Genomic DNA, 72,089 nt, shown 5'->3' with positions numbered 1-72,089 from the left:
TTTACTAGGTGAATCCATTTATTATTTAATTTCTTATTCATTTTCATTTTGGAGAATTTTTTTGTATTTAACAATAGGCAATTTTCAGCATGTCTATTTGTGTTCAATTTGAATTACATTAAAAGATTCATCTAGACAATAGGATTTCTTAGTATATACATGTATATACAGGGGACATCCGAATCACTAAATTTACAGTGGGATACAAAAATCACAAAGTTGAGAACCACTATTACAGTATATACTTTCCTTTTTATATACAGTTAGTGTTGCCGAAGACCATCAAACTGTCCGAGTGATGCCGCGTACACACGAGTGGACTTTACGGCAGACTCGGTTCGGCAGACCGGAGTCCGTCGGACAATTCGATCGTGTGTGGGCTCCAGTGGACTTTTCCCCCCAAAAGTCCGATGGACCTAGAAATGTTTCAAATATTTTAGACGGACACGAGTCCGGTCGAAAAGTCCGCTCATCTGTATGCTAGTCCGACGGACAAAAAACTACGCTAGGGCAGCTATTGGCTACTGGCTATGAACTTCCTTGTTTTAGTCCGGTCGTACGTCACAAGTCGTACGTACAAGTCAGCAGCTGCAGTATTTGTAGCTGCCAACTTTTAAATTTTTTTTTTTTTTGGACCAAAGATACTCTTTATTCTTGATTGTCAAGAAATAGCTTACATTTGCCTGTAGTCATACTTAACCACTTGCCTACAGGGCACTTTCACCCCCTTCCTGCCCAGGCCACTTTTCAGCTTTCAGCGCTCTCACACTTTGAATGACAATTGTGCGGTCATGCAATGCTGTGCACATGTGAAATTTTTTCATTTTGTAACAGAAATAGAGCTTTCTTTTGGTGGCATTTAATCACCACTGGGTTATTTATTTTTTGTTAAACAAACAAAAAAATACTGAAAGTTTTGAAAAAAAAAAAAAAAAATATATATATATATATATATATTGTGGCAGAGCAAGGCTCTGTCACTATGAAAATGGGGTTAAAGTGGACACAGAGTCTGCATATTGTCTGAGTGCAGAGCTACAGAGTGTAGGTTTGAGGTGGAGAGAACTGCTCTGGCAGTTTTCTCCAGGTTTTGCTAGTTCCTTATGGGGCTCTGTAGTTTGGAGATCCTTCAGAGTCTTGGGTGGGACGGGATCTCCAACCCTGTGTCCGGGTCTTGTGGACAGCCAGCAGGGTGTGTGCCCAGGTGCACACAGCCCATATAACGAGGGACTGGTGAGAGCAGAAAGGGTGGAGGAAGGTGAAGTTGGAGCAGTGGCTGCTAGTAACTGTCTCTGTGTGAGAACAGATGCTGTGTGCGTTGAAGGGCTTCAAAGCTATGTGCGTCCAAGGAGCCAGATGCTGTGTGCGTTGAAGGGCTTCAAAGCTGTGTGCGTCCAGGGAGCCAGAAGCTGTGTGCATTGAAGGGCTGTAAAGCTGTGTGCGTCAAAGGAGCCAGAAGCTGTGTGCATTGAAGCTCTTGAAACTGTGTGTGACCAAGGAGCCTAAGACTGTGTGCATCCAAGCAGCTTGTTTGAGGGGCCTGTTCCCTATAGCAGCAATACTGCTGAAGAGTAGCCAGGTGGGCTAGCATTTTCATTTGGATTTTCTATTGTATTTACTTGCTGAAGCTTGGACCCCTGCGTGGGATTCCTGGATGGACTTTTGTTGTTTTTTCCTTTAATAAACGTGGGCTACCAGGCCCTTAACTATAAATGCCTCTCTGATGTGGACTCACTGCACTAAAACGCATCTATCCACTTGAGCTGAACAATCCCCAATGTCACAAGTGGTGCTCGAATGCGGGCATGTAGACGGTTGAATCTAGGTCCTTGCTCCATGGTGAGTCGCATCAGGAACTACTGCTAGCTGTGTGTGGCAGCCAGGCGAACAGCATTGCACAGAAGTTTGATGGACTGTGTTGCATGCAGGTTGTGTACCTGTGAAAGGAGAATCGCATATTTTTTCTCTCCGTGTTGCATGCAGGTTGTGTACCTGTGAAAGGAGAATCACATATTTTTTTTCTCTCTGCTGTGAAGTGTGTTGCAAGTTGCTGTGTGTAAGACAGCAAGCATGGGGCGTTCAAAACAGAAAAAGGAAGCAATCCTTGCTGAAGCAAGGGAAAGGGTTCTATGGCTAGAGGGTATTTCACCACATGCCCCAGCCACGCCAGAGAATTTTTCCAAGTGTGAAATTTCTGTGACCTGGGGTAAATTAATCATGTCATCCCCAGTTAAAAAGGAAGTGAAAGAAGTTTCCCCTGGCAACAGGAAGCCAGGTGGACAACAGCGTGTGAAAAAGAGGAATATGGTCATCTGTGGAAGCAATGTCCAGGCCAACAGGGATGTCAGGGATCCAAGGAGTCTGTCTGCTGATGGTCATGACCAGTGGTATCCTGTGGCAACAGAGAGCCAGTCATTAAGGAGATTCCAAGAAAGTAAAGTTCAGCTACCAGTACCGTGCTTGGAATGTGGTCAAGTGGGGCATGGAATTTTTACTTGCCCAAGGTTCTGGAACAACGCTGAAGAGTCTGGAAAGGCTGCAGTGTCGTCCTGTGGCCACACAGAGGAAGTAGCTGGTATGGATGCAGCTGAGAGACAGCGCACTCAAGTGAAGGGTATGATGTCAGCCTACCTTGTCAGATGATGTGTCAACCCAAGGGGATATGTATAGAAATGACACAGGTGATGTTTTGGCTAGTGAATCCCAGGTTCCTGTGGGGCCTTCTAGAGTAAGTGATGGAACCACAATAGACTGGGATAATTGGTATGAGAATGCAATCGCAATATTAAATAATGTGGTGGACATAACACCTGCTATGCCCAATGGAGGGATTGCAGATCGGCTGGTGCTCAAGGACCCGTTTGTCCCTGTGAAGGTTATTGCCCTCCAGTCTGAAGGAACTGTTCAGGGTGCTGGCATAGCAGATGTGTTGTCCACAGCCCAACAGCTCGGATGTCAAGGTGACAATGTGACTTGTAATGACCTGCAGTGGCTCACTGACACTGGTGCAGAAGGGTTAAGTGTGAGACATGTGTCTGACAGCGCTCCAGGGGAGCAACAGGCTGTGATGAGGGGTACCTCCAAGGAGGTGGAGGTCTCTTCAAATGTCTCAAACTCAAAAGCTGCAGTGGATGAGCCCCTCCATGTCTTGGACAGGGAAAAAGACCTTAGAAAGGTCTGGTATTTAGACATGGGATGTTTAGAGATGACAGAGACCTTATTTGAAATGCTGGAGTTGGTAAAAACGCACTCATTGTACACTTGGGTGTCTCCACCGCAGTCGGACCAGGTGGTGCTGCGTAGTACCAATGGGTGGAGCCAGGTGGTACAGACTGTGCTGGGAAGTCTTGATCTACAATGGTATTGGTGGGGCCAATGCTTATTAACAGTGTGGCAAATAGTCTTAAGGTTCTCTGAGAGGGTGCTCCCAGTTACTGAGTGGTATGGAAGGCGCCCAGGAGAACTGTTGGAGACATCAAAGGTCTCTCCGGCTGGTGTAGTGACTATAAACATCTCTGCTGGTGTGGTCCGAGGTGCGGCTGAGCAGTGGTCAATAGAGGGCGTGGATACTGTTTCACCCGCTAAACCTCATGAGAAGGTAGGGCCCAAAATAGACGCAGCACTAGCAGAGATGCTTTCTATCACTCAGAAAGTGGTACAACTTAAAGTACCCGGAGACACTGTAAAGGAAAGTGCTAATGTTGGTTGCTGCAAAAATGTAATGTGTACATCAGAAAGAAGTAGTTTGTGCTTGGATCAGTGTCATTTGTTAGATCAGTTACCCATGGAGTGTTGGACAACAGGTGAGGTGAAGCTGTGCTATGGACCCGTGGGGTGTAATCACTTGCCTGTGTTTTGTCCCTCCTCAGGTCTGGTCCTAACAACAAGTACTGAGATAGATGGCACTGATTGTGTTCGACAGGATGTCATTGAAATGTATGATCTGCTAATGTTTGGTGCTGTTAAAATTGATGTGGTTGCCGTGGGTAACCAGAGAGAGTTTTTTGAACCTGAAAGACCTGTGGTGAAAGATAAAACTGACGTCTGTAAGCTGAAAGGTAGGATCAGGGAAGGCAGAGTTCTCCCAAGAGAGGAGAGTATGCTCAGGAACCCCAAGAGAAGAAAGGGAAGGCAGAGTATAAGGAATTATAGGACCCTGTCAAGATCCAAGGTGAGACGTACCTGGAAGCACACCCGAAAAAAGGGTTGGGCCTACGTGGCTAATGGCCAGCACAGAGGTGTCCCAACTGCTATGGTGGGTGCAGGTGTTTCTCCCTCCGGATCGAAACAAGAGGGGGGGGTATGTGGCAGAGCAAGGCTCTGTCACTATGAAAATGGGGTTAAAGTGGACACAGAGTCTGCATATTGTCTGAGTGCAGAGCTACAGAGTGTAGGTTTGAGGTGGAGAGAACTGCTCTGGCAGTTTTCTCCAGGTTTTGCTAGTTCCTTATGGGGCTCTGTAGTTTGGAGATCCTTCAGAGTCTTGGGTGGGACGGGATCTCCAACCCTGTGTCCGGGTCTTGTGGACAGCCAGCAGGGTGTGTGCCCAGGTGCACACAGCCCATATAACGAGGGACTGGTGAGAGCAGAAAGGGTGGAGGAAGGTGAAGTTGGAGCAGTGGCTGCTAGTAACTGTCTCTGTGTGAGAACAGATGCTGTGTGCGTTGAAGGGCTTCAAAGCTATGTGCGTCCAAGGAGCCAGATGCTGTGTGCGTTGAAGGGCTTCAAAGCTGTGTGCGTCCAGGGAGCCAGAAGCTGTGTGCATTGAAGGGCTGTAAAGCTGTGTGCGTCAAAGGAGCCAGAAGCTGTGTGCATTGAAGCTCTTGAAACTGTGTGTGACCAAGGAGCCTAAGACTGTGTGCATCCAAGCAGCTTGTTTGAGGGGCCTGTTCCCTATAGCAGCAATACTGCTGAAGAGTAGCCAGGTGGGCTAGCATTTTCATTTGGATTTTCTATTGTATTTACTTGCTGAAGCTTGGACCCCTGCGTGGGATTCCTGGATGGACTTTTGTTGTTTTTTCCTTTAATAAACGTGGGCTACCAGGCCCTTAACTATAAATGCCTCTCTGATGTGGACTCACTGCACTAAAACGCATCTATCCACTTGAGCTGAACAATCCCCAATGTCACAATATATATATATATATATATATATATATATATATATATATATATATATATATATATATATATATATATATATATATATATATATATATATATATATATATATATATATATATATATATATATATATACATTTTTTTATAGTTTGTTATAAAATATTGCAAACAGGTCATTTTTCTCCTTCACAGATCTGCCTGATAGGCTGCACTGATGAGGCAGCACAGATGGGCACTGATGAGTTGGCACTGGTGGGCACTGAGCAGGAGGCACTGATGAGGCTGAACTGATGGGTGGCACTGATGGGCATTGATAGGCAGCACTGAAGGGCACTGGGGGGTGGCACTGATAGTCAAAATGCCTAATAGTCAAAATCACCTCATCATCAGTGACACTGATGATGAGGTGCTGATGGGCACTGATAGGTGACACTTGTGGGCACTAATTAGCAGTACTGATGGGCACTGATTAGCAGTACTGATGGGCACTGATTATCAGCACTGGTGGACACTGATTATCAGCAATGGTGGACACTGATTAGCAGCACTGGTGGGCACTGAGGGGATCGATGTCCCTGTAGCAGAAGCCAGTTAATGGCTTTTTTCTTTTTTCCCTCAGGCTGCCAGCGTGAGGAAAAAAAGCCGATAACCGGCCTCTGTTTACTTCTGTGATCTGTTGTCATTGGCTGACAGCTGATCACGTGGTAAAGGGCCATTGTGATTGGCCCTTTACCCTGATCTGTGATCAGCCGAGTCCTAAAGGGGCGCGTAGGGGGTGCGGGGGTAGCGCGAGCGCGGGAGGACGTCCATGGACACTCTCCCGGCATTATAAGCCTGTGCTATAGCCGTCTTTCGGCTATAGAGTGGGTGGGAAGGTTTGTAAACAGGAACTGAACATTAGAAGTTTCTGCCCAAATAAAAGGCAGGCAGATGGCAAAGGATTAGTGACCAGCATTGTCTGTGGTTCCAGTGCAATTGATCCTTTCCCATTACCGACTTACCATTCCTTGTTCTGCCCTGTGTCTCTGCAGTCATTATGGTAGAGGCAGGGTTTTGCTTTATCATGTCTGAGCCTCCATCAAGAAGAACAGTGCGCAGTAAAGTAATGACATCATAAAAACTCAATACAAATCTACTGAGACCAACAGCGAGAGGCAGCAGTGCCTTAGATCTCACCCTGCAGATATACAGCTATGGTGGCTGTAGGCACAGGAATTCCTAGGAATGCTCACATACTAGAAAGTGCACCATAACTCATTGCTCATGTTGTTAGCTAAATTCACATTCTCTACTTGACTCAACGGCCACTTTATTAGGTAGACCTTGCTAGTACCATGTTGGACCCCTTTTACCTTCAGAACTGCCTTCATGGCATAGATTCAACAACGTGTTGGAAACATTCCTTAGAGATTATGGTCCATATTGACATGATAGCATCACACAGCTGCTGCAGATTTGTCAGCTGCACATCCAGGATGTGAATCTCCCATTCCACCACATCCCAGAAGTGCTCTACTGTAATGAGATCTGGTGACTGTGGAGGCCATTGGAGTACAGTGAACTCATTGCCATGTTCAAGAAACCATTTTGAGATGATTTGAGTTTTGTGACATGGTGCATTATCCTGCTGGAAGGAGCCATGAGAAGTTGTGTACAATGCAGTCATAAAGGGATGGACATGGTCAGCAACAATACTCAGGTAGGCTGTGGCATTCAACCACTTAAGGACCGGGTCTATTTTTCAAACTTGTTGTTTACAAGTTCAAATCTGTTTTTTCTTGCTAGAAAATTACTTAGAACCCCCAAACATTATATATATTTTTTTTTCTAACACCCTAGAGAATAAAATGGCGGTCATTACAATACTTTTTGTCACGCCATATTTGCGCAGCAATCTTACAAGCACACCTTTTTTGGAAAAAAAATCACTTTTTTGAGTTAAAAAATAAGACAACAGTAAGTGATGGACAATTTTTTTTTGTGAAAGATGATGTTATGCCGAGTAAATTGATACCCAACATGTAATGCTTCAAAGTTGTGCCTGCTCGTGGAATGGCGACAAACTTTTACCCTTAAAAATCTTCATAGGCAACATTTAAAAAATTCTACAGGTTTCATGTTTTGAGTTACACAGGAGGTCTAGGGCTAGAACTATTGCTCTTGCTCTACCGATCGTGGTGATACCTCACATGTGTGGTTTGAACTCCGTTTTCATATGCGGGCGCTACTCACGATTACGTTCGCTTCGGCATACAAGCTCGGCGGGACGGGGCACATTTAAAATAAAAAAATGTCTTTTTACACCGTTCTTTAAAAAAAACTAAATGTAAACATCCCTTGTAATAGAAAAAAAGCTTGACAGAGACTCTTAAATATGAGATCTGGTGTCAAAAAGACCTCAAATCTCATATTTACACTAAAATGCAATAAAAAATAAAAAATAAATTAAATGTCATTTGAAAAAAATAAAGTCTCTTTAAGAGCTAAGGGCAGAAGTGATGTTTTGACGTTGTTTACGCCCTACAATGGTATGGAGACAGGTGGGGACCATCTTCCCCTCACTCGTCTCCATACCAAGCCAGGGAGCAGACGCGATCGCCTCCGGCCGGTGGCCCCCTCCCACCGCCGATAAAGGTGATCTTGCGGCGAATCCGCCACAGAGATCACTTTTATCTGAAAGCAGACCGCCCGCTGAAGAAGAGGATACCGGAGTTATGGTAGCTAGCTGCTGTCTTAACAAAGATATCCCTCTTCAAAGTACCGCCGTATAATGACGGCGGGCGGTCTGTAAGTGGTTAAACTATGCTAAATTGGTACTAGGGGGCCCAAAGTGTGCCAAGAAAATATCCCCACATCAATACACCACCACCAGCCTGAACCGTTGATACAAGGCAAGATGGATCCATGCTTTTATGTTGTTTACGCCAAATTCTGACCCTACCATCTGTATGTCGCAGCTGAAATTGAGATTCATCAGACTAGGCAACATTTTTCCAATCTTATATTGTCAAATATTGGTGAGCCTATGTGAATTGTAGCATAGGTTTCTTGTTCTTAGCTGACAGGAGTGGCATCCGGTGAGGTCTTCTTCTGCTTCAAGGTACGATGTGTTGTGTGTTCAGAGATAGTATTCTGCATACCTTGGTTGTAACGAGTGGTTATTTGAGTCACTGCTGCTTTTCTATCATTTCAAACCAGTCTGCCCATTCTGCTCTGACCTCTGACATCAGCAGTACTGTGCAAAAGTTTTAGGCAGGTGTGAAATAATTTCTGTAAATTAAAAATGCTTTCAGAAATAAAAGTGTTAATCATTTTATTAACATACTGGAAAGTAAATTACCAGAAGAGAAATCCAAATCAAGACTTGAGAAAGATGGACTGAGCTTCATCGAAGCTTCAATAAAACGAATGAAAACACTGCTGTTTTTGTTTGATCTTCCTCCTCTGCAAAACCCATGAGTGGCTCTAAACCAGTTTTATATACTGCTCAGAAAAATTAAAGGAACACGTTGAAAACACTTCAGATCTCAACGGGGAAAAATATCATGCTGGATATCTATATGGATATAGACTGGGTAATGTGTTAAGAATGAAAGGATGCCAGATCCTTTGATGGAAAAAAAGTTATAAACCTACAGCGGGCTGAATTCAAAGACATCCCAAAAATCTAAGTGAAAAAATTATGCAGCAGGCTAGTCCATTTTGCTGAAATTCCACTGCAGCAACTCTTAAAGTGGTTGTAAACCCACTTTTTGGACTTCTACCTATAGGTAAGCCTAGAATAAGGCTTACCTATAGGTAGTGGAAATATCTCCTAAACGTGCACCGTTTAGGAGATATCTCACTTGTAGTCCGGCGAAAATTCCAGTGGCGCATGCGCGGGGAAGAAAGTAAACTAAGTGCTCCCATGCACATGCGCGGGAGTGACTTCACGCAGCTCTGGCGAATCACAGAGCTGGAGTCCGCGGCCTGGAAGGAAGAGAGGCCAGAAGATGGACGCTGCTTACACAGGGGACATCGCTGGATTCTTTTGCAGGTAAGTGGCACATAATGGGCTAGTATGCAATGCATACTAGCCCATTATGCTTTTCATTTGCAGGCTTTGCAGTGAGCAAAAGAGGTAGTAAAACCCATCAGGGTTTACTTCCTCTTTAATGGTACTCAGTGGTTTGTATGGCCCCCACATGCTTGTATGCATGCCTGACAATGTCGGGGCATGCTCCTAATGAGACGACAGATGGTGTCCTGGGGTATTTCCTCCCAGATCTGGACCAGGGTATCACTGAGCTCCTGATCAGACTGAGGTGCAACTTGATGGCGTTGGATGGACCAAAACATAATGTCCCAGAGGTGTTCTATTGGATTTAGGTCAGGTAAGCGTGGGGGCCATTCAATGGTATCAATTCCTTCATCCTCCAGGAACTGGCTGCATACTCTCGCCACATGAGGCCGTGCACCAAGAGGAACCCAGGACCCACTGCACCAGTGTAGGGTCTGACAATGGGTCCAAGGATTTCATCCTGATACCTAATGACAGCCAGGGTGCCATTGTCTAGCCTGTAGAGGTCTGTGCGTCCCTTCATGGATATGTCTCCCCAGACCATCACTGACCCACCACCAAACCGGTCATGCTGAACCATGTTACAGGCAGCATAATGTTCTCCACGGCTTCTCCAGACTCTTTCACGTCTGTCACATGTGCTCAGGGTGAACCTGCTCTCTTCTGTGAAAAACACAGGGTGCCAGTGGTGGACCTGCCAATTCTGATGTTCAATGGCAAATGCTAATCAAGCTCCACGGTGCCAGGCAGTGAGCACAGGGCCCACTAGAGGACATCGGGCCTTCAGGCCACCCCCATGAAGTCTGTTTCTGTTTGGTCAGAGACATTCACACCAGTGGCCTGCTGAAGGTCATTTTGTAGGGCTCTAGCAGTGCTCATCCTGTTCCTCCTAGCACAAAGGAGCAGATACCAGTCCTGTTGATGTGTTAAGGACCTTCAACGGCCCTGTTCAGCTCTCCTAGAGTAAATGCCTGTCTCCTGGAATCTCCTCCATGCTCTTGAGACTGTGCTGAGTGACACAGCAAACCTTCTGGCAATGGCACGTATTGATGTGCCATTTTGGAGGAGTTAGACTGCCTGTGCAACCTTTATAGGGTCCAGGTATCGCCTCATGCTACCAGTCGCGAGACTGACCCTAACCAAATGCAAAACTAGTGAAAAACAGTCAGAAAAGATGAGTAGGGAAAAAATGTCAGTGGCCTCCACCTGTAAAACCTTTCCTGTTTTGGAGGCTGTCTCATTATTGCCCATCTAGTGCCCCTGTTGTTAATTTCATTAACACCAAAGCAGCTGAACCCCTCTGCTACTTAACTGACCAGATCAATATGCCAGGAGCTTAATTGACTTGATGCTATACTCTTATTAAAAAGTATGCCTTCATTTTTTTGAGCAGTATATATACAGTATCTCACAAAAGTGAGTACCCCCTCACATTTTTGTAAATATTTTATTATGTCTTTTCATGTGACAACACTGAAGAAATGACTCTGTAATGTAAAGTAGTGAGTGTACAGCTTTTATAACAGTGCAAATTTGCTGTCCCCTCAAAATAACTCAACACACAGCCATTAATGTCTAAAGCACTGGCAACAAAAGTGAGTACACCCCTAAGTGAAAATGTTCAAATTGGGCCCAAAGTGTCAATATTTTGTGTGGCCACCATTATTTTCCAGCACTGCCTTAACCCTTTTGGGCATGGAATTCACCAGAGCTTCACAGGTTGCCACTGGTGTCCTCTTCCACTCCTCTATGATGACATCACGGAGCTGGTGGATGTTATATACCTTGCTTCCCTCCACCTTCCCTTTGAAGATGTCCCACAGATGCTCAATAGGGTTTAGGTCTGGAGACATGCTTGGCCAGTCCATCACCTTTACCCTCAGCTTCTTTAGCATGGCAGTGGTCTTCTTGGAGGTGTGTTTGGGGTCATTATCATGTTGGAATATTGCCCTGTGGCCCTGTCTCTGAAGGGAGGGGATCATGCTCTGCTTCAGTATGTCACAGTACATGTTGGCATTCATGATTCCCTCAATGAACTGTAGCTCCCAGTGACGGCAGCACTCATGCAGCCCCAGACCATGACACTCCTACCACCATGCTTGACTGTAGGCAAGACACACTTGTCTTTGTACTCCTCACCTGGTTGTCACCACACATGCCTGACACCATCTTAACCACTAAGTTTATCTTGGTCTCATCAGACCACAGGACATGGTTCTAGTAATCAATGTCCTTAGTCTGCTTGTCTTCAGCAAACTGTTTGCAGGGTTTTTTGGGCATCATCTTTAGAAGAGGCTTCCTTCTGGGACAACAGCCATGCAGACCAATTTGATGCAGTGTGCAGCGAATGGTCTGAGCACTGACAGGCTGACCCCCCCACCCCTTCAACCTCTGCAGCAATACTGGCAGCACTCATATGTCTATTTCCCAAAGACAACCTCTAGATAGGATGCTGAGCATGTACACTCAACTTCTTTGGTCAACCATGGCGGGGCCTGTTCTAAGTGGAACCTGTCCTGTTAACCCGCTGTATGGTCTTGGCCACCGTGCTGCAGCTCAGTTTCAGAGTCTTGACAATCTTCTTATAGCCTAGGCAATCTTTATGTAGAGCAACAATTCTTTTTTTTTAGACCCTCAGAGAGTTTTTTGCCATGAGGTGCCATGTTGAACTTCCAGTGACCAGTATGAGAGAGTGAGAGTGATAACACCAAATTTAACACACCTACTCCCCATTCACACCTGAGACCTTGTAACACTAACGAGTCACATGATACCGGGGAAGGAAAATGGCTATCATTAAAAGATATAATAAAATAGTTGCAAAAATGTGAGGGGTGTACAGTATCTCACAAAAGTGAGTATACCCCTTACATTTTTGTAAATATTTTATTATACCTTTTCATGTGACAACACTGAAGAAATGGCACTTTGCTACAATGTAAAGTAGTAAGTGTACAGCTTGTATAACAGTGTAAATTTGCTGTCTCCTCAAAATAATTCAACACACAGCCATTAATGTCTAAACTGCTGGCAACAAAAGTGAGTATACCCCTAAGTGAAAAAGTTGGGCCCAATTAACCATTTTCCCTCCCCGGTGTCATGTGACTCGTTAGTGTTACCACGTCTCAGGTGTGAATGAGGAGCAGGTGTGTTAAATTTGGTGTTATCGCTCTCACTCTCTCATACTGGTCACTGGAAGTTCAACACGGCACCTCATGGCAAAGAACTCTCTGAGAATCTGAAAAAAAAGAATTGTTGCTCTACATAAAGATGGCCTAGGCTATAAGAAGATTGCCAAGACCTTGAAACTGAGCTGCAGCACGGTGGCCAAGACCATACAGCGGTTTAACAGGACAGGTTCCACTCAGAACAGGCCTCGCCATGGTTGACCAAAGAAGTTGAGTGCACGTGCTCAGCGCCATATCCAGAGGTTGTCTGGGGTTGAGGTTGAGACTGGACCGCAGGGCAGTAGTCCAACATGATAGTGACCCTAAACACACCTCCAAGACGACCACTGCCTTACCAAAGAAGCTGAGGGTAAAGGCGATGGACTGGCCAAGCATATCTCCAGACCTAAACCCTATTGAGAATCTGTGGGGCATCCTCACATAGAAGTAGATGTATGAGTGCTTCTAGCATTGCTGTAGAGGTTGAAGAGGGTGGGGGTCAGCCTGTCAATGCTTAGACCATACGCTGCACACTGCATAAAATTGGTCTGTATGGCTGTCGTCCCAGAAGGATGCCTCTTCTAAAAATGATGCACAAGAAAGCCCACAAACAGTTTGCTAAAGACAAGTAGACTAAGGACATGGATTACTGGAACCATGTTCTATGGTCTGATGAGACCAAGATAAACTTATTTGGTTCAGATGGTGTCAAGTGTGTGTGGCGGCAACCAGGGGAGGAGTAAAAAGACAAGTGTGTCTTGCCTACGGTCAAGCATAGTGGTGGGAGTGTCATACATGAGTGCTGCCAGCACTGGGGAGCTACAGTTCATTGAGGGAACCATGAATGCCAACATGTACTGTGACATACTGAAGCAGAGCATGATCCTCTCCCTTCAGAGACTGGGCCACAGGGCAGTATTACAACATGATAACGACCCCAAACACACCTCCAAGACCACTGCCTTGCTAAAGAAGCTGAGGGTAAAGGTGATGGACTAGCTGAGCATGTCTCCAGACCTAAACCCTATTGAGCATCTGTGGGGTACCCTCAAACTGAAGGTGGAGGAGCGCAAGGTCTCTAACATCCACCAGCTCCATGATTTTGTCATGGAGGAGTGAAAGAGGACTCCAGTGGCAACCTGTGGAGCTCTGGTGAACTCCATGCCCAAGAGGGTTAAGACAGTGCTGGAAAATAATGGTGGCCACACAAAATATTGACACTTTGGACCCAATTTGGACATTTTCACTTAGGGATGTACTCACTTTTGTTGCAAAAAGTGCTCTGGTCTTTTGGGCAGCCGAATGGTCCGGGGCTTAAGTGGTTAAACAAGTTGCAAGTACAGAAAACGACTATTGATGTGAGAGGCATAATGAATGCTCTTACATACCTTTTTTATATGACAAAAGAGTTATGAATTCTTTGACAGGAGCTCCATTCTTTCCCCCCAAAAATGTAAAGGTTAACAGCTACAAATACTGCAGCTGCTGCCTTTTAATATAAGGACACTTACCTGCCCCAGGATCCAGCGCTCTCCTCACCTGAGCCAATTCTTCAAACAGCTTTGGCTCCATGTTTACTAAGGGAAACTGGAAGTGAAGCCTGCGGCTTCACAGCCAGCTCCCCACTGCGCATGCGTGAGCCACGTATCACTTTGTGAAGGGTCCCGCAGTCTTCTGGGACCTGTGATGTGTCCCAGAAGGCTGGAGGGGAAGGAGTGGGCCAAACTTCCACTTGGAAAGCCGCAGGAGGAGGAGGAAGAGCAGAATGTATGACCAGCCTTAGGCACATGGTGTCCGCCCTGCTTGCTTCATTTCTGATGTATTAAAGAGAACACAGACCTCCCCCATTCCTATCTCCATAACACCTCCTTGTGCAAAGCAGAGTACACAGAAAGTTTTCAGCGCACAAGATTTCTGCCAAAACCAAAGGGTATTTTTTGCACTTACTGAACAGATATAACAAAATGCTTTCAGTGGTATATTTAATCAAACATAAGGGAGTAAATAAGAGCAGCTCATTGTTATGATTTACATATCCTTAAAAAAAAAATTATATTTTCAGGTAATGGATGGATATATATATTACAATTAATTGCTCTTCATTATATTAACATATAAATTCAAATTAAAATTCTCTGAAAACAGCGAAATCAGCTTTTATCTAAAATAATCATCCACTCACATAGATGTAGATTACGTTTGCTATCTTTTATGAAGTTGCAGAGATTTGGATTAACTTTTACATTTCATTGCATTTTCCCCACGGTAAAATAGGAGCTATATAAGCAAATATAAAACAGAGAACAAAAACAGGCTATTTATGTTGATGTATAATGTGTACATCTTGTCAACATGTCAAAATGTTCTTCACGCACTACTGCATTTTAATGACTAGTTTACCTTAATTATTTCCCCTTTGTGAATTGATATGCTCTAAACTTAGCTGTATTTCCAGAAAAAAACTAGACCCTGGTTCAAAAAAACAAACTATTCATTTATAAATATTACAATGAGCAAAAGGAGGCCATTTAATATAAGTACACACAAAATATCTTCTGACCTAATCTACAAAAAGTACATCTTATTTATGTCCACTTTAATAACTACACAACTTTAGCTGTATTCACATATAAATGGTAATATACCTCTATTTCTAATGTGCATTTGTAAAGTGCTGAACTGTTTAGCAATGGCTCCCAACTTTTTTTTCACTTGCATAGCCCATTAAATTGTACCCCCTCAAATCAGCCAGTCCCATACTGACACCGCCAGAAATATGTCCATGGGTGTAATATTAGTACCATACTGACACCACCATAAACATGTCCAGATATATACAATTATCACTATTTGTCATAAAGGATATATGACTGACATTAAACATTACTGAGCTAATGAAAGGGCTTTTAGTTGTACAACTATGGTAAGATTACACCCTACATCGATTTTACCAGCTGTCCTTGAAATGGATTTCACTGGAGCTTGCAACTGGCAAATTGGGAGCACAAGAACATATACACTATGTCACCAAAAGTTTTGGGACACCTGCCTTTACACACACATGAACTTTAATGGCATCCCTGTCTTAGTCCGTAGGGTTCAATAATGAGTTGGTCCATAAAGACACGGATGAGCAAGTTTGGGGTGGATGAACTTGACTGGCCTGTACTGAGTCCTGACCTCAACCCAATGGAACACATTTGGGATGAATTAGAGCGGAGACTGCGAGCCAGGTCTTCTCATTCACATCAGTGCCTGGCCTCACAAATGCACTTTTGGAAGAATGGTCCCATAGACACACTCCTAAACCTTGTGGACATCATTCTCAGAAGAATTGAAGCTGTTATAGCTGAAAAGGGTGGGCCAATTCAATATTGAACCCTACAGACTAAGACTGGGATGCTATTAAAGTTCATGTGAATGTAAAGGCACGTACCCCAATACTTTTGGTAATATAGTGTATGCGATATCATTTGCAATCCCCTTGTACATTCACTCTATCTCTGTTCAAACATTCATTTTTCAAAGTCCACTGCTGGAATTAGAGAATTGTGTCCTTTATTGTGCTGATTCATTTTGTGTTCAACTGATGCCACCAGGTCCAACTACTTCTGTTCCTGGCTTCCTGCACCTCAGCCCTCTGCCCACCCTCCTCTTTCTTCACCAGGTAGTAGGCAGTGGCAGGCAGGTATTGTTCTTTTCCTCCATTATTCTTTTTTCTGTTGGCTTACCCCTAAACATACTGACGCGTACCTATGTAAATCATTGCTTTAGGATTATACCTTGTTTTTTTTAAGGACAAATATTGTTTTTTTAATTTACTGTTAAATGTTAATGCATATCTTTTTTTTATTATCAAAGGAAAATTTGCCCAAAATAGTAACCAAAACATCTTGACCCTGACCATACCCTTTGACCCTAACCCTGAAACTGACCTAGATAAAACCCTAATCTATCTATTTTATCTTGTTTTTTTATTTTTTTACCCACTCCCCTAATCACAGGCTGTCATGTGATCGAGAGCCAGTTCTCCAAGCTCTCAATCATTAGTATCAGACTGGTAGCTTCTACATGCTGGGAAGCACGTTACCATCATGAACACAGGTATGTACATATGCTGTCCAACTTCAGTGAGATCACATATGTGCATGTACTCATTGTCAAAGGGTTAAAAATGCATAAACTTAGACCAGCCATAGACAGTTCAAATCTTCGAACTGTATATGGGCAGGCTGAATGTACCAGGTTGATCAATCGATCAACTTAGGTACAACTGGCCTGCCGGATATACTTGCGATTTTTGCAAGGGGCTGCTATAGCCACTAGCTATAATCCCTGTCTTCTCTCTCTCTGGGCATAGCTTCCCCCGCCCCCCCTCTGGGAGAATACAATGTCTCAGCAGGAGGGATTTCCTTATCAGCACTGACTGTGTTGATGGGGGAATCGTGCAAATTTCTTTCCTGCAACCCGTGCTTGCAGGAAAGAAATTTGTACCTTCTATGGCCTGCTTTAGTTGTTTTTTTATTGATGATGTGCACTATTGCTATTTACTTGCTATTTTTACACATTCATTGCTTGTATATCTAATGCAAACTGACATTGTTTCTGGTTGCATACCATTAAATGAGGAATTAAAAAAAAATGTATTAACTTAAAGCGGGGTTCCACCCAAATTTTGAACAATATCTGTATGTATTCTCTTCCTTGCCTAGATGCTGACATGCCATTTAAAAAAATTTAAATCGCCGTAATTACCTTTTATTTTTCTATTCTTCTTTGCACTTCCTGGTTCTCCTCCCGTGGGAGTAGACGTGTTTCTAGCCTCTCCCAGACTCCTGGGAGCTAGTCTCAGGCTTCCCAGGATGCCACTGAGCATGTTCGGGAACGAGCGGTGAATGCTGGGAGCACAGCATTTACCACATGCAGGAAATAAATGCTTGTGGGCTTCAAATGCCCACAATGAAGATGGAAACCGCCTGCAGTGAATAATATAAGTTATTCTTTTCAACGAAATCTGAGACAGGCGGACATATTACACACAATATGTGAGTATGTAATGCTGAGAAGAAAAGTTTGTGAATGAACTAAAAAAAAAAAAAACGATAGATAGGTGGACCCCCGCTTTAAAAAAAGAAAAAAAAAAAGAAGAAGAAGTCACATAACATTGCGTCCTATTAGCCTTTTTTGTTTAAAAAAGTCTGTTGATGGTAGATATGTGAAAAGGAAAAGGGGCCTAGCTTGCTGGCTGATAACTTAATATGAAATATCCATACGCACAATTTACATTTAGCTTGTTAAAAAAAAATTAAAGAATAAAAAAGAGAAGAATGGTATTTAAAAAAATCAAATAATAAAAACCTGTTAACACAAAAAGAAAATTAAAATACAATAAACCCCCGAAATTCTTTACATTTCAACTTCTAAAACATTTACAGTGCTTTTCTGGCCACAAGTTCTGCTTTTGTACTGATTTCCCTCTTTTCCTACAATCTTCTTGTCCTCAAATGTGTCCTGTTCTATAATTTGATGTGATTTGTTTTTCTTATTCTACTGTCTGCCTCTAAAGATTATTTCTTATTCCTGGATTTTAACTGCTTTTCTTTAACATGTTAATTGGCCATCAAACATTTTGTTCCTTCATTTAGTTGGAATGAAATTTACCGATCATCTCATGAATTTTCCTGTTTTTTCTCAGAACTCTTCGTATTTTCAGCTTTACAAAAACTGTCATAATTTGAAGAAGGAAAAGAGATACTTGAGAACCACAGAAGTCTGCTTTGTGGTTAGAGAATTAGTTAAGAGCCTGGAACAATTAATGCTGGTTTAAAACATTAGAAGCTGGATATTTTGAGTGATTTTATTCTTCAGATGTAGATTAGATAACCATCACTGCAACTGGAACTCAGACAGTTAATAGTTTCTCCTTATGTAACTTAGCTTATCGTATGATAAACAAGAACATCAGATACCCTAAGGCAGCTGCACAAAGGAACATACCACATTCCATTACGGCTTACACAATGCAAAGGTGAGAGAAAAAAAAAAAGAAGTGTTAAATAAGCACCATCCCAAGCATTGTGATTGGAGGGCTATAAATCATAAATGATTGTGAATCTGTAAAATTATCCTTGCAGTGCAAGTGATGGATCAATTGATGGGAAAAACTGTCCTCATAAGGATGATAATGACAGTTAAAATAGATGAGAGTCACACCCTGGCTATTAATTGTATAGCCGACAAAATGTTAAAAATGTATTCCTTAAGATTGGCTTTGGGCCTGAAATGTGTTTAGGTAATTTTTTTTTCAATGTATTATGAAACTAATGCGCTTGTAAATGTTTTTTTTTTATTATCTCACATTTTCATCCATAAGACCCAAATCACAAATCTTTTTTTTTCTTGCTACTGCACTTTACATTACTGTTCATGCTAACTTTACGTTTATGTCTCTGGAGACTCAATTCACAAAGGTGTGAAACACATTTTAATTATCCTATTCGAAAAGCAGTGATTTTTTGCTACTTTTACATTATTATTGAAAGCAAAACTTTGCTTTGTTTTTTTTTTTTGTTCAATATTTTTATTGAGTTTTACAAGGTTTAACACATAATTAGGAAAAAGCAAGAGTATAATGCTAAAGAAGAGGCTTGTACAACATATTTTGCGACACGAAGATGATCCAAATCATATATCTTAGAGCATACAAAGGGTACAATGTAACAAATCAAAAGACTATGATGAAGTATTTGCTGTCCATCCATGGTATCCATAGACCATCAAACAAAGCCTGTGTGGTGTTTTTATGTGAATATATTTTTTCATAGGAAAATTGCATGTTGACTAGATCTATGGTTTCAGAAGGGTTGGGTGCCATATTTTTTGTCCAGTGCCATTTTTGCTGCCACTAATATGTGTAAGATGACCGTTCTGAGGTTGCGAGGGAATTCTCTATACCTAGGTGAAGGATAGCTAAGGCAGGGTCAGGATTAGACGAAACCCCTGTAATCTCCGAAATTATAGAGATTTTTCTTGTTTTTTTGTTTTTTTTACGTTTGGATAGAATGGAGAGGGATTAGAACACCTGTCAGTCTTTTATTTCTGTCTTGCCCCATTATAGAGATTTGCCATATTTGTCCTGTTTACCATTATCACCAAGAGTAAATGTGAAAGAAAATCCCAAATTCTGAGTTGTCACCTGGAAAGGAAAAATAGGTGAAATCTTCCAATGGGGACACTAGTTCTGGTGATCTGGTGACGATCAGAAATTCGAGGGACAAAAAGCAGAAAATCTGAGGCAACTATGGACTTTCATGGTACTGCAAAGACTCACATACACATATGTATAAAAATATAAATTTATTAAGACAAAAGCATGAGTAAAAAGGTCCTATAGAGAGAGAATACGATACACATATCCTAAATTCTCTGAAAAAGAACTGAGTACATAGACGTGTATCCATTCATGAAGGAGGGATCCAAAAGTCGTCCTAGGTCAGTTCAACCTCTACATGAACTCACCTAGGATGACTTCTGGATCCCACCTTCATGGATGGATACACGTCTATGTACTCAGTTCTTTTTCAGAGAATTTAGGATATGTGTATTGTATTCTCTCTCTATAGGACCTTTTTAATCATGCTTTTGTCTTAATAAATTTATATTTTTATACATATGTGTATGTGAGTCTTTGCCATACCATGAAAATCCATAGTTGCCTCAGATTTTCTGCTTTTTGTCTCTTAAATTTATAGGACAATGGTACATTATTATATTTCAATTTGTTTAGTAGCGATAATCAATTTTAATTAATTTAATTTTCACTTCCTTTCACTTCTTGTTTTGGCGATGGGACAGGAGGTGAAGAGAAATCTCCCCAATTAGATACAAATAACAAAAGAAAAAAAACTGAGTTATAACAATACATTAAAGTGATTGTAAAGTATACTTTTTTTAATAACAAACAAGTTATACTTATGTGCTCTATGCAAAAGAATTACAAGATATGACTGACAGCAACCAATGAGCCAATGAGAGCAGGCAGAGCCATTACAGACAGACACAGCGCTGGATCGAGTGAGGCCAAGAGGGAGAGGGCGGGGGGCAATACTGTTACCTAAACATTTTTTTTTTTACCTTAATGCAGGGAATGCATCAGGGTAAAAAGTGTTTAGGCTTTAAATTAAACCACTTTAATCTATTCAAAATGGAAAATAAAGTTTTGCCTTTAGTTCTTCTTTAAAGTGATTGTGAAGGTAAATGTTTTTTTTTTTTTTTATAACAAAAATGTCTATACTTTCCTGCTCTGTGCAATGGAATTGCACAGAGTGGCCACGAACCTCCTCGCCAGTGCTCCTGGCCCCTCCCCTCTGTCTAGTGCCCCCATGGGAAGCCAGCATGCTTGCACCTGAGCCCTGTTGCTACATCCATTGACACAGACAGCGGGACTCGGCCCTGCCCCGCTCCCTCGTCACTGGCTTTTATTGACAGCACTGGGTGACAATGGCTCCTGCTGATCCAGCAAGGCTAGCGAGACCCGGAAGTGAGGGGAGAGGAGAACTGCAGACGAGCACAGCGCTGGATCGAATGAGGGCTCAGGTAAGTAAAGGGGGGGGATGCTGACACCTAAACATTTTTTACCTTAATGCAAGGAATGCATTAAGGTAAAAATGTTTAGGCTTTACAACTAATTTAATATTGTTACAACATTGTTAGTGTTATTTCAAAAAGTGTTATCTTAAAATCAATGTGAAAGTCAAAATATTATCACCATACAGGTTAGCGCTCCATCAAATAACACTAACTTCACACTGCCAATCAAAAGGGGTCTTTCGAAGAAATCATAAAAAAGCCCTTTATGGTGTTAATAAATTAACACTTAGTGAGGAAATCAGTCTTTCTTTTTCTCTTGCTGACCATTGTCACTGGGAGAAAAAGTGAGAGAAAATCCAGGAATTTGGTTTGCTACCAAAACAAGAATAAAGGGTAATATGTTTGCAGTTGTTTCCTATGACGGTCATCTAATAACCATTTTCCCCACTTCAGAGAGATTTCCTCTAATTTGCTGTTGTGTGTACAGGAGACAAGATTAATGGAAATCTCCCCAAAGGTAGGCAAATGGCAATAAAAAACTTAAAGGATTTCAACCATTCTCTATCCAAAATGAAAGAAAAAAGTGTTAATTTTAGATATACTTTAAATGTTAATTAAGTATTAAGGATTACCCATCAAAGCGATATTAAATTTGGGAATTGAACATATTTAGTAGAAAATTATCATGGGGGCAAATAATGAATTCAACTCAGTGAATCAAGCCTATGTTATTGGATTTTTTTATCCATTGTAAGTCACACCTGCAATGTCTGTGTTAACTCTTTTGAAGGCTTTATAACTATCAAAAAGATCTCAAGCAATAATTAGGAGTGAAAAAAATTTAGAGCTTTAATTTTCATGAAATTTTAGCTAAAATCTGGAGACTTTCATTTTCCTTACCTGCTTCAGCAATATTAATGTAGGCTGTGCTAGACCTTTATAAAACTGACTGCTAGAAGATTTTGTCTTGAATATAATTACAGGATCAGTGGAATGTTCAAAACTGTTCATATCATTCTGAAAAAAATCTTCCTTTGCATTGTAACAGTGCAATTAGACCTTAACCTCCCTGGCGGTATGATTATTTCAGATTTTAGGTGCTGAAAGCGTTTTATATTGTAGGCCTGTAATTCTTAACAATAACACACTTAAATCTGTCCAAACAAGAGTCTAGTAGATATCCCGGGTATGATGAAGTTTGAAACACAAACATAAATTATAATATAATAAATAAATATAAATAATTAAAAATAAAAATAATATAATAATAATAAAATACATTTCCCCACGATTCACTATCGCTCAATTCTGCAAGTGTTCTAATTTACTATCTCTGTTTTCTAGCTGGTCTAAAGCCACTTTTGACATAAAGGGACAATTTTTGGTTGCTATGGACAATCTCCAGTTTCCAGGCAGAAAGAACAGTATATATAATATAAAACTGCATGCAGGGCATGGGCCAAAGCACTGGGGACAAAAAGGATGTGAAATAATTTCATACAGTACTGTAATCTGTAAGATTACAGTACTGTATGTGTTATGGTTTGTAAATTTTTTTGAATTTGCCGCCAGGCTCCGCCCCGTGCGGCGCGACGCTCGCAGGGAACGGAGCCTGGCACAGAGAGGCTTCGGAGGAGACAGAGCCTGCAGACACAGCGGGGGACATTGCAGGATCCTGGGGACAAGGTAAGTAACGCTGCACCAGGATCCTGCAATGTAATCCCGAGTGTGGCTCGGGGTTACCGCTAATGGGACTGATATTTAACCCCGAGCCACACTCGGGATTACCGTCAGGGAGGCTACGACCTGTATAGACTTCTGGGGAAAACAATGGGTCAGTCCCAGGAGTGAGAGCAGTGCTGGGACAAGGCCATTTGGTGCCCAGGGCGAAGATGGCAAACTGCGCCCCCCCCCCCTTTTTAAGAAAGAATTAATGTCGTTTCAAAACAAGAATATACTTAAAACAATACAAATTCAATTAGGTTTAATGCGATAGAAACAGAGTTCACTCACACATTTTAATTATATGTATTTTTATTGGAGGCACTTTGAAATAATAATGCAACAAATGTGCTTGTAGAAAGGCCTCTTAACTTTTTTTTTCTGTCAAGACCCATGTGAACATACTAAAGTTTTCAGTTTTGCATTATTTTGTGTGAGGTAGTGCCCCAATACCAAATATTCACATAAGTAGGAAAAATGCAAAATCAAAAAATATCACAAACTTCTCAACCAACATACATGGCCTTCAGCAAAAAAGAACCCTCAATACAAAATATTAATATATAAAAGTGCAAAATCAAGGGATTGCACTAATATTTCTTACTGAAACATATATAACATTCAAATGTAATCTTTCCTGAGGTAGTCAGTGCCCCGATACAAAATATTCATATAAATATGAAAAGTGCAAAAAATAACAACAAACATTTCTCAAACAACATACATGGCCTTCGGCAAAAAAGGAACCCTCAATACAAAATATTAATATATAAAAGTGCAAAATCAAGGGATTACACTATTTCTCACTGAAACATATAACATTCAACTGTAATCTTTCCTAAAGGTAGTCAGTGCCCCAATACAAAATATTTATATAAATATGAAAAGTGCAAAAAAAAAAAAAAACAACAAACAGACATATTTTAAACAACATACAGGGCCTTCAGCCAAAAAGAACCCCTTAGTACAAAACATTCATTTAAAAAAGTGCAAAATAAAAATCAAGGGAATGCATGAAAATTTCTGTAAACTTGCTGAAAACAGTTGCAAAAATGTCAAGTATACTCCTATGGAAAAGTTAGTATTATGACATAGTCACAAAGACACCTTTCTTGCTTTCATAGAAGCAAAATCATCTATGACACTATCAAAATTAATCTCTTTTGCAGTTGCATACTCAATAGAAAGTATACTGAAGTTTGAAAGCCAAAGGCAATGCCACTGGTTTCTGATACATTAGCGACCAGTGCCAGTTAATTAACCCCTTTGTGCTGCATTAGTGGCACCAGTGTAACACTGACACTGGTGCCATTTATGCAGCACAAAGGAGTTAATTTACTGGCACTGGTCATCTGAATGTGAACGAAGACTGTAGTTGAAATACTTTCAGAGGTAACATATTATCCATTAGGTAGAGAGTCAGAAAACGAAATGTTCTATGTTCTAATTAGAATCCTCCTCCTCTCAGCCAGAGGCCAGCCAGACACTCCGCCAATACCACCACACCCCCCCCCCACTGACTGACCCCCACCAAACCTTGCCGCCCCCCCTCAACCCCGAAACTAAGTAGTTGATTTACTAATATGTATTATTAGTATGGGCTTACTTAAGATCTTGCACGTTGCAGAGCTTTGTCCCTCCTCCTCGGCTTCTCTAGGTTGCGGCTCAAGCTGCGCTCTCTTCTCCTCCCATCACGCTGCGCTCTCTGCTCCTCTCATCCCGGTGGGAGGTCTGATCTTCTGCTCCTCTGTGCCTCCTCCCATCACACTGTGCTCTCTGCTCCTCTCATCCCGGTGGGAGGTCTGATTTCCTCCCTCCCATCACGGTGGGAGGAGATCTGTTCCTCCCAGCTGGTGACGTCACAGTACAGAGCGCCTGTTAGGGGGAGAATCTCCGCTGACAGGGCACAAGGCAAATGAAAAGCTTGTCTGTGTAGGCTTGTGTCGGGTGTTCAGGACTCAGCGAACTCGGCACATCGTGCGGGCTATAGCGGCTGGAGCCTCCGAGCAATCACTCCAGTCCAGCCACCTTTTAAAAGGACACTTCACTGCGCCCCTCCACCCCCAATAAATTGTACCGCCCAGGCCATCCATCCCCTCCGCTCCCCTTGTACCGGCTCTGAGTGAGAGTATAATGACTAAGCGCTAACATTTGCGCGAAACGCGTCTACCTCTTTGTCCCCTGCTCCATCTGTCAACCACTTGTCATATGAAGCTTCAACAAAAGAATTTTTGGAAGTGCAGCTGTCCGGAATTCCTAATTTCCTCATGTTACACAGCATGCGAGCTGGGCTAGCACTTGACTAGTGTGTGCGGAGATTAACCAGAGACTCACTCACCTGGAGCAGCTTTTCTTGTTTCAGTGAGAGCATAGAACTTCAGGAAAATATGTTAAAAAATTACTCTGTGCAGTCTTGGATGCAAAAAAAAAAAAAATGTTGTGCAGTCTTGGATGCAAAACATTTTTTGTACAGTTTAGAAAATACCAATTGGATGCAGAATGAAATGAAATATATATTTTTTTTAATAACATAGTATTGCAAAATGGTTTATGCATACATTTTTTAATTTTTTTTATTTTTTTATACTAAAATTTAAACTGCTCCTACAAGCCATATTTTTATTTGAAGTTTTCATCAGTGGATTGATTTGATAATCTTTTACTGATACAAATCTTATTTCATAGCCTTGTGACGCTAGTTTACAAAAAAGCCAGTTTACTTTCGTCACATGAATAATACACCCTCTGAAGAATTTTTAATGCATACTTCACAAGGACAAGGATTAACCAAATGTAAAAAATGCTGTAGGCATGATTCATCAAACAAGGAGATGCTTAAGACAAAAGACAAAAGTTAAGCCGATTACTCTGGAACACACCTCAATGAAGCCAGCTTCAAGTTTCATTTAATATAGCTTTGGAACATAAAACATTTTCTGGCACAAAAATATGTAATAACATTTTTTACCACTATTTTAGATGTGCTAAGCCTGGTTTATATTCCCTTTTGGCTCAGGAACCAGTATAGTACAATTTCCCCCCATCCTGGCTTGGCTAGGGAATGATTCTAACTGTGGGGGTGGGGTGGGCTACCACTGACATGACAGCGATCACTGCTCCCAATGACAGGGAGCAGCATATCTCTGTCATGTCATTAGGCAGAATGGAGAAATGCCTTGTTTACATAGGCATCTCCCCGTTCTGCCGCTCCGTGATGCAATCGTGGGACACCGGCGGACATCAAGTCCGCAGGACCTGCGGGCACGGTCATGGAGTACGCGGTGGGTGCGCGCACCCACAATGCCGTGTCTTAAAGGGGACGTACCTGTACACCCATTTGTGCAGCCGTGCCATTGTGCCGACGTATATCGTCGTGCACTGGTCGGCAACCGGTTAAATAAATAATGAGTTGCTAGAAACTGCCATGTAAAAAAAAAAAATACTGTTTAGCAGGGAGTGGGTCTATTAATGTGCCTTAAAGCTGAACATTAAGAATATGCTATTCCTTTACATAACATGCTTGGGGATGCCTTAAACCCGTACTTGAAATGGTGCACCTGTAGGATGTACTCTGACATTAAAAAATAAAAAAGTATTACTGCTTAATGACAGATCCTTCCCTGCTATTTGTAAACAAAGCAGACGGGGGATCCCGGGTAATGTCATATATGGTCAAAAACATACAACCCCAATTCCAAAAAAAGTTGGGACGCTGTGTAAAATCTACATAGAACCAGAATGCAATGATTTTCAAATCTTAGAAATAGAGATGAGCCCGCGGTTTGCCGTTCGCAGAATTCCGGAAATTATGGGGCGTTCGTGGGAAATTCGAGTGCCCGCGGAACACCCCATTTTGCACTGCGAGATCGCAATGTATTGACAGCTGCTGATTGGCCAAAGCATGCACCTGACCTGCATGCGTTGGCCAATCACAGTGCGCTCTGCTTTGAGAGCCTTTGGCCTGTGGGCTTTGGCCATCATGGCTCAGGGGGCTAAGTCCATGCCCCACACTATGTAAGGCTGCTTACATAGCAGCCGTACATAGTGTAATGAATAAGAGCAGCAAAATGACATTTCTGAAGGAAAAAATGTAATTTAAAACTGCTCGCAGCTGTAATGTAATGTTGGATCCCGGCAATATAGATAAAAATCATTGAAAAAAAAACGCGTGAGTTCCCCCCAGTCCATTACCAGGTCCTTCAGGTCTGGTATGGATATGGAACCCCGCGACAAAATTTTTAAAAAATGGCGTGGGGGCCCCCCAAAATCCATACCAGGCCCTTCAGGTCAGGATTTAACAAGGAAGCCCCCAGATCCCCCCCTCCCTTGTGAATGGGTACAGGGTACATTGTACCCCTACTCATTCACCAAAAAAATTGTCCTAAAAATGACGGGAGACAGTTTTGGACAATTCCTTTATTTAAAAAAAAGTGTCCCGCGATGTAAATCCATTTTCAATCACAGCGCCGATGGTCCCAGAAGAAAAAAAAATAATGGCAAAACTCCACCTCCATCGGAGGTGTCCCGCCGACTGCTGTTTTTTTGCGATGATAGCTCTTATATATCCAAGGGCGGAGCCTCCCGGTGACGTAAATGGGTGACCCGCCCCCTCTGACGTCAGGTGAGAGTTTTTCCGGGGGGTTTTTCAGTCCCTCTGCGCTGTGATTGAAGATGGATGGACATCACGGAACACTTTTTTTTAATAAAGGAATTGTAAAAAACTGTCTCCTGTCATTTTTACTTTTTTGACACTTTTTTGGGTGAATGAGTAGGGGTACAATGTACCCAATACCCATTCACATAGGGGAGGCAGGATCTTCCGATAATCCCCCTGCCCACAGACTCCCACAACCACTGGGCAAGGGTTGTGGGAATAAGGCCCTTGTCCCCATCAACATGGGGACAAGGTGTTTTGGGGGGATCCCAAAGCACCCTCCCCATGTTGAGGGTATGTGGCCTGGTATGGTTCAGGAGGGGGGTGCTCTCTCGTCCCCCTTTTTTCCTGCAGCCTGCCAGGTTGCATGCTCTAATAAGGGTCTGGTATGGATTTTGGGGGGGACCCTTGCCCCATTTTTTTAAAATTTTGGCCTGGGATTCCCCTTAATATACATACCAGACCTAAAGGGCCTGGTATGGATTTTGGGGGGACCCCCTCGCCATTTTCTTTAAAATTTTGGCTCGGGGTTCCCCTTAATATTCATACCAGACCCAAAGGGCCTGTTATGGACTGGGGGGAACCCACGCCATTTTTTTCAATGATATTTATCTATATTGCCAGGATCCGACAATACATTACAGCCGCGAGCAATTTTATAAAATTACATTTTTTCTTTTAGAAGTTGTCATTGTGCTCTGGTACTGTTATGAACATGGGAAAGATGCGCTACTTTACAGGCAGACTAAGGAGACCGCCCAGGCACGATATTTAAAGGAATATTTCATTTTTATAGTTTCACTTTAAGCATTATTAAAATCACTGCTCCTGAAAAACGTCCTCTTTTAAAACGTTTTTTTTGCATTGATACATGTCCCCTAGGGCAGTACCTGAGTCCCCAAACACTTTTTCTGGCTATAGCTTGCATATAAGCCTTTAAAATTAGCACTTTTGAATTTTCATGTTCATGTCCCATAGACTTTAACGGTGTTCGTGTGTTCCCACAAATTTTTTGCCTGTTCGCATGTTCTGCTGCGAACCGAACTTGGGGGTGTTCCGCTCATCCCTACCCATAAACCCATATTTCATTCACAACAGCAAATAGGAAGGATATCACATGTTTAAACTGAGAAAATGTTCCATTTTAGGAAAAAAAAAGGTAATTCTAAAATTGATGGCAGCAACATGTCTCAAAAACGTTGGGACAGGGCAAAAACAAGCTGGCTAAGTAAGTGGTACTAAGGAAGCGCTAAAAGAGCATTTTTCAACTAACTAGGTTACTTGGCAACAGGTCAGTAACATAATTGGGTATAAAAAGAGCATCTAAAGCCTTGTACACACAATGGGATTTTCCGCAGACAAAACCTCAAGACTTTTGTCTGAAGGCGTGTGCCTGGATTTTGTCTCGCCTACAAATGGCAAGGAATTGTCGGCCAACAAACACGAACGTAGTGACGTACTACGTAGTTTTTCAACTCTTTAGCACCACCCTTTGGGCTCCTTCTGCTAATTTCGTGTTAGTAGAAGTTTGGTGAGTGTTGATTTGCGCTTTTCATTTTGCGCTTTTAATTTTGTGCTTTTCAGTTAGTTTGTGAACGGCCGTTCGTCAACCAGACATGTTGCAGAATTGGAGGCGATAACGTGTTATTGGTCTTGGAGTTATTGCTTTGACCCAAGTCCAGTCCAGGAACAGGAGGAGGAGTTCTTGGACCAAAAATTGGTTGCTTTAATAATCGTGACCAATTATGTCATATGCCTTTGCTGCGGGAGCTCCAGGAGAATAATCCAGATGATTTTTGGAATTATCTCCGGATGACGGACCCCTGCTTTCACCAACTCTTGGCATTGTTGACCCCCTATATTAAGAAGCAGGACACATGCATGAGGCTTTTATTTTATTTTTTGGTTGAATAATAAGTATTTGATTTCTTATATTTTCTATATTTTTGGATGCATAGAATGCACTTTTTAGTTAAGACCGATTGGCAGATAGCATGTCTAATTTTCTTTGTTTTCTTTTTTTAATGCACAATAAAAAAATTGTGGAGAATACAGTAATACTTGGCTATGTGTTTTACTTCAAATGACAGTTTGGGAGTAGGCAGTTACATTTAAAAAATACAATGTAAAATTGACACCAACATAGTTGTATCTTTGATCTCATATTGATGGGTACAAGGGCCTCATCCCACAACCCTTGCCCGGTGGTTGTGGGGGTCTGGGAGGGGGGGCATATCGGAATCTGGAAGCCCCCTTTAACAAGGAGACCCCCAGATCCTGGCCTCCCCCCTGGTAAAAAAAACAAGAGACAGCTTGGCACAAGTCCTTTATTGGACAGCAATGTCCATTCGTCTTCTATCACGCCGCCCGACGGACCGAAAAAAAAAAAAAAAGAAGCCGCGACCATTCGGCCTCCATGGGAGGTTCCTGCCGACTGATGCGTCTTCTCTGTGGCATCAGATGGGGCAGGGTCACCCGTTTACGTCACCGGGTGGCCCCGCCCTCAGTTATATAAAACTGTCACAGAGAAGATGCGTCAGTCGACAGGAGCCTCCCATTTTTTTTTTTCGGTCCGTCGGGTGGCGTGATAGAAGATGAATGGACATCGCTGGACATTTATTTTTTAATAAAGGACTTGTCCCAAGCTGTCTGTTGTCTTTTTTACGATTTTTGACACTTTTTTGTGAAATGGTAAGGGTACGATGTACCCCATTACCAATTCACACAGGGGGGAGGCCAGGATCTTGGGGTCCCCTTGTTAAAAGGGGCTTCCAGATTTCGATAAGCCCCCTGCCTGCATACCCCCACAACCACCGGGCAAGGGTTGTGGGGATGAGGCCCTTGTCCCCATCAACATGGGGACAAGGTGCTTTGGGGTCAGACCCCAAGACACCCTCCCTATTCTGAGGGCATATGGCCTGGAACGGTTCAGGAGGAGGGGTGCTCTCTCATCTCCCCCCTCTTTTCCTGCAGCCTGCCAGGTTGCGTGCTCGGATAAGGGTCTGGTATGGATTTTGTGGGGGACCCCTACGCCATTTTTTTAATTTTGGCACAGGGTTCCCCTTAATTTCCATATCAGACCTGAAGGGCCTGGTATGGATTTTGGGGGGACCCCCACGCAATTTATTTTTTAAATTTTGGTTTGGGGTTTCTCTTATTATTTATACCAGACCCAAAGGGCCTCGTAATGGACTGGGGGGAACCCATGCTTTTTTTTCAATGAGTTTTAATCTATAATCACGAGACCCAACAATTCATTACAGCCGCGATCATTTTGTCATTTTTCTGTGGTACTGTTCTAAACACGGGAAAAATGCACCGCTTTGCAGGCATACTATAGACACCCCCCAGGCACGATATTTAAAGGAATATTTCATTTTATTGTTTCACTTTAAGCATTAAAAAAATCACTGCCCCCAAAAAAACACCCATTTTAAAAAAATGTTTTACATTGATACATGTCCCCGGGGGCAGGACCCAGGTCCCCAAACACTTTTTATGACAATAACTTGCATATAAGCCTTTAAAATTAGCACTTTTGATTATTCATGTTCATGTCCCATAGACTTTAATGGTGTTCATGTGTTCTGCCGAATTTTTTGCCTGTTCCCATGTTCTGCTGCAAACCAAACCGGAGAGTGTTCGGTTCATCCCTATTTTTATACTATGCCTTATATATCATATTTATTTATCAATTTATTCAAATCATTAATTTAATATAATATACTTCTATGGACTACCCCTTGGGAATTGTAACACTCAACCAATTTATAATTAGGTACTTCATTCATTAATTTTTACCAACAACGACATGTCTCATGTAAAGTCCCAAATCCATTTCTTTCCTTTTTTCAAACAATAAGGAAGGAATTACCCCGGGATCATCTACAACGTTTTCTGTGTGAGCTGTGATCCCGCCCTGAGAACTGCTGTGAACCAAGGGGAGAAGCCTACTGATCTTGTGTGATAACTGGGTGACCAGATGTGAGCGGCTTGGAGCGCGACGCCTCTTGGCGTGTGATGTCACTGGGGTTTGAGGAAACCACAAAGCATTTCAGAGCATGCGCAAAGCTCATACAGAGCATGAGCGCTCCTTTCTTAAGTGATAAGAGGAAAGAAGAGGAACGTGTATAAATGCTCTGCACACAAGAGGAGTTAATTGGCCAATTAATGCAATAGACTATCAGGTTGCCATTAGCTGCATTGCAATTGACAGGCTGAGCACTAGAGGGAACTAACATTAACCACTTGACGACCACTAAAGTCAGCAGAATGACATGGGTACACAAATGGGTGTACCCGTATGTCCCTCGCTCGTGCAATCGGATTAGTTACAGAACCAATCAGTCTTCAGGTCCAGGCCTGCTGATCGGTTCTGGTGAATGAAATGCCTCCCCTGCCTGTGTAATGTATACACAGGTAGGGGAAGTGATGTCATCTCCCCTTCTGGAATTATTTTCGGTTCCAGAGAGAGGAGAGAGGATATCCAACAGTGAGTTTCACCAACACTACACTAACACTGTATACGTAGGCACACTTTTCACCCCCAATCACCCCCTGATCACCCCCCCCAGTTAACCCCTTCACTCCCTGTCACTGTGTCACCAAGTGCAGCTTTTAGATTTTCCACTGATCACTGTACTGGTGTCATTTGTGACTTTAATCAGTGTTAGGACAGTTAGTAGTAGTCCCAGGTAGCTTTAGGGTACCCCCCTAAACCCCCCTAATAAAGGTTTAACCCCTTGATCGCCCCCCAGTTAACCCTTTCACACCCTGTCACCAGTGTCACCAGTAGATCTTTTTTCTGATCGCTGTATTAGGGTCACAGGTGACGCTAGTTAGCCAGTTAGTTGGTTAGTTTCACAGTCAGGTTTTTATAGTGTCAGGGTACCCCCATATACTACCTAATAAAGGTTTTAACCCCCTGATTGCCCCCTAGTTAACCCTTTCACCTCCTGTCACCGGTGATCACCGTATTAGTGTTACGGGTGATGCTGGTTAGTTTGTTTTTTATAGCGTCAGGGCACCCGCTATATATTACCCAATAAAGGTTTAACCCCATGATCGCCCGACGGGTGACATCAGTTAGATTTTAGCGTCAGTTAGGGTCAGCGTCAGTACCAGGCAGCGTCAGATTAGTGCTAGTAGCGCTAATGCCCATGCACGCACCATACAGCTCCCTTAATATTATAGTGTCTGAACGGATCATTATATTTGATCTGATCAGATCTATACTAGCATCCCCAGTAGTTTAGGGTTCCCAAAAACATGTCGTTAGTGGGATCAGCCCAGATACCTGCTAGCACCTGCGTTTAGCCCCTCTGCCCAGCCCAGCCCACCCAAGTGCAGTATCAATCGATCACTGTCACAAAACATATAACTGCAGTGTTCGCAGAGTCAGGCCTGAGCCCTGCGAATGCTAAAAGTTTTTTGGTAGCGATTGAAGCAAGCTATGACAATCAGGTGCTCTTTTGCCTGTGAGTCGCACTAGTTGTACAAGTAAATTTAGAGGCCAAAATGTCCAATCGGAGGTACACTAATGAAGAGGCCTACGTGTTTCTGAGCATGACAGATGAGATTGAAGGGGAAGTCACCAATCTGTCAGATCCAAGCTCAGAATACGAGCCAGTAGACAGCAGCATCACCCTGACAGATAGCTCTGATGACGGAGAAGTGGTCCCTGCTAAGGTCAAGCGTACCCGACCCCATTCTTATTCTGTTGTTGAGGTGCAAGAACCACAGGGCTCTCGTATGGAGCAGAGAGCCATTACTAGTGCTGCTCATACTTCTAGTGAACTGGCAAGCACCAGCGGCCTAGTACACCCTGGTAGTATTCAAACCACCACTGCAACAACACGCTGTGACATTTTGAGTCCCATAAGTGCAGTTCAAGCTGGTGCGGTGGCTAGCACAAGTAGTGCCCCGAAGCCACCAAGAAGACAAAGACAGGCTCGTCGAGCCCATAGTACCCTTCCTGCTGCATTTGCCAATCCTAATTGGGAGCCCACCACTTCTGCAGCACCGTACTTCCCCCATTCACGGGCCAACCCGGAATCCAGATGGAAACTGATTTTGAGTTGATTTTACGTCACTTGATTTTTATTCACTGTTTTTCACGGAAGATCTCTATGGATCTATTGTGGACCAAAGCAATTTGTATGCTGGTCAAGTCATCGCCGCTAATCCCCAGTTGACCCTTGCCAGAAAATGGAAACCTATTACGGTTTCCGAATTTAAGACCTTTCTGGGCCTATACCTCCTCATGGGCATAACTAAAAAGAGTGAGTTGTGGTCATATCAGTCCACTGTCCCAATTCATCATATGCCCGTGTTTTTTGCTTCCACGGCCAAGGCTAGATACAAGCAGATCTTGCAGTTTATGCACTTCAACGACAAAGAACTCTGTCGTCCTCGGGGTGACCCTGAATACGATCGGCTCCACAAAATTCGGCCCCTCGTAAACCACTTCAACCAACAGTTTGCAGTCTTGTTTACTCCCCATTAAGTTGTCTGCGTTGATGAGTCCCTGATTAAGTTTTCTGGCTGCTTGTCTTTCAAACAGTGTCTTTCCAGCAAGCGTGCCAGATATGGGGTCAAGATCTATAAGCTCTGTGAAAGGGCAACAGGCTATACATATAGTTTTATGGATTACGAGGGAAAAGATAGTCACGAGGAGTCTGAGAACTGCCCAGACTACATAGGGAGCGCTGGCAAGATTGTTTGGGACTTGGTGTCACCCTTATTTGGAAAGGGGTACGTGGACAATTATTACACAAGTGTGCCACTTTTTAGTCACTTGTTTGATCATGAAATTGGCGCATGTGGCACCGTGCGATCTAATCGCCGGGGCTTACCCCAGCGGCTTGTAGAGTCCTTACTTAGACTGGGGGTGAGAGCCTGCTTGAGAAGTAATAATTTGCTCGCAGTGAAGTGGAGGGATAATCTGAATGTTTTTATTCTGTCCTCCCTTCACGCAGATACGACTGTCCAAATTCAAACGGCGACTGGTGTTGTGGAGAAACCCCTCTGTGTCAATGAATACAACCTTAATATGGGAGGGGGGTGGACCTCAATGACCAGTTGATGGCGCTGTACTTAATTTACTGTAAGGCCAGACGCTGGTACAAAAAAATGTCTATATACCTATTTCAATTGGCTCTGCTGAACACTTATGTGCTATACAAAGCATCAGGACAAACTGCATCCTTCCTTAAATTCCAGGAAGAGATGGTCACAGCCCTTCTGTTTCCAGACGGTGCTCCACCTCACCTTCCCAACACAAATGCAGTGAGCCAGCTGCATGAGAGGCAATTTCCGTATCTCCTCCCTGGTACCCCTACCCAACGATCACCCCAAAGAAAATGTCATGTCTGTAGGAAACGCGGATATAGGCGTGACACCCACTATTATTGTCCCTCCTGTCCTGGCCAACCTGGTCTTTGCATCGGTGAATGTTTTGAACGCTACCATACACTAGTGGAGTATTATCGTAGGTACAGTGCGGCACAGCCTAGGGCACACTTTTAAATGGTCTCCAAAGATGCTATAACATTTTGAGAGACCCGAACTTGGAACCGTTAAAGTTACAGTTATAGAATAAAAGTGTAAAAAAATAAAAATAAAAAAAGTAAAGAACAAAAAACAAAAAAATATTTAAAAAAAAGCCAAAAATAGTTGTTGTTTCTCTTTCTATTCTCTCTCTATTGTTCTCTCTCTATTGTTCTGCTCTTTTTTACTGTATTTTATGCTTAACTGCAATGTTTTATTGTTAATATATATTAACTTTTTGCTTTCCAGGTATGTAATTCTTTTATACTTTACTGTTTATTGTGTTTTATTGTTAAACATTATTTTCTTTTCAGGTATGCCATTCAGCTGCAGCACTGATTTATTTATCTTGACAGCAACAGTGTTTGCTCTCACAGTAAAGAATCAACAACTCCAGTGCTGTAGGAGGTGATTTCACCACCTCAGTTAAAAAAAAGAGCATATATGCCGAAGCATGGGGGCAGGGGTGGAGGGGAAATTTGCCCCTAACATTAGGGGGGATTGCCCCCATGCTTCGGCATATATTTTTTACTCTTTTTGTGGCACAGATTGTTGTTGTTTTATTAAGTTAGTGTTTTATTGTTACCATTGTTTGCTTTTCAAGTACGCTATTCAGCTGCAGCCCAGATTTATTTATCTTGACAGCAACAGTGTTTGCTTTTACGATATGTAAATCAGCAACTCCAGCGGTGTAGAAGGTGATTTCACCACAGTTAAAAAAGGAAAAGTGCCCATCATTAGAAGTGGGTGGATATAGGGTGGTATTCTAAATGTGGGCATACCCACCGATCAATCTCTTTTTTTGTTCAGCACACAGGCTGCATAAATAAAAAGAACATTACAACAAGGACCAGCGACGTACTGGTATTAAGTAGTTATGAGTGGTTATACCGGAATGATGCCTGCAGGTTTAGTTATCATCTTGGTATTGTTCTTTTCAGCTGGCTTTCATATAAAAGCAATCCCAGTGGCTAATTAGCTGCTAGACTGCCTTTACAAGCAGTGGGAGGGAACGCCCCCCCGCCATCTTCCATGGTTTTCTCGGGCTCTCCTGTCCCACTGGGGAACCCGAGAATGCAGCCGATGGTTCCACCAGCTGACCATAGAGCTTATCGAAGACTAGATTGGCTCCAATCATCATCAGAAGATATGAGCATTTCATGATTTTCGCTGGATATAAACAGTGCCATTGCTAAATTGGGAAAGCATCTGATCACACCAATCTTGGTGTGGTCAGATGCTTTGAGGGCAGAGGAGAGATCTAGAGTCTAATAGACCCTATTTTTTTTTTAAAAGTGTACCTGTCACTACCTATTGCTATCATAGGGGATATGTACATTCCCTGTGATAACAGTAAAAATGATAATTAAAAAAAACGAAAGGAACAGTGTAAAAATAAAATAAAAAAAGCAAAATAAATTAAAAAAAAATGAAGCACATCTGTCCCCCTGTGCTCGCACGCAAAGGCGAATGCAAGCGTCGGTCTCATGTTGTATGTAATCAGCAATTGCACCATGCATGTGAGGTATCATCAAGAACGTCAGATCGAGGGCAGTACTTCTAGCAGTAGACCTCCTCTGTAAATCTAAAGTGGTAACCTGTAAAGGCTTTTAAAACTTTTAAAATGTATGTAGTTTGTCGCCGCTGCACGGTTGTGCGCAATTTTCAGACATGTCGTGTTTGATATCTATGTACTTGGCTTACTACTACTGCGTACAGGACCCCGAAAACCAATCACCGCCTTCAGGATTTCGAAGGGATTAAAATGGTAATCTTACTCCTCACTACCTATCACAGTTTTGGAGGCCCTGAAATGTCAAGATAGCACAAAACCCCCTCAAATTACCCAATTTTGCAAAGTAGACACCCCAAGGTATTTGCTAAGAGGCATGGTGAGTATTTTGCAGCTCTCATTTGTTTTTGAAAATGAAGAAAGAAAAGGAAAATGTATTTATTTATTTTTTTTTCAGTTTTCAAAACTTTGTGACAAAAAGCGAGATCTGTAAAAAACACTCAACATGCCTCTCAGCAAATAGCTTGGGGAATCTACTTTCCAAAATGGGGTCATTTTGGGGGGCGGGGGGGGGGGGGTTGTGCTATCTTGGCATATCATGGCTTCCAAAACTGTGATAGGCAGTGAGGAATAAAATCACCATTTTACGCCCCCAAAAAGCCTGAAGGTGGTGCTTGGTTTTCGGGGTCCTGTACGTGGCTAGGCTCCCAAAAAGTCTCACACATGTGGTATTCCTGTACTCAGGAGAAGCAGCAGAATGTATTTTGGGGTGTAATTTCACACATGCCAATGGCATGTTTGAGTAATATATCATTTAGCGACAACTTTGTCACCACCCACTCCCAACTGTCCCTGATTTCGAGGGACTGTCCCTGATTTAGAGCAATGCCCCTCTGTCCCTCTGTCCCTCATTCCTCCTCGTTTGTCCCTCACTTTGGTCTGATCTATATAGATGTATATAAAATGCACTTTTTTATCTATTAAAAAGTGTTTTCCAGCTCTAAACCTTTCATCTGATTTCTAACTTTCTGCATTTGTAAATTCCAAAAGCCAATATAAAGAAATAGTAGTGGTTAAAAAAAAAAACACTTGTGGGTTTAACTTGTTTTTTGTACAATTCTCCTTTAAGGGGGTGTGGAAAGGGGTGTGTCCTATGCCTGCATACTTTTGCTGATAGGTGTCCCTCATTCCCATCTCAAAAAGTTGGGAGGTATGCTCACAGTGGGTTTAAAACATACCCAAAGGGCAGTTCTGTAGATTAAGGCAGAATTGCACTAGAGACTGCGACTACATCTCTCAGAGTACATATCTCAAGCAGAAATTCCTTGAAAAAAGGATACCCAGAAATGTTAGTAGACCAGGCTTACACCACCTTTCTTCCAGGCAAAAAAGGAAAATTGACAAACCCCCTGAAAATGTACTTGCTCGATTTAACACTAGGTATCATAGACAATACAAGAAAATAGAACATATCCTCAAAAAAACATTGGAACATCCTAAAACAAGACCCCCACCTTAACACAATTCTCTGTGATAACCTAAGGTTACTTATAGGAGGGCCCCTACACTAAAAAACAAAATAGCTCCTAGTAAAGTTAAGTGTCCTAAAGAAGAAAACCCCTTATGTTTAATTCCCCTCAAAGGGATGTATACAGTATCTCACAAAAGTGAGCACACCCCTCAAATTTTTGTAAATATTTTATTATATATTTTCATGTGACAACACTGAAGAAATTACATTGTGCTACAATGTAAAGTAGTGAGTGTACAGCTTGTATAACAGTGTAAATTTGCTGTCCCCTCAAAATAAATCAACACACAGCCATTAATGTCTAAACTGCTGCAACAAAAGTGAGTACACCCCTAAGTGAAAATGTACAAATTGGGCCCAAAGTGTCAATATTTTGTGTGGCCACCATTATTTTCCAGCACTGCCTTTACCCCCTTGGCATGGAGTTCACCAGAGCTTCAGAGGTTGCCACTAGAGTCTTTTTCCACTCCTCCATGATGACATCACGGAGCTGGTGGATGTTAGAGACCATGCGCTCCTCCACCTTCCGTTTGAGGATGCCCAACAGATGCTTAATAGGGTTTAGGTCTGGAGACATTCTCAGCTTCTTTAGCAAGGCAGTGGTCATCTTGGAGGTGTGTTTGGGGTCATTATCATGTTGGAAATTTTCCCTGCCGCTCAGTCTCCAAAGGGAGGAGATCATGCTCGGCTTCAGTATGTCACAGTACATGTTGGCATTCATGGTTCTGTCAATGAACTGTAGCTCCCCAGTGCCAGCAGAGCTCATGCAGCCCCAGACCATGACACTCCCACCACCATGCTTGACTGTAGGGAAGACACACTTGTCTTTGTACTCCTCACCTGGTTGCCGCCACACACGCTTGACTCCATCTGAACCAAATGCGTTCATCTTGGTCTCATCAGACCACATGACATGGTTCCAGTAATCCATGCCCTTAGTGTGCTTGTCTTCAGCAAACCGTTTGCGGGCTTTTTTTTTTTGTTCCAAACATTTTTATTGGTAAATAGAAAATGTAATTGAACATACAGTATAATTTTACAAACATGCATATTTGTTGAATGACATAGTTTCGCACTGTTAAGGAAACACTGTAGTAATCATAGCGATAGAACGATCAATGAACATAATATAAATGAGATAACAGGAATTTAAAGGAGAGAGTGTTGTACAGTTTACAGTTAGACACTTTATAGTAGACTTTAAATGGAAAGCTATATCTATTCATTCGTGTCTTTGTTCTTTTTGTGAGCAAGGTCGTAAAGAAGCAGCTCAGAATGGGAAAGACTGCGTGTGGGTTAGAAAGACCTATGTATGAAATGAATGAGTTTAACTAGGTTGGATGTGGCCAGCACATGCAGTGTGGTTGAGGTGGGTGATGTTGTTGGGTTGAACTGGGATAGGGTGGAATGTTTGTGGTTTAAGAAATTGTGGATATTAAAGGGGGAGACAGTATGTGGTCATAAAAGATTATAGAGGTAAAAGGTGGGGGGGTTGGGGAGGGTATATGGGCGAGGGAGGAGGTTAAAAAAAAGGGGGGAGGGGAAAGGGAATTGGGTAGCTTTTCTATATCTTCTCTTTTCTATACTATTTGTATAGTTTATAGGAAACGTTTTACAGGGTTTAGTAGCCAAAATCTGGCCTATTGGTTGGGGTGAGAGTAAAGCGGGTTTCGGTGGTGTCAACATTATTGGTGGACAAAGGGGTTTGTTTAGGTTTGGCAGTATGGGAGTTGCTCATTTCCCTAATGTATTCATTGGAAGAACAAAAGTGGATCCAGGGAGCCCAGATAGAGGTGTATTTGGAATTTTTTGTTTACGCGTTTATACCAGTCTGATAATGAGGGAATTGCTGAAGTACCCCATAGCGTGGGCATACACATTTTAGCAGCATTAATTAGCATCATGGCCAATGACTTAAAGTAGGGCATGTCTTTGGAAACTTGGTGATGTAGGAGATATTGAGCTCGTGTGTGATCTAGGGAGTGGGTGGTTATAGATATTGTTAGGTTGTGTATCCTAGTCCAAAAGGGTTCAATGAGGGGGCATTCCCACCAAATGTGGAGGAGACTGTGAATTTTTGTTTGCATCTCCAGCATTGATTTGGGATAGATTTGTCTATTTTGTGTAGAAGAGGAGGAGTGCGATACCAGCGGGATAGAATTTTGTAATTATTTTCCTGTATGGAAACGTTGATAGACCCTTTGTGGATATGTCTGTGAATTTTTTCCCATTGAGTATTGGATATTTCCATGTTTAAGTCGTAGGCGCAATGTTCCATGTTTAAGTCGTGGGCCCAATATTTGCATGTACTGTATGTGCTTCATCGGCCTTTGTGTCTTTCCTCAAAAGGTTACGCAGAGCTGAAATTACATGCCTTTGGGGTGTGGACTTAGTGCAAAGTTGTTTGAAGGGAATTAGTGAGGAGGATGGGTTGTGTTTGCGTTTAATAGAATAAACAAAGTGCTGAAGCTGCATGTATTCCCAATCTTTTTTCTGGAGGTGAGTGTGCCAAACTATTAGTCTTTGCAAGTGACAGGCCCTATAGTAGTTGTGCATGTTAGGGAGACCTATCCCTCCTTTGTGTTTGGGCTTGACTAGCATTTCAAAGCTAATTCTGGGGGGTTTATGATTCCATAGGAAAGCCCTACAAGCCGTTCTGAGGGAGCTAAAGAAGGTGTTTGGTAGGCGAATTGGTATTGTTTGGAATAAGTATAACATTCAAGAGGTAAAGTACATTTTAATGATTGCTGCTCTGCCAAACCAAGAAAAGTGGGATTTTTTTCCAGTTTTTTAGGTCTCCCATGATTTTCTTTAGGATTGGGATGTAGTTAGTAGAATATAGATTGGAGAGGTTTGTGGTGAGATAGATTCCTAGGTAAATTATGGTATCTGAGTGCCAAGAAAAGTGAAAGTTACATTTACAAAGATGGACTTGGGAATCTGGAAGTGTGATATTTAGGGCTTGTGTTTTAGAGTAGTTGAATTTGAAGTGCTCTATGAATTGGAATAAACAAAGGTCTTTTAAGAGGTTAGGTAAGGTTATGTGAGGTTCCGTGAGAAACAACAAAATGTCATCAGCAAAAGCAGCTAGTTTGTATTGTTTGTCTCCCACGGAAACTCATTTCACAAATTCAACAAAGGGGTTCAAGGGTAAGAATAAATAGTAGTGGGGAGAGTGGGCATTTTTAATGGTAAAGGCGCTTGACAGGAAGCCATTGACATGGACTTTAGCCATTGGGTTTGTATAAAGAGACACTATTAGTCTAATTAAAGGGCTACCCAAGCCTAATGCATGGAGTGCGGCTTCAAGATAGTCCCAGGCTAACCTGTCAAACGCCTTTTTAGCATCCAGTGATAGCAAAAGACCCTGTTGTTTGGGTCTAGTAAGCCAGTATTGAATGTTCAATGCTTTTAGGATGTTATCCCTTGCTTCTCTGCTTGGAACAAATCCCATTTGGTCTTTTGAGATAAGTCCTGCGATCAGGGGGAGAATGCGGTTTGATAAGATTTTTGCAAAGATTTTCAAATCTGTGCTTAGTAAGGATATGGGGCGATAATTGGCGGTGATTGTAGAGTCTTTTCCGGATTTAGGTATAACAGCAATATGAGCTACTAGGAAGCTATGGCCTGGGTTGTCAGAATTTGAAAGTTGGTTGAATGCTTGTAGGAAGGGGTCGGTTAATGAATCTGGAAAGATATGCTTTCTTGACTTGTTATCATTTGGTGATTTCTGCTCAGGATTAAGATTGTCAGAGTAGTAATGTGCAAAGTGGTCTGCGATGTCATTGTTGGCTGAAAACACATGTCCAGAAGATGTGCATAAGGTATGGATTGTATTGTTTGATTTTTGTTATGGCAGTGCTCTGGCTAAGAATTTTCCACTTTTGTTTCTATGCTTATTGAATATGTTCGGGGCAATGTTAGTGTGATTGAGGTTGGATGGTGGTCTGATATGAACATGGGTTCGATACTAGCTTTAGAGTGGAATGGTAGGTCTTTTTGTGATATGAATAGATTATCAATTCTGGAGTATCGATTATGGGCGGCGGAAAAGAAGGTATAGTCCTTAACTCCTGGATGTAGGATACGCCAAGAGTTGTGTATTGAGAGTTCCTGCAATTGAACTTTAATTTAGCATAGTGCTCTATATGTTAGAGAAGATGTGCCTGAGGATGTGTCTTTGAGTGGATTAAGGGCTACATTGAAATCTCCTCCTAGGATAAGGATTCTGGATTGGAAAGAGGCTAGTATTGTTGTTATGTTATGGAAGAAACTGACTTGGGCTGTGTTGGGGCTGTAAATATTGGCTATAGTGATCGGTCTTCCCCAGAGAGTACCTTTAATAAAAACATATCATCCATCTTCATCTATCAATGAGACAGAGGTAGCTAAGGGGAGGTGTTTAGAGAGGAGGATGGAGACCCCTTTTGTTTTGGCTAAATTATTGGTCACATGGTAAGCGTTGGGGAAGTCTTTATTTGTCATTTTGGGTGTGTTGTTAGATTTGAAATGAGGCCCCTAAAGGAAAATTATGCTTGCTTTTAATTTCCGCATATATAACAGGAGTTGAGACATTTTCTAAAGGAAGATTAAGGCCTTTTGCATTAAGAGGGACTATTTTGAAGTTTGCAGTTTTGGAGTTTGTGTCTGTGGGAGGCATTGTGCGTAATTTCAGCGTGTGAAATGGGGGGGGGGGGGAAGGGGGGGAGGGGAGTTGAGGAGGATAGAGTGGGGTTCAGGTGGAGGGGGAGAACCAACAGCTAGGATATACCAGCTATCCTGCCTATAATAGGGAGTGCGTCGGTAAAGGTCAGCACAGTAATTAAGCTATGCTGTTGTAGGGGGTGTTAGGACTAGAGAAGAGGTCACTGAGGTGTATATATATATATATAAAGAATAATATCGAGTAGTAACACTACGATACTATAGTACGTAGGTGAGTGAGAATGAGTTTGTCAATATTTGAGGGAGATGGTGAGAATGGAATGTTTGATGGGTGGTAGAGGAGGAGCTTTGTAGCTAGAATGAAATTCCTATGCAGGTGTAAAATAGTGATTGCAGAAGGTAGCCTGTGATTTAGGAGAGAGTCGGGTTCTTTGTTGCCGCCTTATGTCTACCTAAAGTATCTTCTTAAATGGGTGGGGTCTAGATCTATCAACCACTTAGAGGGTAATTGAGCTTTATCTAGTATAGGGTATGTGTGACCCGAGTGAGTATAGAGGGCACAGGTAGAGTTTTGATGTTTTTTTTTTTCCTTGGTAATAAAGAAACCTATAAAAACAAGAACATTGCTTATAGACATGTTAAGATTACTTGTATGTTGTTGTAGTAATATTGTTATGGTAATGAGTTATTTGTTGGAGATGTCCATTGACACATAATTATACCAGGGTGTAATGGGATTCAACTAGTAAGCTTAACTCAGAATAAGGTAAACAGAAAGTGAACAACCTAAACAGTAGGTAAAGCAGAGCAAGGGTAGATGTGTATTTACAAATCCCCTCCTTCGTGATCCCAACACTTACATTCTCTGCTTAATCTTTCCTTACTTGAGGAGAGATCAGTGTAGGGGACACGGAAGGGTGAGCCATTGAAAAAAATAAAAATAAATAAAATAGACAATGACATTGTGAGTGCAGTGAATAAGTAACATACAATATCATGAAAACCTGCATAGCCCCATGGAGGGTTGACTCCATAACGCACATCTGGGTGAAACAGAGACTTACATGGGACTTATGTGCGTCATAGAGAAAGTGAGTATCTGAAGTATGTTCACTGTTTAAGCTTATAAGGGGTAATTACTGCATACTTTTGTGTGGTTGGTCCCCAGAGGTAGAGGCTTAGCTCCTTGCTAATAGGGTTAGTCTGAGTCACAAGGAGTGAGATTACGTGACAAAAAATGTTCCCCCTTTTTTTTTTTTCTCTTTCCCTCTCCTTCCCTTCCCCTTTTTTTTTAAGGTGTACAAACTGGCAAAGGTGGGGTTCTGAGTCAACTTTCCATGCAAGTTCTATGTTTACGATATTACTTTATAACCAGCATATGCATGACCTGTAATGAGACTTTGCAATGCACAAATAGGTATGAGCTGAGGAACAAATCGATATAGAGAGTGAACAGATATAGGTAAGATTGGATGTGGTATCTATCTCTATCCCATAGAGTGGAGTAAGTTTCAGAGACATTGTGGGCTAACTTACTTCAGTCTATAGGCATGACCTAGTGGTGTGTATTCAGTTGATGCAGGGTTGAGAAATTAGAATGTGTTAAGTAGAGTTCCTTTGCTTAGAACAGGATAAGTTAGACAGTGTATTCCGCTGAGGCTATATCTTTCTTAAAGCAGGATACAAGGATGGAGTTGCCTGTGTTAAGATGGGCAGAATTGACAGGAAACACTGACTAGAATGGTAGGTGTAGGCGTCATAACAAAAGAAACAAACCAAAATAGCATTAACAGGATAATGTAGGGCCAGACCAGGTTGAGATGACAGTTTAACAGGTGAGGGCTGAGAAAAAATTGACTATTGGGACTCTGTCCACAAAATGCTGAGCAATTCTAAACGGACCTTTGAGTGTGGAGCTAATCCTTTCTGGCTTTTCTATGAGCTGGTGATGCTGGAACACTGCCTCCTCCTGGGGAACGTCGGTTGGCAGGAGGTGGTGACGAGCGGAGCGATGTCTTCTGTATGGATATGGACCTCTTGGGCTCTCCTTTCCCACCGGGAGACTCAAGCGACCAGCCAATGCATCCGCTGGCTGGCCAGACAACCAAGCAAAGCCGGGATCAGCTGTTCGTAACAGTAAATCGGAAGCAATGACATCACATCACTTCTGGTTTAGTCAGAAACCATCGGACCCAGTTTTTAAAATATAAAGCATTGAAAAACACAGAATGCTTTTAAGTGCAGATGAGTGATTTAGGGTCTTTTAGACCCCAGATCTCTCCATAAATAGTACCTATCACAAGCCTATTGCTGTCACCAGGATGTTTGCATTCCTGGTGACAGCAATAAAAGTGATAAAAAAATTCAAATAAAGCAACGGTGTTAAAAAAAAAATGAATAATAAAAAAAAAATTTCAAGTGCCCCCATCTGCCCCAGGGAAAGGCGAAAGCATGTGTTGGTCCAGCACTCATGCAAACAGCGACTGTCCCACATATGTGAAGTATCACCGTAAACATCAAATTATGGGCAGTAATTCTAGCACACAATGTTTTCTGTAAATCTAAATTGGTAACCTGTAAAGGCTTTTAAATCATCACCCATGGATAGTAAAAATTATGTTGTTTGTCGCCAATGCACGGGTGTGACCAATGTTAGTCTTGCCTAGGGCAGCACAAAACCAAAATACACCACTGTCCATACCTGGAGCTCTTCAAGAGCAAACATTCAGCAAGCTGTCAAAGAGGTAAGTATAAAGCTATTTTACATGGCATTGACTGCCCCCTGACTGCCCCACACCCCACCTTTAAAAAAAGGAATAATTGATGGGAGCAAGGGGTCAACCCCTATTAATCCACCAGTAGATGTTTTTTTTTTTTCTTGATATACTGAAAAACCTATTTAAAGCTTTAAAGACTTCCTATACATTGGAGTTATCCAAAATATTATAATTGGCCATGTTTCTTCATTATGAAAAGAAGATCATGTAAAAGACATTAAAAACATTTGTAGATGAGCCTGTAATAATGGTCATTATATTACATCAGCTAATACTATGTAATACTATGTAATTACCACTGGACATATCATCTACATGAATCTACCCACTGACATCATCAATTTCCTATTTACCTATTACATATCCTACACTGATAAATGTATTGTATGATGAAGGTGACAAAGATGCTTGCAAATCCCATGTTGATGCACTTGAAAAACTGGTAGGGGTACATGCTTTTCAAGGTTTAAAAAAAATTATATTAATACTGAAATGTGTAATGTGTAATATGTAAAATTAATATAAAATCATTATTATGTCAAATTAATAAAATTATTCTCCTTACAGGAAACATTTTAGAAAGATGTGCCCTTACCAGATAGATAGACTCCACGTTATAGGAGCCTAGCAAAGCATGGATTCACATACCCCATTATGGATCCATCCACTTCCTGACAAACCAGGGGTCATCTTTAGAGGATTGCCCACTTTACAGGCCAGTGTGGCACCTAACATATTAGACTACCAAAATGGATTCCTTTTTTTCAACAACTCTTAGGTTTTTACCCTTGTAAAAAATGTGCAGTGTGCTGCAGTAACAAAAATGACAAGAGTAAGACATGCACTTTTTCCTCTACTACTACAGGTAAAACGTATTTGCTCAAACATTTTATTACATACACTACTAAAAATGTAGTTTACAGTGGCAAACAGTATGTGGGACGAATCATTCGGACCTTTTTCATACGAGCCAATGAGCACATGAATAATATAAAAAAAAATTGAAAGGACAACAAGGAACATACTATTCCTAGACATTTCGCTCAGCGCCACAATAGTGATCCTATGGGTACCTCTTTTGTGGCAATAGATAAATACATACCACCATGGAGAAGAGGGTCTGCCAGAAGAGGTATATCGCAAATGAAAGTTAGGTGGATTTATGAACTAAAATCCTATGCCCCTTTTGGTATAAACATTGACTGGGATATCAATGCCTTTATCAATAATTCCTGAGGTTTTTGGCTTAATCTCCTTTATGAACATGTTTTACATATTGCAAATTATGTGATGCATTGTTTATTACATATATTTCATATTTTTTTATTTTTTAAATATATTGTTGATCTTTTTTTACTGTATGTTGTGTCTTTTGTTGACCCGATGTGGTAAGAGCATAACATCAATTTTAAACCAATAATTTTTATTTTTAATTGTATTTTTATATATTCATACATTCATTTCCCTTCTATGTTTTTTCCCCTTTATACCTTTTTTATATATATTTTTATATATAAAACCAATTTTTTTGTACATTTTTTTGTATGTTGTATGGAAAAATACTTTGATATGTTTAATTTTTTTGACACAATGCCATACATCTTGCTTCCGGGGTGATACCACGGGCTTCCTTCCTATCTTCTTTGGATGTGAGGCTTGGTTCTTGCCTGGAACGAGGCTTGGCTATTGCTTATTGATGGCCATGTTTTTTTTCCAAACAAGGCTTGTTTTTTTCTTTTTTGCACTTCTTCCTTATTTAAAATGAGGCTTGGTTATCTAGCGTGTTTTTTTTTCCAAACAAGGTTTGTTTTTTTCTTTTTTGCACTTATTCCTCATTGAGAACGAGGCTTGGTTATCTAGTGTAGTGTTTAGATTCTTTACATGTGCTGTCCATCTACCCTTTTTATTCGAATAAGACCGGGAAATTCACCTTTTGTTTTTGGCGGTCACAATTAGCTATAAATGTTAAACCAGATCAGCTGTGCTCTTTCCGCCCTGGATCTTATATTAAGCGTGGTTCCTGGTATAGACCCCACACCCCTGATGATGTCAGTTATGACGAAACAAGTAGGGTGGAGTTTATGCTCAACTTACCATGCCGGTTTGTGACCTGCAGAATCTTTTAACCCATGATATTTTTACTTTTGTTGGACCTGTGGACTTATTCAATAAATACCACGGTTTTACACTATGTGGCAATCTCTCTCTTCCTTTATATCACTTGCATGAGAGAACAAGGCAAAGGAAATACCAGCAAGGCTGATTTCAATGCCATCTTCATCTGCTTTCCATGGATGGATCCTTAATGGGGTGTGTGAATCCATGCTTTGCTAGGCTCCTATAAGGTGGAGTCTATCTATCCGGTAAGGGCACATCTTTTATGTATTTACGGTGGAAGGTGCACCTTAAGGAATCTAGGAATCACGAGGAGTGTTTGAAAACTTATATGGACACTTTTCTGGATTTATTATCCAGTGTTATTCATTAGACACCAGCGCTGCAATCTTTTGTTGTTTTACATGTTTTTAAACAAATGTTCTGTTGTGTGATTGCCAGTTGCTTCTTTTTTTGATTCATGTTTATTTTTCACCTGCACAGTTACTACATTTTCTTTTCTATAACATTTTAGAAAGGACATTAGTTGAGCTGAAACATGAGCATGTATGATACACATAAAAATTCTGCATACGTTACAAATCTGAATGTGTAGGTTAGTGGTCAGTGTAGGAATAAGGTAGGTTACTGTAGTGGTCAGGTAGGTCAGTGAAGTGGTCAGTATAGGGATCAGGTAGGTCAGTGTAGGAATCAGGTATATTAGAGTAGTGGTCAGTGTAGGAATCAGATAGGTCATTGTAATGGTCAGGTAGGTCAGTGTAGTGGTCACTGTAGTGGTCTGTGTAGTCATCAGGTAGGTCAGTGTAGTGGTCAGGTAGGTTCGTGTAGTGAACATGTAGGTCAGTGTAGGAATCAGGTACATCAGTGTAGTGGCCAGTGTAGGTACCAGGTAGGTCAGTGTAGGGATTAGGTAGGTCAGTGCAGTGGTCATTTAGGTCAGTACTACAGTACAGGCAGTCCTGGGGTTACAAACAAGATAGGGACTGTATGTTTGTTCTTAAGTAGAATTTGTTTGTAAGTCGGAATAGGTGCATTTTTTAGGTGTAGCTCTAACCAAAAAAAAATATTTTTAAGCTTTTTGGATAGCATAGGGAATGGTTAACAACCCTGTAACATTTGTTTTGCTGTCTTTACCCCTGTTCAGAAGATTTTACCTCACTTTCTATCCCTATTACAATTGGATTTTGAAAATTTTGGGTTGTTGTAGAAACAAGGATTGGTGATAAAGCTTCAGTGGAGACCTTTTTCCCATGATAACTCTTTGTCAGGGCTGGGCTCAGCCCTTCCTTCTCTGAGCTGGCTGCTCAGCTGTGGGCTAATTGCCAGGTCCTATCTCTCCACAGTTACTCAGCTGTTGATGATATCCTGCTCGTCAGTCCTGCCTACTTAAGCCGTCCAGTCCAGAGGATCTCTGCCTTCGCCTTGGTCAACATCATAGAAACAATCTCCTGCGATCCTAGTCAAGACATGCTTTGCTGACATCCCTTCTGGCTGTAGATCCAGCTTGCTGTTCCACTACATTGATCCCTGATATCTGGCTTGGCTGACTATCCGTTCTGGTTACTGAACTTTGGCTATGTTTTGACTATGTTTGTTCTTTTTACTTCTATTATTAAACAAGTGTGATTTAACTGTATTTCTGTCTCGGCCTGATTTCATGGTTTCTGACACTCTTACAGGTGTAAATTTCCCTTCCTAAAGGTAGATATCCTCTCATTTCCTGTTGTCTCCCTCCGTTTGTAAGTAGGAGTCGTTTGAACAAGCATGGTACACTCATGTGAAACGCGTCAACTGTAACCCTGCATGATTGTCTGGCTTATGACAATAAAGACTTTATTCAGCAAGTATCCTGTTGACTCTCGTGTGCAACCATTTCTTCTTCCTCTTAGGAGTTGTTTGTAAGTCAGATGTTTGTAACCCGGGGACCGCCTGTACGGAAGGGATTCGTGGAAAGCAAAAAGTCCAAGGGTAAGGGGGCGCAAATTACTTGCCTTGCCCCAGGCGCTGACAACCCATGCGCAGCAGCCGGTGGGAGAGAGAAGTGGCGGCACTGTGGGGGATGAGGGGAGCCAGTGGTCATTACATCAGCTAATACTATATAATTACCGCTGGACATATCATATACATGAATCTACCCACTGATATCATCAATTTCTTATTTAACTATTACATATCCTACACTGATAAATGTATTGTGTGATGTAGGTGACAAAGATGCTGGCAAATTCCATGTTGATGCAATTGAAAAATTTGTAGCGGTACATGCTTTTCAAGGTTTAAAAAATTATATTAATATTGAAATGTGTAATTTGTAATATGTAAAATTAATATAAAATCATTATCATGTCAAGTTAATAAAATTATTCCCCTTAGAGGAAACATTTTAGAAAAGACATTATTTGATCTGAAACATGACCATGTATAATATACATAAAAAGTCTGTATAACGTTACAAATCTGAATGGACAATTTCCATTATATTTTATAGCAACTATGTTGAGTAGAGCCTTCCTGATTACAAATCAATTGAATGGATTGTACACTATATAGATATTGGTAAATAATAAGGATACTGTACATAAATTACGCAGCCAGATGTTTGAAAATGTAGTCATTTGTTTAGATTAAAGTACGGTATTTGTATAGGTAAAACTATTTTCAGCTTTGGATAAAGTAGGTAAGGTTTAAACTCCATATCATTTTATCTTGTGATGTTCATGTCCTCATGTGGAGATTTCCCTTCACTTCCTGTCCTGAAGATTCAACAGGAGGGCAGAGGAAAGTTTTCCCTTATTGCTTCAGGGGTTAGGGGTTCCAATTGTAAAATTTGTATTTACCAACAGTGGTCACCAATGGTCACCAGGAAAACAGACAGTTCTCCAGGCACAGTGTCGCCTCCTCACACCTGATTTAAACTTCTAATTGCCGTACTACTGTGTCACAATCGCATGCATGGCAATCATGGGTTTAAATCAGGTGGTGAGGTGGCAACATATTGCCTCCTCAACACCTGTCAAACACATTTAAATCGCTTTTCAGAGGCGCAGCAGTGCCTGTCGCACTTGTGAATAGGCCCTTAGTTGCATCCCAGAGCAGAACCATTAGGGCTCATTCACATGTAAATATGGGGGGTTACTCCCCCCTAAACTGCAAATGTAAATGAACCCTAACTCAACCCCCTATAAGGCTGCTTTCACACTGATGTGCTACAGTTTACCTACATCGCAGGTGCAGCGCATTGCATCTGCAACTTTCCTGGGTTAGCTGCGCTTTGCCATAAACTTCTATTATATACTGCAGGTATGGTGCATTTTTTGAAAGCACACCAAAACCCCTGCATTCAGCTGTGTGGTTTAACCACAGTACATCAGTGTGAAAGCAGCCTTATACTATTTTGCCCAGTGCATTGCTTCACACTGACCTGAAGATCTCTTCTTTCCTGCTGATGCCACCACTCTGAAGACCACTAGCCAGGATAAGAGGTGGAATGCAGTTGTTATCACTCCGCATGGGACAGGAGCCAGCACTACAGCTGAGGCATCGGCTTATGCAGCTCTTGTTCCCTACTACAGCTCCATCTTTACAAGTAGTCCCTCTGCATTGCACTCTTTTTGATGCTCTGGGATGGTGGGTCAGCAATTCCAGACCACGATCTACCAGTCACCTGGCTGCGATCTACTGGTTGCTGACCCCTGCTCTAGACAAAACTAGGCAAAAGTTTTGGGTATACCTACACTTTATTGTAAAAAAAAAAAAATCTAAACAAAATTTTGGTCACAGAATTTCCAGCCAGTAGCTGGAACTCTACATTTATTATCACACAGTTACCAGGCTAATCCTAAATCCCCTTACACATGGGGTGGGCTCCGTTGAAGTCTGCCTGTTCAGCGGGGAATCTGTCCGCTGATCCCCGCTGAGCAAGCAGATGGCTGGTCCGCTTCTGCTCTGCTTTTGCACAGCGGACACAGACACAGCCCACTCTCCTCTATGGACGGTCGAATGTAAAGGATCGCCTGTCCATTTACAGTTGACTGCCTTCCAATCTGCCAGATCCCCATTCGTCTGTTTTTAGCAGAAAGGATTGGATTGAATGTCGGTGGGTGTCAACGGACATAGAGGAGACTGGAGAATCCAATTGAGTCCACCTGAAAAACTAACAGGTGGACCCGATCAGTCAGCCCGTGTGAAAGGGCCCTAACTGCCTTGCTAAAAGGCCTTCTGTTTACATTAGGTGAAGTGAAACATTAAGTTGGGCTTAAAGTAGAACTATAGGCAAATCTTTAGATAGAGTAAGGGTGGATTATAACCCCTGTCAGTTTTGTTAGTTTTTTTTGCCAGCTGTGTTCCATCCAGTGGCGGCTGGTGGGGGTTTTTTTCGGGGGAGGGCAGCAAACACACTTCCCCCCACGGCACGGCACCACACTAACACCCCCCCTCCACCACCTGCTGTCCTTACCATGGATGTGGATGGTGAGAGCAGAGGTCAGAGCTTCTGTGGCCATCTCCCAACGTGGCGGGCTCCAGTGTCCTCTACTGGAGTCCTCTCCTCTCTGCTCCTCCCGGCGCTAGGCTTCCAATAGGATCATCTGATGTTTTGGCCAAACGGGAAATGGGTTTCATACCTACTTCCCGATTGGCCCGGAAAGAGGATCACTGTTGCAACAGCGAATATTCGTTTCCTGAGCCCACGCTATTTTGAAGCCTATTAGAGCCTATGTCTCTAATCAGGTGCTTAAAAAAAAAACTGGCTGCTGTAATTCATGTGCCCGGTGACCTGAAAGGGGCCAGACACATGAATAGGGGGCGGCAGCAGCAGCCGTGGATAGATTCAGGACCGTTTTTAAGGCAGGGCAAAAGGGGCAGCTGCCCTGGGCCCCTTCAATGTTGTGGGGCCCAAAGCAGCTGCCTTATACTTGCCAACTATATCAGTTTAAATTCCCTTATCTCTTGAGGTTTTAGTCCCGTGCTGTGTCCTGATATCTCAGTGTAAAGTTCTGTTGCTGCTGCCCAGCTCTGCCCTATTGCCATGTACAGATGACACACCTACAGACCCTGTGTTTACATGCAAATAACCTGCATTGATATGTAAATAGCGACGGCATTCATATGTAAATAGTCGCGGACTGCGTCATTGATATGTAAATAGAGGCAGCATTCATAGAAATATCATACCCCCCCGAGGTCATATCTACCATCACTTCTGCTGATTGCTGCCCACTGGGGAGGTAAAGGGGCATGCTTGAAAGTCCTGCCTACAACTATAGTCATGAAGTCTAACATCAGCCTGTTCTGCAAAAGGTAACCCTTCTTCAAATTAACATGGTGCCACAGCACCCCGAATTTTGGTGCATGTGAATATGCACATATCAGCCGATGCATGAGGGTGTCATTAACAATTAATGGCACTTCTGTGTATCTGCTAAAGGGCAGCATGTTTTTGTGGTGTCAGGAAAGCGATTTTGCATGTATTCCCGACACACACTAATGTGAACACAGGCTAAATGTCTCTAAAAAATCAAAACTTGCATTTGTGGTTAGTTTTGAATCCCCCTTTACATTGGTGGTCAATGTAAATACCCCCTAACATTGGTGGTCGGTGTAGATGTGTCACCTTACATTGGTGGTCAGTGTAAATACCCCCTAACATTGGTGGTCAGGGGAGAAGTGTCACCATACATTGGTGGTCAGTGTAAATACCCCCTAACATTGGTGGTCGGTGTCGAAGTGTCACCTTACATTGGTGGTCAGTACAAATCTCCTCGGCAATGGTTGTCAGTGCAAATTCTCCCTTACATGGAGGCCATTGTATATCCCCCCTTACACTGGTGGCTGGTGTAAATGCTCCTATTACATTGGTGTCAGTGTAGAAATCCCTCTTTTCTATTGGTGGGTGGCGTAAAATCCCCCGTTACATGGTGGTCAGTGCAAATCCCCCTTCACTTTGATGGTCGGTGTAAATCCCCCCTCACATTGGTGGTCATTGTAAATTCCCCATTACATTGGTAGAATCCCCACTATATACTTGCCAAAGATTTCCAGCTTTGCTCTACATGATTCAGAATTTGCCACAGTGTACTGCCTCCTAACTAATCCCATCCCCCCACCACCGTTGTTGTGCCCATCAACCCCCCAGCATTGCCACTGATCCCAGGAGTCCTAGGATCCCTAGGAGTTTTTTGTCTATTGATGGGTCCCCTCACCTCCACAGTCCATGGTGTGCAGGCAGTGAGGAGATTATGTACTTTAACCTTTAGCAACCACTCAGTGAGCAGTAATGCTGTGCACTAACCTCTTGCAACCAATCATTTAGCAGTAAGGATATGCAGTAACCTCTAGGAACCAATCAGTGAGCAGTAATAATGTGCAGTAACCTCTAGCAACCAATTAGTAAGCAGTATAGATGTCCAGTAACCTCTAGCAACCAATTATTAAGCGGTATAGATGTCCAGTAACCTCTAGCAACCAATTAGTAAGCGGTATAGATGTCCAGTAACCTCTAGCAACCAATTAGTAAGCGGTATAGATGTCCAGTAACCTCTAGCAACCAATTAGTAAGCAGTATAGATGTCCAGTAACCTCTAGCAACCATATAGTAAGAGGTATAGATGTCCAGTAACCTCTAGCAATCAATCAGTGAGCAGTATTGATGTACAGTAATCTCTAGCAACCAATCAACAAGCAGAAGTCATGTGCTATAACCTCTAGCAAATAATAAGTGAGCCATAATGTGTGCTGTAACCTCTAGCAGCCAGTCAGTGAGCGGTAATGATAAAATGTAACCTCTGGCAACCAATCGCAATCGCTGCCAGATCTGATTTTGAGTCTAGCTGCTATTTATTGTATGTCTCAAAGCATGTGGAGAGCGAAATTGCATGGAAGAGGGGGCCCAAGAAAATGTTTGCCCGGAGTCCAGTCAATATTAAAGACGGCCCTGGATAGATTCATGCTATGCGTGAATCTATCCACTGCATACAGGGGGTGGAGAAGAGGGAGGGGGCGGCGCCTGGGCGCCCCTAATAGACAGGCCATCACTGGTTCCATCAGGGAGGTTTTTCTTCACTAAGTCCCATAGCCAAAACAGGAAGTGAGGGGAAATCCCCTGCAACTTAGGGAATCCCTTGGGGCCTTCCAGGTCACCAGAACTAGTGACCCTATTGGAAGATTTCCCCTCAATTACTTTTCTGGGTACAACCCAAAATTTGGGATTTTCTTTTACTTTCACTTTCAATGATAATAATCAGGACAAATATAGAGGGAGAATCTCCCTAACAGGAGCGCAGACAGCAATAAAAACCTTAGAGTACTTTCACACTGGGGCAGGGGGCCTTATCGGTAAAGCGCCGCTAATTTTAGCAGCGCTTTACCACTGTAATAACGACACTTTTCGGCCGCTAGCGGGGCACTTTTAACTCCTGCTAGCAGCCGAGTAAAGGGTTAATAGAGCCCGCAAAGCATTGCAGAGGTGCCCATTGATTCCAATGGCAGGGGCGGTGGAGGAGCGGTGTATTCACCGATCCCGCACTGCCCGTAAGATGCTGCCTGCAGGACTTTTTCTAACGTCCTGCAAGCGCACCCCTCCAGTGTTAAAGCACTCGGGCTCTCAAACTGGGCTGCAGGGGCGGCGTTTTTAAGGTGCTTTACAGGCGCTATTTTTAGCCCAAAAGTGCCTGATTCTGTAATCTGGTTGAAAATGAGATGGTGTCTTACATGAAGCTGCACATACAATAAGTTTAGGACAGTTTTGTCTTCTGTTCATTGCTATTAGGATTCTTCATCGGTCCCTGGCTATGAAGATTCTTCATCTGCCCCTGGCTATGAGGATTCTTCATCTGTATCTGGATATGAAGATTCTTCATACATCCCTGGCTATGCGGATTCTTCATCTGTCCCTGGCTATGAGGATTCTTTATCTGTATCTGGATATGAAAATTCTTCATATATCCCTGGCTATGCGGATTCTTCATCTGTCCCTGGCTATGAGGATTTTTCCTCTGTGCCTGGCTAATAAAGATTCTTCTTCTATCCTTGACTATGAAAATTCTTAATCTATCCCTGATGAGGATTCTTAATCTATCCCTAGCTATGGGATTCTTCATTTATCCCTGGCTATGAAGATTCTTCATCTATCCCTGATTATGAGGATTCTTCATCTATCTCTGGCTATGAAGATTCTTCATCTATCCCTGATTATGAGGATTCTTCATCTATCTCTGCTATGAAGATTCTTCATCTATTCCTGATTATGAGCATTCTTCATCTATCCCTGGCTATGAAGATTCTTGATCTATCCCTGGCTACGACAATTCTTCATCTATCCCTGGCTATGAGGATTCTTCATCTATCCCTGGCTATGAAGATTCTTCATCTATCCCTGGCTATGAAGATTCTTCATCTATCCTTGGCTATAAATATTCTTCATCTATCCCGGGCTATGAAGATTCTTCATCTATTCTTGGCTATGAAGATTCTTCATCTATCCCTGGCTATGAAGATTCTTCATCAATCCCTGACTATGAAGATTCTTCATCTATCCCTGGCTATGGAGATTCTTCATCTATCCTTGGCTACGAAGATTCTTCATCTGTCACTGTGTAGCACTAGCCCCATAGGAGTCACTAGTGTCCCAGTTCCCCACTGCTGCAAAGCCAGTCACATAGCATTTCCTTCACACATTCTAATGTAGAAAACAGTCTTTGGCTTATTTTTAAAGTTTTATTAGAGGTTAAAGTGGTTGTAAACCCATTTAAACCACTTTAACCTAGATTAAGGCTTACCTGTAGGTGCAAGAAATATCTCCCAAAACTAAAAGGTTTAGGAGATATTTGCAGAAATAGCGGCACCGATGTCTATGGCGCATGCGCACTGGGCGTGCCATTTCTAACGGCGATCATGCCGTTACTGGTGGCACCAGCGCGCATGCGCAGGAGTGACATCATCGCGGCTCCGGCCAGTCACAGCCCCGGAGCCGTGATACCCGGAAGTTACTCCAGGATAGATGGCAGCGTCGGAGCAGGCGAATGAGGCCCGATGCGGGGGCTTCGATCTCGGGGAAGTAATTCATAATGAGCTAGTATGCTATGCATATTAGCTCATTATGCCTTTGTCTTGAAGGGTGTATTTTTTTTTTTTTTTCAGAGGCTTTACTTCCTCTTTAATAACTTGGATGGGGTAGGGAATTATGGGATGCCCAACTTAAAAAATGTCCAGAACTGTGAACAAAGGGACACTTCCTCCCTATTTACAATGTCCTCTTCTTCCCTCCTCCTGCACAAACTTGGTTTACTACAGCAGCTGCTGTAGTAACTAGCAGGATCTGCTTGGAAATTAGCAAGATCTTGCTAGCTCAGTAAAGGCCCATTAAGACAGGAACGCTCTTGAATTTTTTTTACAAAAAAAATCATAAAAAAGAAAATTGTAAAAAAATAAATAAAATGGAAAAAATAAAAATTCTACTGACACCATAGGTGGAACTACCAGGGTCGCAAAGGTCGCAGTTGTGACCGGGCCCTGGAGTTCTGGCACTGTGGGGGGCCCCAATATGGCAGGAAGGGCGCCCGCTGCAGAATGTGTGAAAAAGTCCAACTGCAGGACTGTAATAACGGGCCCCATGGTGGGAGTAAAGGGCCTCGGAATCAATGGAAAGGGAATCAGGCCAGTGGCAGAGCTATAGGGGTCGCCGCAGTCACACTTGCGACTAGGCCCTATAGGCATCTCCCCCTGTACCACTGGCAGTCCGTCTGACATGCAGGGGGGGAAGGTGGGAGGTGGCGATCGGCAGCTCTATGGTGTCCGTGAGCCACAGGATCTCCCTGGGGCTTGTAGTTCTCAGTGGAGAGTGGAGGGGCCTCTGACCCGAACATGTATCAGCTTCACTCTTCAGTGAGTCGCTCTGCTTCTACACTCTTGATGATACATGCCCGGGTTAGAGGTCCCTCCCCTCTCCAGTGGATACAGTTGGAGAGAACTACAAGCCCCAGGGAGATCAAGCTGTCCACGGACACCCTAGAGCTGCCGATCGCTGCCTTCCACCTCCCCCAAGGTGGGGGGTACAGAGATGTGCTGGGGGTTGGAGGTGCACAGCGAAGACCAGACAGGTACAGGGCAAACCTCTGGAAGAGGGGTCTGACTATCTGGGGACCCTGATGTTGGGGGGGGGGCTCTCTGGGGACCCAAAAGTAAGGGGGGGATCTCTGGGAACCCTAAAGTAAGGGGGCTTTATGGGTACCCTGATGTAAGGGGGGGCTCTCTGGGGACCCTGATATAAGGAAGGCTCTCTGGGGAGCCTGATGTAAGGGGGGGGGGGGATCTCTCTGGGGACCCTGATATAAGGAAGGCTCTCTGGGGACCCTGATATAAGGAAGGCTCTCTGGGGACCCTGATGTAAGGAGGGGTTCTCTGGGGACCCTGATATAAGGAAGGGCTCTCTGGGGACCCTGATGTAAGGCGGCTCTCTGGGGACCCTGATGTAAGGGGAGTCTCTCTGGGTACCCTGATGTAAGAGGGGCTCTCTGTGGACCCTGATGTAAGGATGGGCTCTCTGGGGACCCTGATGTAACGGGGGGCTCTCTGCAAACCCTGATGTAAGGGGGGCTCTCTGGGAACCCTGATGTAAGGGGGGCTCTCTGGGGACGATGTAAGGGGGGGGCTCTCTGGGGACCCTGATGTAAGGGGGGATCCGCATACTGTGTATGTGTATATATATATATATATACACACATGTGTATGCCCACCCAAGCGTATGACTTTCTTTAATTTGCTGCTATGGGTTCTAGCCCGAGATCTTTTGTAGACCTAGCAACGCCCCTGGTGGGGACCATTCATGGTTTCTTGCACCAGGGCCCTGAAGATTCTAGTTACGCTTCTGCCCCAGGCTCAGAGGGAAGGACACCGTCTGGGGGTTAGGGAGACCCATCATGGTTTCTTGCGCTGGGGCCTTGAAGGTTCTAGTTATGCCTCTGGTTTCTGGCAACAAGGATTCTTAATCTTCCCCTGGCTATGAGGATTGTTCATCTATCCCTGGCTATGGGGATTCTTAATCTGTCCCTGGCTATTGTTCTGATTCTCGTATCCAGGATAATTAGAAGCCTCAACAAGCATAGTAATACTGCATTTATCTCAACAATACTACCTGCATTGAAGGAAAGGATATCATCCTGGAGCACAATCAGCATCACAGAAGAGAGAGTGAGAATAAAAAGGAAAGACGGTATGGCAAGCATGACTATGAGATAATCATTTACACAAAACTCACCGTTTCCTTTTTATACAAGGTACAATTTTATTACGTTTATCAGCTGACAGCTAAGCTTTCTAATTGATTGTCTAGCTCCATATCATCAAATTGTATTATTATGTAGTAATATCAATCATTAATGATTGGTATAGTCCCATACAGTCATTTGTTGTCATAAAAGTAATAGGAGCTTTCAATCACCTATACCGGTCTAATATAATACCTGTACAGGCTCTCATTACATTGTTATCCTTAATTAACTGTCTGCTCAAGCTGGGCGTCTGCATTTAGAACAATTTGTTTGGAAAATCTGCAAGAATTGGCTTTGTCTGCCATTAAGAAGACGGTCCACTCGAAATACAAAAGTCAGTATTGAGTGGATTCAGGCTTGTTAAAGCAGTATTACAGAGGGAGTAAACCCTGGTGGTAAAGCATAATGTCACCAATGTCCCCACTAGCAGGGAGCATCCATCTTCGCCCCTCTTCCTTCCGGGGCCACAAACTCCGGCTCTGTGACTGACCGGAGTCACGTGACATCACCCCCGCACATGCGCGCGGGCGCCGCCAGTCATGGCATGACCCTTATTAGAAACGGCACGATGTGCCCTTTCTAAAGTGCGCATGCCCCGATGACATTGGCGCATGCACCGTAGTAATCGACGCTCTGGTCTTTCGTAAATGTTTCCTAAACCGTGGAGGTTTAGGAGATATTTCAAGCACCTACAGGTAAGCCTTAATATAGGCTTAATTGTAGGTAAAAGTGATTGTACAGGGTGTACAACCACTTTAAAGTGTTACTAAACCCACAACAGTAAAATCGGTCTGTATATGCAGCATAGCATTCTTGTTATAGTCACTGTGGAACTTAAGGGGTTAATCCTCTGCATTGTGTAAAAAGGCTGTTTTATCCTGTATGCACAGATCCTCCCCCTCCTGTACTGTCTATCTGGGGAAGGTCAGCTAACACAGGCAGAGTAGCCGACCTGCACATGCTCAGTTGTGTCTTTTATGCTGGAGAGGACAGTTACTTGTTCTCAGAGATAGCCAGGTCACATGATATTGACATCACACATGTGGGCGTGTATACAAACTGAAGTGGAAATCTCCTCCTTCCTGAACTCTCAGCAAACTGCGCAGTTTATGATGTAACTGTGGTATACAGATCATCCAAAAAGGTATATAGTGGCAGTATTTTAATGTAAAAAGATTTATAAGCTGAGGGCACTGTGGTGGGGCGGATTAACTATTTTCATATTACTGGGTTTAGTAACACTTTAAACCCAAATGCTAACATTCTTTTAGGTTTTCTTTTCTTTATTTTCACCTGGTGATGCAGCCAGTAAGTCTGTTGTTTTCTCAAAATAAAAAGCTCTCTTGCAGATGTATCAGTTTACAGGGAAGAGACAAATCATTTAATGCTAACATGGTACTTACAATGATCAGCTTTTTTGTATTTAAGTAAAACCTTAAAAAAACTGCTTGCTGTAACTGCTAATAAAATATTAGTTCGATTTTGGCTTCAATTTGTTAATATATCTAAATCTACTAGTACCTCAAACACTCCACTCCGCCCAGAATGCTGCTGTCCAAAGGTGCCCCTATGCTCCTTCATCCAGAGTGGGGGCACTGTAATACAGGAGGTGTGCTACTGGGCAGGTCACCAGGTGAAAACGGGGGGGGGGGGGGGAACGACCTAAAAAAGAAAACTGATGCAGCCATCACATCAAATGATTGGTAAGCTGCAATACATTACATTTTTGGTTTTGGGTCTAAGGCTTGATTCACCTCTATGCATGTTGCTTTTGAGCTTTCTGCAGTGCTTTTTTGTGGTGCTTGCCGTGTTTGTGGACATGCGTTTTTACTGTGATTATGCAGCGATTTGCGTTTTGCATTTTTTTTTACACTGTACATAGTTGGTTGCTAAGGAGGGGGCCGGGAAGCCAACCGCAGCATCCTTAACCGCTTGGCATCCGCGCTATAGCCAAATGACGGCTACAGCGCGGACCTACATTCCCGGGAGGACGTCATATGACGTCCTCCCCTGTGCACGCTCCCTGCGCGCGCCCTGCAGGGCGCGCGCCGGGCGCGTTGTGATCACCGAGTCACTGAGACTCGGCTGATCACCGATCTGTGTAAGGGGCCGGTCCCGGCCCCTTACCATGTGATCAGCTGTCAGCCAATGACAGCTGATCACATGATGTAAACAAAAGATCGGTAATCGTTTTTTTTTTTTACTCACGCTGACAGCGCGAGTAGAAAAAAAAGCCGTGAGGGACATCGGTCCCCAAGTGGAAGAGGCACATCTGCCTCATCAGTGCCCAATAAAAGTGCCACCTAATAGTGCCCACAGTGCCACCTAATAGTGCCCACAGTGCCACCTAACAGTGCCCACAGTGCCACCTAACAGTGCCCACAAGTACCACCTATCAGTGCCCACAAGTACCACCTATCAATGCCCACCTGTAGTGCCAATCAGTGCCACCTGCCAGTGCTGCCCATCACTGCCACCCATCAGTGCCCATCACTGCCACCCATCAGTGCCCATCACTGCCGCCTATCAGTGCCCATCACTGCCGCCTTATCAGCGTACATCAATGAAGGAGAAAAATTACCCGTTTAAAATTTTTTAAAACAAAATATAAAAAAATAAACTTTTTTTTTAAAAAAAATTCAGTTTTTTACATTTTTTTAATAAAAAGTAAAAACCGCAGAGGTGATCAAATACCACCAAAAGAAAGCTCTATTTGTGGTGAAAAAATGATAAAAATTTCATTTGGGTACAGTGTTGTATGACCACGCAATTGTCATTCAAAGTGCGTCAGCGCCGAAAGCTGAAAATTGGTCTGGATAGGAGGGGGGTTTAAGTGCCCGGTAAGCAAATGGTTAATAACTGATGAGTCATCAGCTGTCAGCGGGCTTCCCCGCTGTATGTAAACGAAAAGAATTGCCGGAAAAAACGTGAAAAAAAACAGTGTGGGGTCCCCCAGGTCCATACCAGGCCCTCGAGTCTAGTATGTATTTGGGGGGGGACCCTCCACGCCAAAATATTTTTTAAAAATGGCGTGTGGTTCCCCCCAAAATCCATACCAGACCCTTTTCCGAGCATGCAGCTAGCAGGTCAGGAAAGGGTGGGGACGAGCGAGCGCCCCCTCCCCCCTGAACCATACCAGGCCGCATGCCCTCAACATGGGGGGGTGGGTGCATTGGGGCAGGGGGGCTCTGCACTCCCCTCCCCAAAGCACCTTGCCCCCATGTTGATGGGGACAAGGGCCTCTTCCCAACAACCCTTGCCCGGTGGTTGTCGGGGTCTATGGGTGGGGGGGCTTATCGGAATCTGAAAGCAGGGCTGCTGTTAGAAGTCATGAGGCCCTATACAGCCTACCTAATGGGGCCTCCTTTGACTCCACCCTTGGCCCCACCTTTAGCCTCACCCCTGGTCCCTCCCCTGACCCCACCTGCTGTGTGTATGTCCTAATGCTGATGTTCATAAGACACAGTGAGGATTCTGGGGACTCTATCCAGATACTACTGTCACTCTCTGTGTGATGCACTGCTGCCACGCCGCCGCCTCCACGGCTGGGACTAGTGCTGCTGCTTCCTGTTAGTGTCAGCAGCCTCAAGTCTCGGCATCTGTCCCGAGGGAGCGGAGCATGTACACAAAATCACTCCACCTGGGAAGGCAGCCGGATGACCTGAATAATTTTGCAGAGCAGGTTACAGTGTGGGGTATGTACTTACAACCCAAAAATGATTAAAAAGTCCCTGCAATGACCTCCTGGAATCCACAGCTTACCTGATGGGGCCCAAGAAAAGAAAATACACCCCCAAAGCATGTAGGAGTGAAGGGGTTTACTTTAGTAGTGCAGTGTCTCTTAGAAATAGTTTGCGCAAGATGAGCTACTGCCTGCTCACCAATCCTGCGACACCCAGGCCCAAGGGAAAGACATTCTGGAACAGGCTCTTGGGAGTGCCCGACTGGCAACACAGCAACAGGAAGGGCCAGGGGAATTTGTATAGGTGCCCCACACAGCAGATCAGGGGATCTGCGACAAGTAACCTGTGGCCGACTATATCGCTGCTTCCAGGAAAGGTTCACCACCTTGCTCAGCTGTGATGTCTTCCCAGCAGGGAAAAGGTAAACAATTCTTCCCTCTCAGGCTCCCTCCAACTAGTTCTCACCACCTCATGGTCCCCTCTCATTTCCCTTGGTCTTCTTTGCAGCCTCCTGGTGTTCTCTCCCCTCCCCCTGAGTAAGCTGGGGGCTACAGTCCACTCCCAGGCAATCATTATTTGACCACTGGTACCCAGGACTACATGTCCCATGATGCTCTCCTTCTCTGACTCTTCCCTCATGGCTCTTGCCATAGCCAATGAGCAAAGGAAGAGAGTGGACGGCAGTCCTAATCGGCCCTGCTCCCTGTCTGTGTGAAGAAGATAGGGAGGGGAAGGAAATCCCCGCAGCTGTGGCTCTGCCTGATTCCCTTCACTGAGCCTGTCAGTGGCAGCGCCACTGCCCTGTGGATCCTGTGGCAGTGGTGGCTGGTGGTATGTGGGGGGGGCGGCTTGGGTCGGCACCCGCTACATTAGTATGCCCTTTTTTTTGCCAGACATGGACTATACAGCTGACGCCTGCCGGGGCCCCTGATGGAGCCTGGCCCAGTGCAACAGGGCCGGGTGTACTGCCCTATCAGTGGCCCTGTCTGGAAGCCACCTTTAACAAGGGGGCCCCCAGATCCTGGCCTCCCCCCCTATGTGAATGAGTATGGGATACATTGTATCCCTACCAAATCACTAAAAAATAGTAGTGTAGTGTGAAAAAATACAGTAGACAGTTTTTGTTAAGTATTTTATTAAAAATATCTTCTTCTTCCCCGCTTCTTCCTCTGATCTTTCTCCATCTTCTCCCGCATCTTCCTCCTCTGGGCTTCCGCTTTTTCTTTCCCCTGTCATCTTTGTCCGGTGACTTGTCAAAAATTGTCTACTGTATTTTTTGCACACTACCCTACTTTTTTTTGGTGAATGGGTAGGTAATGGGTAGGGGTACAATGTAACTGATACTCATTCAAATAGGGGGAGGCTGGGATCTGGGGGCCCCCTTGGTAAAGGGGGCTTCCGGATTCCGATAAGCCCCCCGCCCGCAGACCCTGACAACCACCGGGCAAGGGAAAAGGCCTTTGTCTCCTTCAAAATGGGGGCAAGGTGCTTAGGGGGGGTGCAGAGTCCCCCCTGCCCCAAAGCACCCACCCCCCCATGTTGAGGGCATGTGACCTGGTATGGTTCAGGAGGGAGGGCGCTCGCTCATCCCCTCCCTTTCCCGACCTGCCGGGCTGCATGCTCGGATAAGGGTCTGGTATAGATTTTGGGGGAGACCCTACGCCATTTTGTTTTTACATTTTGGTACGGGGGGGTCCCCTCTGAATCCATACTAGACCCGAGGGCCTGGTATGGACCTAGGGGTGGGGATCCCACGCCGTTGTTTTTCACGTTTTTTTTTTTTGCTGACAATTCTTGCTTTTACATTCAGCGGAGAAGCCCTCTGACAGCTGATGACTCATCGGTTGTTAAGGACGTGGCCCCCTCCTTAGCAACCAGTTATATACAGTGAATGTACAGCTAAAAAAAAAAAAAAAAGACACAAATCGCAAAATGCAATATCGCATCAAAATCGCTGTAAAAACGCGGTACTTGCGTTTTGGAAACAGATCCATTGAAGTCTATTACATGCAAAACGTTGCATTTTGTGGGAAAAAAAGTCCCCGACCCTTTCCAAAAGCGCAGAGGCACAAAAATGCATTGATGTGAACATGTTAAAAAAAGTTCCCTGCATTTCTGCAAAATGCAAAATGCATCAAAAAACACATTAGTGTGAATGGAGCCTAATACCACTTTAAATATAGTCCGGTAAGCTGAGCATTTCCATAGTTTCCAGGCTTTCAAAAGGCCTTTCCTTTCTCCTAACTGGTCATTGATACCTCTTTATCCTAAGACATGAATTCATGCATGATAATAGCATTAATATCCTTTATTTAAAATAATTAGATCCTTTACAGTCTTCTACTTTCATTCCAAGTATAGAAACAAAGTTTTGGCTGGTAAACCTGCAAGGCAATGCGCCATGTACTGTATAGTTTACTGGACCCAGTTTGTGTTAAAACTAGGGCTGAAACAACTAATCAATTAATCGACAACTAATCGATTATGAAATTAATCGATTACTATTTTTATAATCGATTAATCGGCCAGTAACATAATGGGGTTAAAAAAAACTAAAATTCGCCCTTTATAGTACAAAAAGAGCAAATAATCGCTACTGTAAATATTACAGTAGTGATTATCTGCTTTTTTTGGTACTATAAAGTTTTTTTAACCCCATTATGTTACTAAACATCTTAGACCTGGTTCACATCCATGTGTTTTTTGGTGCTTTTTGCAGAAACGCACTACAGTTCATTTACATGGTTTCCTATGGGACACGTTCACATCTATGCTTTTTTCAGCCGCTGTGTATTTGGAAACGGTCAGGGACTTTTTTTAACGCAAAACGGTGCTTTTTTGGTTCAATAAACTTCAATGGAGAAGCTGCAGAAAAGCATGTAATGCGTTTTTGCAGCAATTTGTGTTTTTTTTAATCTGCCCAACAACCAGTGGCGGAAGTATAGGGGTCGCTGAGGTCGCCATGGCGACTGGGCCCCATGCTGCAGGGGGCCCTTGAGGGCCCCTCTGTTTATCTTGATAGGAGGAGCGGCTGAGATCGATCTCCCCATCGTCAGCCGAACTGTAATCGGCACTGTGCAGGGAGCTTGTCACACTGATCTAAAGTGAAAGCAGTGTGTGCTGTGCTCTTTGTCTCCCCTTACAGTGCAGTACTCGGCAGGAAGAGGTAAGGTAAAGCACGGCCGTTTTTGAAAAGGCTTTCTGTATGTGTGTATGTGTTCTTATATGTGTGTTCATGTATGTGTATGTGTTTGAATGTGTTTATGTGTGTATTTATTTATGTTTGTGTGTGTATATACAGTATAAGTGTGTGTATATTATGTGTGTGTTTATCTATGTGTATGTGTGCGTGTGTGTTTAGATGCAGTGGTGGCCCATGCATTAAGGGCACACGGGCGCCGCCCCCTCTCTCCAGCCACCCCTCTATCACCAATAGATAGATTCAGGCATTGCCTGAATCTATCTATGGCCGCCGCTGCCACCCCCTATTCAGGCGCCCAGCCCCTTTTTGGGCGCAGGGAACCTGGAATTACAGCGGCGGGGGGGGGGGGGGGTTGAAGCACCGGATTAGAGCCATAGGCTCTAATAGGCATCAAAAAAGGTGACCTCACAGGTCACTCAGCTGTGTTGTGTGCGAATGACTTTGCACTTTCCTAACACTAAACTGCCTCTCCGCCAATCTGGTGCTCGGGTCTGTTACCCATCACCTGATTGGCTGAAACGACAGGCGCCACTATTGGACGCCTATCAGGAGGAGAGGACGGGAGATGAAGACAGCAGGAGACGCATGGAGGACCCCACTCGTCGCAGTCACCTGCTGCCCCACCAAGACAGGGTAATTGCCGGTGAGCGGTCAGGGGGTCACACTGGGGGCATTCAAGGGCACACTGGCAGCATTTAATGGGCACATGGGCATCATTTGATGGGCACACTGGCAGCATTTGATGGGCACACTGGCAGCGTTTGATTTGCACACTGGCAGCATTTGATGGGCACACTGGCAGCATTTGATGGGCACACTGGCAGCATTTGATGGGCACACTGGCTGCGTTTGATGGGCACACTGGCTGCATTTGATGGGCACAGTGGCAGTGTTTGGCACAGTGGCTGCAATTGATGGCACAGTGGCTGCGTTTGATGGAACACTGGCAGCATTTAATGGGCACAGTGGCAGCGTTTGATAGCACAGTGGCAGCATTTGATGGGCACAGTGGCAGCATTTAATGGGCACAGTGGCAGCGTTTGATGGGCACACTGGCAGCGTTTGATGGGCATAGTGGCAGCGTTTGATGGGCATAGTGGCAGCATTTGGCACAGTGGCTGCAATTGATGGCACAGTGGCTGCGTTTGATAGCACACTGGCAGCATTTAAGTGGCACAGTGGCAGCGTTTGATGGGCACAGTGGCAGCGTTTGATGGGCACAGTGGCAGCGTTTGATGGGCACAGTGGCAGCGTTTGATGGGCACGGTGGCTGCATTTGATGATTTTTTTTTTCAAAAAATGTTTGCGCCCCCCCAAAAATGTTGAGCACCAGCCGCCACTGTTTAGATGTATGTATGCACATTTTATGTATGCACGTTTAATCCTGACACCCTATATGTGTACAATCAGGACTGATTTTTTTTTCTTGCTCGTTCAAAGTACCAGCAACAAAATGCTGTTCCTCTGAAAAGCGATCCATGCTCAGATCACTTTTCAGAGGCATTTGACAGCCGGTAAAGAGGCAATATGTTGCCTCCTGACCACCTGTTTTAACCCCTTAAAGTGATTGTAAAGGTTTTTTTTTTTAAATAACAAACATGTCATACCTTCACTGTGCAGTTAGTTTTGCACAGAGTGACCCCGAACACCGACTTCTGGGGTCCCTCGGCGGCTCTCGCGGCTCCTCCTCTTATCAGACATCCCCCTAGGAAAAGCGCTGTCCAGGGGTCAGGGGGGCCCTTCATGATTTCTTGCATCGGGGCCCTGAAGGTTTTAGTTACGCCACTGCCAACAACAAATTGGCCAAAAAAAAATGCAAAAACGCAAAGTTCGCAAAAATCAAAACGCACAGCAAAAAGCACTGCAGAAACAGATCAAAAGCAAACTGCATAGGTGTGTACCGAGCCTTATGCTGGCCACACGGATCAATTTTCAGACAAGAATATTCAGAAGAAAAATCTTTGTACATTCGCTGAATGAAAGAATGTTGTTTGAAATTTTCACTTGTTTTTAACATTCTGTTTTTAAAATGAATGCAATTTCTGAATGAAAACCACATACACCGTCTGAAAGTTCCTTTGACCAGGAAGTTTTCTATTTCCAAATTTTCCTGTCACTGTGGTTGAAAATGAACGTTGTTTTGACCCCACTAACGATTAGAAAATTGAACGAATGTTCTTAAAATTACATTTTTTTTGAAGGAAAACATTGTTGTTTTTTTTTTAATAAAAAAATTTGATCTCTGAGTCTGATATTTACCAGATTCACCCTTTAATAGTATATACAGTATATCTCTCCTATAATAGTTTATACAGTATCTCTCTTCTGTCTGTTATTCTCAGAGTGGATTAGATATTTTGCTCCCTAACTATATAGTTGGTTATTTATATTTACCACTGCATAGAGATAATTAAGAATAAATTGCCTTTTTTTTAAACTTTACATATTAACTAAATTATACACCACACTTTTTTTAAGGTTATTAACCGATTAATCGATTAATCAAAACAATAATCGGCCAACTAATTGATTATGAAAATAATCATTAGTTGCAGCCCTAGTTAAAACACAATTGTTTTAATTCTAATTGCTTTAAATCAGTGGTTCTCAACTCCTGTCCTCATGACCCACTAACAGGACAGGTTTGCAAGATAGCTGAAATACATCACAGGTGATATCATTTGCTGCTCAGTGATTGCAGTATTCTAGTCTGCATCTCCCCAAGGTAATACTTAAAATCTGGCCTGTTGTGGGTCCTGAGGACAGGAGTTGAGAACCACTGCTTTAAATAAAGGATATTCCTACTATGATCATGCATGAATTCATGTCACTTTCCCTTACCAGATCTGTATTTTTCCTGAAAGAACAGAACTTTTTGTGGGTGTCACAGCATCAACTTCAGTTGCTATCTTGTTGCCGTACCCTCCTTTATTTTTTTGGGCCGGAAGGGGTGGGGGGTGGCTTTTTTAATGTTTTAATCTTTTTTCTTTCATGTTAGGTAAAAAAAAAGGGGCAGGAGAGTGTTAGTGGTTCTTAAGTAATTAAAGACTGCACACATACTGCTGGCTAGAATGTTTTGAGTTCTTTTTGTCAGTAAAAAAATACACTGATTTTTTTTTTAATAAAAGCTGGCAGTTGTGGGTCCATTTAATATGTGGCTTAGTTATTGTTTTTACAACCTATATATGTTCTCACCTCCCTCCAATATTTTTGGGGTGCTGTTTACAGTGAAATAAATACACTATATTGGCGATTTTTTTATAAGCTGGCTTTTTTGTCCTGTTGACAAAAAACAGCCCAGTAAATGTATTTAAAGACGATGTGCATACTTACTTTTGTTCTGTGAATAAGTGAATAAATGATACTGTAATGCAGATTTTCACAGTTACAAATGGCTGTTGGGGGGTCCTATTGAAATTGGGGCTTGAGGACAAATAACTTATATACACTATATTGTCAAATATATTGGGACGCCTGCCTTTACATGTACATGAACTTTAATGGCATGCCAGTCTTAGTCCATAGGGTTCAATATTGAGTTGGCCCATCCTTTACAATTATAACAGCTTCAACTCTTCTGGGAAGGATGTCCACGAGATTTAGGAGTGTGTCTTTGGGAATGTTTGACCATTTTTCTAGAAGCGCATTTGTGAGGTCAGGCACTGATGTTGGACGAGAAGGCCTGGCTCGCAGTCTTCCCTCTAATTCATCCCAAAGGTGTTCTGTCGGGTTGAGGTCAGGACTCTGCAGACCAGTGAAGTTCCTCCACCCTCAAACCTGCTTATCCATATCTTTATGGACCTTATTTGTGCACTGGTCCAAATCATTTGGTGGAGTGGGGATTATGGTGGGGGTTGTTTTTCAGGGGTTGGGCTTGGCTTCTTTGTTCCAAGTGCGCTTCTGGAAGAAACATTCCCATAGACACACTCTTAAACCTTGTGGACAGCCTTCGCAGAAGAGTTGAAGCTGTTATAGCTGCAAAGGGTGGGCCAACTCAATATTGAACCCTACGGACTAAGACTGGGATGCCATTAAAGTTCATGTGCATGTAAAGGCACGCTTCCCAAAACGGTTCCATCAAGTTCAACCTCTGTGTATATGAATGTGGGCCAGCCCACCAAAGTGAACCTTTGGCTGCAGCCAGATGTCATTCACTTAGTAGCAGTATTACTACCTCCACTAAATGACAACTTCCTGCTGTGTGGGCCGCAAGCATCTTTGGTTGCTAGGATGTAAGCAGCCACCTGCCTCCTAACAACTGAGTTGTGTGGGCCAGCTGTCAACATTCTAGCAACCTATGATGTCATCAGTTGCTAGGGTGCTGGCGGTCATGTGGTCATTGGTTGTTACATTGCACCATAACAACAGATGACGATGTTGAAAATAAAAAAGATGTAGAGTTTCCTCCAAAATTCATACTTTACATTAGATAGGCATCTGGTATGGACTTTAAGGGGGAATCTCATGCAAAAAAGAAAAAAAAAAGGATGGGGTCACCTCAGACTCTACACCAGATCCTTAAAGCGGTAGTAAACCCGCTGACTTTTTTTTTTTTTTTCTACACCTGTAAGGGAAAAGGCATAATGACCTAGTATGCACCGCATACTAACTCATTATGAAATACTTACCTTAGAACGAGGCGCCTGTATCTCACCCGGTCCACGCTGAGAGAGCTGACATTTTCCCTCGACGTGTCTTCCGGGTATCACGGCTCCAGCCCTGTGAGTGGACGGAGCCGCGATGTGGTCACTCCCGCGCATGTGCACGGGAGACTTCTTTCCGGCAAGGTCCAGTGTTTGCCGGACTTTCGGCCAAGAATCCCTGGAACGCATGCGCTGCTGAAGTCAGCGGCTCATTGCGAGGGGTACGGTTTAGGAGATATTCTTTTTACCTACAGGTAAGCCTTATTATAGGCTTACCTGTAGGTAAAAGTAAAAAAAATGACTTTACTACCGCTTTAACCAAGCATGCAGCCTGGCTGGCCAGGAAAAGAGGCATAGGCAGGTGTAGTTCATATTCCATCCAGCAGGGGGTGCCAGGGTCAGGACGGGGGGGGGGCACTGGTATTATATAATGTGTGTGGGGGTGTGCTGCATGGAGAGTTCCTGATGCTGCAAGCTGACAGCGGCTTCACTACTTCTGTCAGCTTAGCGCAGAAAGTGACAGGCCAAATCTTTGGAGCAGGAGAGATCTGGGATTGGGCTGTGCTCTGCCTCCCTTCCAGCTCCACACTCGTGACTAGGGATGAGCCGAACACCCCCCGGTTCGGTTCGCACCAGAACCCGCGAACGGACCGAAAGTTCGCACGAACGTTAGAACCCCATTGACGTCTATGGGACTCGAACGTTCGAAATCAAAAGTGCTCATTTTAAAGGCTAATTTGCATGGTATTGTCCTAAAAAGGGTTTGGGGACCCGGGTCCTACCCCAGGGGACATGTATCAATGCAAAAAAAACTTTTAAAAACGGCCGTTTTTTCGGGAGCAGTGATTTTAATGATGCTTAAAGTAAAAAAAAAAAAGTGAAATATTCCTTTAAATATCGTACCTGGGGGGTGTCTATAGTATGCCTGTAAAGTGACGCGTGTTTCCCATGTTTAGAACAGTCCCTGCACCAAATGTCATTTTTAAAGGAAAAAATCTCATTTAAAACTGCTTGCGGGTTTAATGTCATGTCGGGTCATGGCAATATGGATGAAAATCAGTGAGACAAACGGCATGGGTACCCCCCAGTCCATTACCAGTCCCTTTGGGTCTTGTATGGATATTAAGGGGAACCCCGCACCCAAATTAAAATAAGGAAAGGTGTGGGGCCACCAGGCCCTATATACTCTGAACAGCAGTATACAGGCGGTGCAAACAAGACAGGGACTGTAGGTTTGTTGTTAAGTAGAATCTGTTTGTAATTTTGAACATTTTTAACGTGTTTAGCTCCAGCCAAAAAATCTTTTCTAAGCTTTTTGGAAAACATAGGGAAGGGTTATCACCCCTGTGACATTTGTTTTGCTGTCTTTCCTCCTCTTCAGAAGATTTCACCTCACTTTTTTGTCCCAATGAAAAATGTTTTTTGAAAATTTGGGTTTTTTTGTGGAACAAGGATTGGAAAGCATCAGTGGAAAGGAGAACTTGTTTTCCCATATTAACTCTTACAGGAGAGAATTTCCCTTCCTAGGGGTAGATTTCATCTCACTTCCTGTTGTCTCCTTCCGTTTGCAAGTAGGAGTCGTTTGTAAGTTAGATGTTTGAAAGTAGGGTCCTGCCCTATATACTCAGCAGAAATTTGGGCCTTAGGTGTTGCTGTGGCCACAACACTGTAAGCCCTCACAGGGCCCTGCTGTGAAATATTAGATCAAGAATTGTAATTACATGCCCCTGTTGAACAGGAGCTGAAAAATTAGGCCTTAGGCACTGGTGCTGGTGCCACAACACTGCAACCCCTCACAGACACTCTAGTTGGAACGCAGGAACGAGCCCTGCT

This window comes from Aquarana catesbeiana, linkage group LG02, assembly GCF_042186555.1.
Source record: "Aquarana catesbeiana isolate 2022-GZ linkage group LG02, ASM4218655v1, whole genome shotgun sequence".
In the NCBI taxonomy this organism is placed as follows: Eukaryota; Metazoa; Chordata; class Amphibia; order Anura; family Ranidae; genus Aquarana; species Aquarana catesbeiana.
This window is presented reverse-complemented; position numbering follows the sequence as displayed.